At 36.2% G+C, this 61,498-nt stretch overlaps 3 protein-coding genes and 1 non-coding gene across 9 annotated transcripts; 2 read left to right on the forward strand and 2 right to left on the reverse strand.

Moving 5' to 3' along the window:
* The first annotated feature begins 3,436 nt into the window (after positions 1-3,436).
* On the forward strand, positions 3,437-16,071 carry opn3 (opsin 3). 3 transcript variants are annotated; one of them, XM_048204463.1, is made up of 4 exons: positions 3,437-4,118; positions 6,306-6,625; positions 13,389-13,640; positions 15,209-16,071. In XM_048204463.1, the coding sequence occupies exons 1-4, from the start codon at positions 3,794-3,796 to the stop codon at positions 15,473-15,475; spliced, it is 1,164 nt and encodes a 387-aa protein (XP_048060420.1). In that variant the 5' UTR covers positions 3,437-3,793; the 3' UTR covers positions 15,476-16,071. The 3 variants fall into 3 exon arrangements, with proteins under 3 accessions (XP_048060420.1, XP_048060421.1, XP_048060422.1); XM_048204464.1 differs by lacking the exon at positions 3,437-4,118 and adding an exon at positions 4,478-4,720; XM_048204465.1 differs by lacking the exon at positions 3,437-4,118 and adding an exon at positions 4,772-4,971.
* Positions 16,072-18,927: 2,856 nt separating this feature from the next.
* Positions 18,928-35,774, reverse strand: LOC125276694 (kynurenine 3-monooxygenase). The gene is made up of 15 exons (XM_048204466.1): positions 35,485-35,774; positions 34,159-34,228; positions 33,844-33,941; positions 31,553-31,642; positions 29,101-29,149; positions 28,072-28,159; positions 27,488-27,653; positions 27,321-27,392; positions 26,067-26,188; positions 24,840-24,987; positions 23,872-23,929; positions 23,406-23,488; positions 20,981-21,082; positions 20,835-20,894; positions 18,928-19,768 (listed from the first exon to the last, which is right to left on the reverse strand). The coding sequence occupies exons 1-15, from the start codon at positions 35,560-35,562 to the stop codon at positions 19,628-19,630; spliced, it is 1,425 nt and encodes a 474-aa protein (XP_048060423.1). The 5' UTR covers positions 35,563-35,774; the 3' UTR covers positions 18,928-19,627.
* A 376-nt stretch (positions 35,775-36,150) lies between these two features.
* trnah-gug lies at positions 36,151-36,222 on the reverse strand. The gene has a single exon. It is a non-coding gene; the product is annotated as a tRNA-His (tRNA).
* A 454-nt stretch (positions 36,223-36,676) lies between these two features.
* ide (insulin-degrading enzyme) lies at positions 36,677-59,235 on the forward strand. 4 transcript variants are annotated; one of them, XM_048204467.1, is made up of 26 exons: positions 36,726-36,868; positions 36,978-37,118; positions 38,235-38,419; positions 39,900-40,107; positions 41,657-41,826; positions 42,510-42,632; positions 43,007-43,119; positions 43,806-43,968; positions 44,149-44,241; positions 44,317-44,408; positions 45,292-45,372; positions 45,621-45,724; positions 47,371-47,473; positions 48,322-48,444; positions 48,601-48,683; positions 49,176-49,320; positions 51,270-51,380; positions 52,264-52,384; positions 52,467-52,558; positions 53,048-53,159; positions 53,704-53,871; positions 54,061-54,333; positions 54,431-54,492; positions 58,116-58,188; positions 58,278-58,345; positions 58,579-59,235. In XM_048204467.1, the coding sequence occupies exons 2-26, from the start codon at positions 37,084-37,086 to the stop codon at positions 58,672-58,674; spliced, it is 2,997 nt and encodes a 998-aa protein (XP_048060424.1). In that variant the 5' UTR covers positions 36,726-36,868; positions 36,978-37,083; the 3' UTR covers positions 58,675-59,235. The 4 variants fall into 4 exon arrangements, with proteins under 4 accessions (XP_048060426.1, XP_048060424.1, XP_048060425.1 ...); XM_048204468.1 differs by lacking the exon at positions 49,176-49,320 and adding an exon at positions 49,695-49,839; XM_048204469.1 differs by lacking the exon at positions 36,978-37,118 and having other exon boundaries at positions 36,677-36,827.
* The last annotated feature ends 2,263 nt before the right edge of the window (positions 59,236-61,498 follow it).

Below are 61,498 nucleotides of genomic sequence, written 5' to 3' on the forward strand. Positions count from 1 at the left end.
GAAACATTCCTGTGCATGAAGGGAAAGAGATAGGCGGGGATGACAGAAAGACAGAGAGGGAGTGAGAGAACTGGGCCAGTGCGTAGTTTTATATCCCAGCAGGGTTTGTAGGAACTCATTCACATTCCAACTCTTCATAATTAGACTCCATTCAGCAGTCGGTGCGCTGTGCCGTAAACTGTAAAATTTGCTTATTAAAGAGAAAGAGAGAGAGACTAAGACAGAGAGAAAGAGAGAGGGGGAGAGAGAAAAACAGATGCATGGATGAAATGACCCAGTTTCCAGAAACGTGAGTCAGAAGATGTTGTGAGGGGAACAAACTCTTTTCTAGTTAATTACTGAAAACACACAGCAGAGTTTAATCATCAAGGGGTTTCACGAGGGCATCAAAATCATAAGTTCTGTCACATAAAAAGCCACATAAACCTGTTCAAATTAATAAATCAGGTATACTTTCTCAAAAGCTTGGCAAAATGTGCAGTGTGTAGTTTTTAAAGTTATTAATCACCGTAATCTGCGATGATACGTGTTTTAAACTATGCCGTTTGATGTTGTTAACGTCAGACCATGTGCGTCATTGTTTTTGAGTGTGCACAAGCGTGAATGATATCTAACTGGTACAACAGCTAACCTTTAATGTTTTGTTTTCCACACTCCCACTGATTTCAAGTCATCCAAAAAGCTTGTAAATAAATTAAATCTTTTTCCACATCTCTAGAGTTACTTCTAAACACTGATGGGAGCTGTGAAAATATCATTGGGCAGGGAAGATAAAATCCTCTAATGTTGTTCCAATAAGGACACAGATTTGTATGTAACATGAATGAATATTTTATATGTTTAGAATTCAAATTAGGATAATTCCTATAACAGTGACCCAGTTCATCAACGAGGAATGGTTTTTCTTCACAAACGTAGAGCTGTACTGAGGAGAACCTCTTATGAAACACATTTTCAAATGCTTTGAAATCTCATTTTATCCGGCCAACTGTTTCTCTCACAGTAACAAGACATAGAAAATACCACAGCAAGAGCATAGGATCAACTGGCTTTAAGTTATCTAATGAGATGTTCAAAGTCTCGACAGAAAACTGCTGAAATAATTACACAGTTAGCACATTTTCATGTTCTTATACTGTGAATCCTCAATTCTACTACTGGGGGTAAAAGCAAAAAGCTCACATAAACAAGGAGAATGGTTAAAAAAATGGGTCAGCCATATTATGGCAATGTTCAGAATCATATACTGTTTCACTATATATATATACTGTATAGTAGTGGCCAAAAGGGATGTCCAAGTTAGGAAAATTGTCGCTGTGGCACTTTATTAAGACTTTTTATTAAATATTTTGTATGCATGTTGTCAAGTTGTGCCTGGAGTACAAAACTAATTAATGACACAATTTTTAATTTTGGGTGAACTAACCCTTTAATAACTGATTACACCGATTCTTGTGAGCTTTTTGTTTTTCTTATATTTCACAATATTACTGTCTTTACTCTATTTTTGTTTAGGTAAATGCAGCCTTGGTGAGCATAAGAGACTTCTTTATATAAAATATATTCTAACAAGCTGTAAATAAAGCTCTGTGTGTCCCCGAATGAAACCCACTGGCGTCTATCTTGCCTGAAGGAGGTGAGCATTATGTGATGTTAACAGCTGACATGTAATGAGCAGTGAATCATCTGAACCAGCCTTCACCGGCAAAGCTGCAAGGGCAGTATTAATTATGATGATGCTCCGCAATCACCTGTGCTTCATTTGCATGTTTGTAATTAAGGGAGCAAAAGCATTACCTCTACGGCTGTCTGAGGTTGCTCTAATTATAGGCTTATAAAATAGCCACAGATAGGTTTTCTTACAGCATAAATTACTGTTCAAATGTATTTTTGAATCTTAATAATTCCAACACTGGAGGGAGTGTTTGTAAAGATTGTTTGCTTTAATTTTAAAGTCTGATACATGCCAGATGAAACTGCATAACAAACATTCTCAAAAGATCTAATAAATGTTCACTAATAAATAAAATATCACACCTTTCACACTGAAAATGTTTCTTACACTGTGTTAGTTTTTTTAGGATACCTCTCTCACCCATAAATGTGCAAGTTCATTACCTTGGCTTTTCCTGACTCACAGTGGTTATTTTGTCTGATTTATTTAGTCTCATATTAAGTGCATTAAATATGGAACATTAAAGTGACTGAGTGTAGGGTTCATTCCAGTTTTACTGTCATTATATTTTACTTAAAGGGATAGTTCACCCAAAAATGAAAATTTGATGTTTATCTGCTTACCCCCAGGATATCCAAGATGTAGGTGACTTTGTTTCTTCAGTAGAACACAAATGATGATTTTTAACTTCAACCGTTGCGGTCTGTCAGCCGTATAATTCGTGTCAATAGGAACTCCATCTATAAGAGTCAAAAAAACATGCACAGACACATCCAAATTAAACCCTGCGGCTCGTGACGACACATTGATGTCCTAAAAAACACGAAACGATTGGTTTGTGCGAGAAACCGAACAGTATTTATATAATTTGTTTACCTCTAAAACACCACTATGTCTAACTGTGTTCAGCATCCGGTTAGTGAGGTCAAAAAACGCGTTCTGATGACGGAAGTGATGTCTCGCGCTTTGCTTCAATGAGTGCGAGAGATCACTTCCGTTGTCAGAGCGCGTTCAGACCTCACACACCGGATGTGGAGGGCAGTTGGACATAGTGGTGTATTAGAGGTAAAAAATTATATAAATACTCTTCGGTTTCTCGCACAAACCGATCGTTTTGTGTCTTAGGACATCAGTGTGTCGTCACGAGCCGCAGGGTTTAATTTGGATTTGTCTGTGCGTGTTTTTTTGACTCTTATACACATTTTTAGACAATATTGGACCCACATCTGAATATCAGAACTACAGAAACATGAGTTAGCCGGTTAGCAGGAGACAGACTAGGGTGTACGTTACACAACATAACATACAAAACTACGAATTTGGAACTATCACTAGAAAATATAAACATCAATTATTAATCATACTTACAGGTTAAGATTAAGAGGAGCAAGCTGGTCCAAATAAACTGGCCATTGATCCATATTTTAAGAGCAAGCGTTTTGTGAATCCTGTGTTAAACTCCCCGAGGTTCGAGAAGCAGTGGTCAGTAAAATGACGGGAACACAACAAAAGATTGTACTGCTGTGGTTGTTGAAAAAATGATTTCTCCCTTGCGTCTGCGCGCGCGCAATAAGTGGGCGGGGAATATGCTAATGTGCTAAGGTAACGTCACAACGAAACTGCTTGGGATTCGTTTTTACAAACGACTCACTTAATTGACTCAGAGTCGACTCTTCTGAGAGACAATAACTTTATATACGGTGCACTTTCAGATTTAAAACTTTGCAGGATCGTCACTATTATTAGCTATTATTTCTTGTCTCAGCACATAAAATGCTGACCATCGTCGTTCTTGTTATACGTTTTCAAAACAGCGCAGTAGATGCGCAACATCACCGACACTGATTAGTGTTCATAACAGCGCACTGCACACTGAACATGTACACTCAGTCAGCAGTGACAGTCAATCATAGCAAACGCTGGAAGGTCTCTTGTGGATTCAGGAGGAACTTTCACGCATTTCTCAGGATGTAGGTGACGTTTTCATGCGAGCTCTGTCTTACTGACACACTGAACTACAATCGACTGCTCTGTTTCCTTCTGGACGCGGGCTGCTGAATCGGGTCACTGACCTTCAGGCGTTTCAGTGACCATGGTGGAAATTCACTTAGGAAAGAAATGAATTCTCTTAATGAAACATCGACTGAGACTAACCTGGAGAATTATAACTATATCTTCGCCGATGAGACTTACAAACTCCTGACGTTCACCATCGGATCTATCGGTGTCCTGGGCTTCTGTAACAACATCATCGTCATTATTCTCTACTTCAGATTCAAGAGACTCCGAACACCAACTAATTTGTTAATAGTGAATATAAGTGTCAGCGATCTGCTGGTGTCCCTCACTGGAGTTAATTTCACATTCGTCTCGTGCGTGAAGAGAGAATGGGTCTTTAATTCTGCCACATGTGTTTGGGATGGATTCAGCAACAGTTTATTCGGTCAGTTATGTCTTTAGTCCTCATGTATCGATAGTCACCTGAATAAGTTTTCAAGCAGGCTATACTTTGAATTCAAGATGTTTTTTTCTTTTTCTTTTTTTCTTAAATGTTTATTTCATCAATAGACAGATCACTTGATTAACCTATTTGTTCTGTTTGGTCATAGTCTATTCGTCTGATTGTAGCTGATCTATTTGAAAACTTTGTTATTATTAAATGTGTTTTGGTCAGATGTCATTAAAATGGTCTCATATTAAAGGAAAGAAAGCGGTTGATGTGTTAATCCAGAGAAAATGTTAAGAACAAAACGTTTTTAAAAGTCGGTGTTGTATTTTTGCTGCAGTTGGGTACCTTGATACATTTTAAAAACGTTATAGAAAGCACATCTAAGCACATATTAAATAAGCAAAAGGGAATCATTTAAAATCATTGTGAACATACCTGCGTAGGTTTACTACGGAAACCAAACCGGACCAAAACTGAAGCTACTTGGTTTTAAAAGAGTGTAATCATCAGTAAAAATACTAACGTCCAGTATATCCTACCGCATTACTAAGTTTGTGGGATGCTATTTACCACAAATGCTTTACATAAAGTAAATTGTAAGTAAATTGCAATTCTTTATATTATCTTTATATTATTTCAGCTTTGTGAATGTCGAATTTTGAATGGACGCATGAAACATAACCTACATTTCTCACTCGAGTCAAAACTCACCGGAGCAGCGCGCGCAGCGAGTCTGACAGGATTTTCTGACAATACCTAGGCTACCTCACGACAAATTATCTTATCTTATGTGTATATAACAACAAATTGGAGTAATGTCATGACTTTTAGGTGTATGTTAGTACCTGTAAGTATGGAATCGCTGGTAATATCATAAATATGAGAAATATAACATAAGCGACAAAAGAGACTGCATTTATTGACATAAAATGAATTTGGATAGCATACCTGAAAACATTTGGTCTTGTAATAATTTGATGAGAAATGTTCATATTGAGGTCTTTTGGTAAGATCTTAGTAAATCAGAGGACGGTTTGATATATTGTTGAGAGCTATCTTTTTCAACTTGTGAATAGTGAGATTGTAGGGTCTTTTTCTTGAAAATCTTCAGGGAAGGCAACTTAAAATTATCTGTCATTTTGTCTTTTCTACACCAAATGATCATCCTCTACTCATTGATGCAATCTTATTCAAGTTATTGAGGGATTTGCGCATGAATTAAATTATAGGAAATGGTATGGTTAACTTAGTTAATTATATCAGATGCAGCTTCAAGAACATTTGTGCTTAATTATTTGATATTGTTTACAACAAAAGGCAAAGCCACAACTCTAAGCGTTCGTAAACAACTGTGACACATTTATTTAAATAAATGTCCATCTGGTGCAGGGAAAGATAAAGTCGAATAGAGGCAGATAATGACTCTTTAATGGACCAGAAATAACCAGCAGAATATCATCAACGCATCTGTGAGAGGATATGCTTTGAGAAGAGCTTTGTAATCTCATTTCTGAAAGATAGATGGTCATTTTATGCACCTGCGCCCCCAAGGTCACACTTCATGTTATTCTAAGTCCAAAAACTATCATCACATATGATTGCTTCTGAATTGTCTCATTTGATGCATTTAGATGTGAAATTGGCTCCCTTTTATGCTTCTACAGTTGTTTGACCTCCATTTTTGCTCCCTTGAGAATTGACTCATTTAAATAAAATCAGTTTTGATGAGATGTAGCTCAGTGTGTAATTCTGCGTCATATTTCACATCAAAATTACCAAGCCCAGTTTTATGTGATGTAAAAAGAGGTCTGTGTGTGAATACTTATGACAGCTGAGAGTAAACACATTAGTGCTGTCTCCCCACTGGCCCGCATCTGTCATAGAGGACTGTGGATGTCTGGGTAATTGGGGGAGTGTGTCTGTGAGTCTCTTGCCAGAGTAGTCTCTGTGGAAACTGCCATTCAGAGATACAGTTATTTACTTCTAAAAAAGAAATGATACCAATTACTGTAATCCATTGTCTGCTGAAGTTAGGACTGTATCCTGGGAGCTTGATTTCTGTAAAAGAAGATCTATCTATCTATCTATCTATCTATCTATCTATCTATCTATCTATCTGTCTGTCTGTCTGTCTGTTTATCTATGTCAACTGTCTCTTTATCTCTCTTCTCATCCTTTAAGGTATTGTGTCCATCATGACTCTCTCCGGCCTGGCGTATGAGCGCTACATCCGTGTGGTTCATGCCAAGGTCATTGACTTCCCCTGGGCCTGGAGGGCCATCACACACATCTGGCTGTACTCTTTAGCCTGGACTGGAGCTCCTCTCCTGGGATGGAACCGCTACACGCTGGAAGTCCATAAGTTAGGCTGCTCTCTGGACTGGGCGTCTAAAGATCCCAACGATGCTTCCTTCATTCTTTTCTTCCTCCTCGGATGCTTCTTTGTCCCTGTGGGTGTCATGGCCTACTGTTATGGAAACATTTTGTATACAGTGAAAATGGTAAGGCAAACACTTTTCTTTAATTATGTGTGCCACACACTGAAAAAATGGTAACCTAAACATTGTAACATCTAAATTAACTGGTTTCAAGTCAAAAATATTATTTAATATTGACTAAATACTTTCATTTATACCAACATTTATGGGTTAAATCACCACTGTGTGTTGCTCAGAGACGCACAGTCGTCACAGGCTTTATAGGTAATATTTTCGTTGGCAAAACTGAGCAAAAGCAGACAATATTGTGTCTAAAATATAACACAATATATTAACTTCTTATTTATTGAACTGTTGTATAAAATCAATATCACATTTGCACTATTTGGGACAAAAGCAGCACTCATGTGGTATTGCTTAACTAGATCATGATATAAATGATATCATGATGAGACAAAAACGTATACACAAGCATTTTTCCCCTGATATCTTGAATTTTAGGGGCATCTAACTGCATTCTATATACTTCATCACATAGTGAGCTGTTGCCCTGAACCATGTTTGTCACCAATCAACTGTATGAAATGCAAGATGAACTGCGTAGGTCTTGGGCAGGGCGAGTTTGTTAAATGTGTTAATAATTTTAATGTGTTATTTTTCCCCAGAACTAGGCTAATTAAATGTCCTCTAAGCGATGTCACGCGTTTTTAGTTTTTGTCACATACAGCAAACATCAACTCACTATCCGCTAGCTGCCTGTCCCCTGAACACACTGTAAAAAAACATGGTCTCTGTAGTCGCCACAAGCGCCAAAAACGGCAATAAAAACAAATTAGTGCAGCCTGGACCACGAAACATAATAAACACGCTCCAGCCAATAACCGACAAGAATGATTTTAAATGCGCGTTCATGACTGTTTCAGGAAGCACGGAGGGGAGGGGAGGGGAGGGGAGGGGAGGGGAGGAGGAGGTGAAGGGAGGGGAGGAGGAGGCGAAGGGAGGGTCTAGCTAGCCTCTGTTTTGTTTGACAACACTAAGAACGTCAACAGTAAGTTACTCCACCCAAGATCACTTAGAGAACCTTTAATTAAGTTAACGCATTAAATTGACAGCCCTAATATATATGGGTCATTGACGAATAAGGTTTCTAAAAGTGAAAAAAAAAAAAACTAAAAAAAAAAATCTAATGGAGATATAATTATTTTTGAAGCTTTATTAACCCTTAAATGCATACCTCGGGTCTTTAGTGACCCGGGACATCATTCACTACCCTCCTCCTCGTTCATTTTTTAAAGTTAGACATCAACCTTCTTGATATTTCTCAATCAATTCATTATAAAGAATATAACAAGAAAAAAATCATAAAATTATAAAAGAATGCCTATTTTTGTATTCATTTTTTGTAAAGATTGTATAGGGTCGCTAACGACCCGAGGTGTGTATAAGTGTATATTTTTTCTGCACAACAATAATTTAATCTTAAATGACGGAATAAGTCCAATTTACCTTTATTCCACAAGGTGGCAATGTCCGATACACAATGCTGAAGTGACGACTCATTCAGACAGAAAACAAAATAATAAGAAAAACATGAAATGGCTCAGCGATTTACTGCAGAGCAAGTACTGAACGCAATCAAATATGAATGTAACTGTCACTGGATGGATCTGGTGAAGCTGTTAGCGATCGAAATATTGATTTTGAAGATGTTGAAAATTATATAGTTTTGAGAATACGTTTGAGATCGCGAATATTCGTGACCTCAAACATAAAAATAGCCTATTATTTGCTGAATTTATTGGGAAATGAGTTCTGACGAGGACAGTGATGATGGCATAAAACATCTGCTCAAACTGAACCCTTTCAAGCTCCAAAAGGTAACAGAATATGATTTATTTTATTCTTCTGTAATTGTTACTCTAATATCAGAAGAGTTTTATATTATCATGACAGGTAGAGATCCTTCCGTGTTAGATATAGATCCGGGTCGATAAAGACCCGAATATATAAGAATGATTGGCGAAACAGTCATGCATTTAAGGGTTAAGTGTTAACAATGAGATTATGTGGTTTTTATAAACAATTAACACTGTTTTTGTCATTTTTTACAAGATGGACAAAATTTGACACCAAAAAAGACATTTAGTTTAACCAAAATTTCTGTTTTACCGAATGACACTTTTGGTTGTACCGAATGACGATGGCTGAATCCCAAATGGCACACTTCTATGCACTTTCGGTCTTGTGGACTTACAATGGCTGCCGCGTACACATGTCCGTTAAGTCCACAAGACCGTAGGGTGTCCCATTCATCATTTTAGGTTACAGAAGGGTGCTAGCGAGCGCCCCCTTTGCGGGGATTTGGGGAACTGTATTTTAAAGCATCACATGACAGACATTATATCAAGCTTGGTGAAAAAAAATACATCCAATATGGCAGGTCAAAAGAAATGTCAGTTGTATATTTCATTAAATTCTTCAAAGTATCTATAAAAATAGCCCCATCTAATTAAAAATTCACACTGTTTTGGAATCAATTGTGAGTCGAGTCTCTATGTGTGGCTGTATGTGTGATGTGTCTATGTAGAGACAGCAAGACTGAAAATTGTATGGTGAACTCATTTGTTTTTAAATCAAATAAAGGGCATTAGTACATTTATATATTTTCAAACGTGATCACCTGGTAAGCAAATTTGACCATTGTTGGCCTTTTTCTTGAGACAGCTTGTCATCTCATTTCTGATCTGTGATTTGCATGTCACCTCACTTTCTTTCTTTCTGTTTTTAACCTTCATCATTCTCTATTGTTCTTTCTAAACACACCGTCAAGCTGCTGTAATTTAGCAGTGAATGGGGCCGACACACTCTGTGTGAGGGGCTATTTCAACTAAAAGCATATTGTCTGAAGGTGCCTTCAAACAATAAGCAGAGACGGTGATTGTGCACGTAAATAGCTTGTGGTTTTCATCGGCGCAGCTCCTGTGCATCAGATATTATCAGGTGTGCTGCCCAGGGGTGGGAGAGCAGGACTGCTGTAAAATGATCTGCAAGTGATTATACGCTTGCCATAAACTGAAGTGTGTGCATTTTTTATTTATTTTTTTTTATTTTTTTTTGGGATGTTGAAATACTATCTCTTATATCCACTTTATGTACAGAGACAGACATAAGTAAGCCATTTGTAGGTTTATTCCCATAAAAAGCATTCAAATTCTAAACACTGGCTGAAGCAATGGCATATGGTGTGGTATTATCTGTTTTTCTGATATATATATATATATATATATATATATATATATATATATATATATATATATTTGATGGTGTGGATCAGTATATGTGTGAAATCCAACAGTCTATCAGAAAGTGTAAAACTGCTGAATCAATTAAACAAACCACAACAACCTGCAGCTCACACGCCACAATGTGAAGATGAGCAGAAGACTATACACCAGCACAACACATAAAATTGCATTTGGATTGAATCCAAGAATTTTATTGATTTGAGACAGAAAATTGCATAGATTGAAAGTAACAAACAGCTCAGTTGTGAAGTTGATCATAATGGTAATTGTCAATATAAAGTCTAACACCACTGAGATGAAGAATATCCAGGGAAACAGCCAAAAACCTGGCAGCACCTTTAATAATTTAGATTGTTTCAACATGGTTTTGGAAGCTTCATAAAGTGCACTATTTACAGACTGCAGAAAGCAAGTCAATACTACTAAGTGTTAAACCCTTAAGGCACAATACCAGACGAGACCCCTGTTCTCTTGAAAGTACATAAACACATACGCAGTGTTGGTATTCTTGCTCTGAAATCAACCCCAGAATGCACAGCAGGGGTTTCCTAATCATCCAGACTGCTTCTTTTTATTCACTATTTCATCTTTTCTCTGTTGCCAAAGTGAGGATTTACAAAGTGCTTTGAGGGTTTTTTCCCCTGACTGCACATTTAATGTGCTTGACTTGTGAGGAACATGCTGCCTCTGTGTTGTACAGAACAGCTTCTCACGTCTTGATTATTCTGTTCTATGAGTAAACATGGTTGTGTACCATCTCCCCGAATAAATTAATCAGGGAATCAATAAATGTATTAATGAATCTGTAAATCAATAAGGGAATCAATAAATGCATGAATGAATTGGTAATCCAATTCACTCATGAATGAATAAGTAAAATGGATAGTTATACAAATTGAGAGATTACATATAAATGCATACATTTTTACATATAGTTATATTTATAACAGTTTAAAATATTTGTTCCACTACAGGACCATTTATTATGAACTAGTGAAAGAAAAATGAACCAAAAATGTACACCTGATCATCTACCTAAATAATGAATCAGTTACTCAGTCAAGGTGTTTATACGTGCCATGTCAGCAGCATGACAGCTTTAATTGATGCATAAGGAAAAACAACTATCCTCCTGACTATACTGGGTTTGGAAAGCCATCTTCAGGTTGATAAAATAATTTCAGAAAAAAACTTACATTGACCATCAACAACATTGCTCCCCCAAGTGGTGACCCAGTTCTGTTTTAGTTACACAATGGCAGGAGCTCTGAGAGATGCTTAGTCAAACTCAGCAAATTTTATTGCTGTTCTTGCAGCTGTGTGATGATAATGAATGAATGTGTGTGTGAGTCAGAGAAAATATGTTTAATTAAAGAAGCAACAACATAAGAGTTTCTTAGGGCATCATGCTTTTGAGCATATGACCTCTGTCTAAAGCCGATCAGCTTGGGAAAATATATATTATTAACATTACGTGCAATGTATTATATCAGTGTTGGGTAGGGATGGGTATCGTTAAGGTTTTAATGTTATTACTACTCTTACCGATACTGCTTATCGATCCAGTACTTTAACGGCATTCTTATCGGTACTTTTTGTTTATATATACATATATATATATATATATATATATATATATATATATATCATATATAAGAGCTGAATTAACTTTGCTTTATATTATATGGTGTCTGGCATTTTTGGTGTTTTACATAATATACAGTAAGAACATGAACAAAGAAACAAAGTAAAACAAACTGACAAATACAATAAAACAAAGATACAAATGAAAAAAAGTGCTTTAATTTGTTCATGTGTTAAGGTAAGTAATATAGGCCTAGCCTATAAAAGAAATCGAAGTAAAGTAACCAAATGTAAAATAACACTGCATGGCTTTCACAGTATAAATTAATAGATTAATGCTTATTAAAGCTAACTATATTCAGATGAAGAGCTGTGAGTTATTTTCTCTTTGCATTTTCTTGTTTGATTAACACTGATGGCATAATCATCAGTAGGTGACTGCTGTCACTTTAAGACAATAGATATTAACACACATCGGATTTTCTCCCAGCTGTTCATGTACACTTACGATATAAACTGCGTTTAAGTAGCTAAACACACACTAATCCGGTTATTTTGACATATTTTTGTGTGCATTTGATCGTTTGGACGTGCACCTGAAGCCCAACGTGTAATTTGTTTGTCTATTTGCGATCCGTTTTGGAGCGCGCGCACACATAATTCAGCCTGAGGAACAGCGTCTCTTGCGCGGATTATTGTGGTTTCAACGTTTTAAAATGTTGATAATTATCAAACATTTACTGCAATTTAGCAACAGTAAAGACAACCACCACCGATTGTGCTGATTCTGACGTTAAGTTTGGGTTTAGGGAGGAATGAACGCGCACAGCTGTGAATAGAAGGTGTGCTAAACGAAACGCGGCGATTTTTAATAGTTATAGTTTTAATATAATACTCAGATATCTTCTTTCTGATCCTTGGAAGCCAAAATCGAAATCAAAAATAAAATAAGCATAATATCACAGGCCTAAAGTGTAAGCAGACGTTTAGTTGTTTAGTTCTCCAATTAAACAGGGATTTCATGTGAGCGGCTGCGCGCGCTGTAGCTCCTGAGCACGATCTCTCTTCTCAATTGCGAAAGCAAAAATGCATCATACACAAATGTCCTAATATTACTGCATACAGACGCAGCTGGCGAATCTGGCGAGATAGAATTCGCAAGATAATGTATATATAGCAATAATAGTGTACGTGTATTTTCTTCATAATTTCTCCAGTACCGATAGCAGAACCGTTAACGTCAGAGCTTATCGATACACCGGTCTTTCATAATTTAGCCCCGGTGCCAATATAATACCGGGTCCCTAGTGTTGGGGGTAACGCATTACAAGTAATGTGAGTTAAGTAATCAGATTACTTTTTTAAGTAAAGTTACTTTTTAAAAAAAACTCAGAATACTACACAAACCTGCAATAAATGTTTAATAGCACAAATATACTTTATGTATTTAATTTCACTTTAACCAATGTCTTTGCTGCTGACATTCGATGATCCAGTTCAACCATACTAATAAGCAAAAATGACTTCAGATAAACATTGCATTTGTGTTTTTTATTTTTTCCATTTTATTGCTGAAGTAAGAATGTTGAACTAACTTTTGTCTGCATCATTTCACTTTTGGTATGAAATGGCCTTTACATTTGACAAAAATATACAGAACTTTTTCAGCCCAGGTGACAAAAAGTAGCACAAAAGTAATGTAGTGCATTACTTTACATAAAAAGTTACACAATTAGTTACTTTTATAACTCATTACTTTTAAAAGTATGTTACTCTAAAAAGTAATTAATTACTAGTTACTAATTACATCTTCAACAGTGTAATTAGATTACTGTACTGTACTGTACTAATGACCTGAACTTTTTTTAGGGCGTGTGGTATGTGCTTTACCGAATTAAACTGATTTATGACAAATGCCATCTGTTCTGTTTCTATAGCTGCGGTCTATCCAGGATCTGCAGACGGTTCAGACGATCAAGATTCTGCGATATGAGAAGAAAGTGGCGGTGATGTTCCTGATGATGATTTCTTGTTTCCTGGTGTGCTGGACGCCCTATGCTGTGGTCTCCATGCTGGAGGCCTTTGGCAGGAAGAGTGTCGTCTCCCCCACGGTTGCCATCATTCCCTCTCTCTTCGCCAAATCCAGCACTGCCTACAACCCCGTCATCTATGCCTTCATGAGCAGAAAGGTCAGCAGGGATCACTCAGTTCTGAGGGAGGGGCATTTAGTCAGGGCAGGTCTGGTCCATACACTTAAACAGCATTTAATCTTAATCTTCACGGTACTTTAGAACGCGATGGAAACGCAGACAGCAACAGGTCTGGGGGGAAACGTTCCTGGGACAAAATTATTCCGGGTAATTTTGGTTGAAAAGCGGCTATACTAGCTCAAGTCAGCATAGGGTGGTTCTGTGAACTGTTGCAAACCATTGACAAATTGCATAAGAAATAACCTTTAAGATTTAAAATAAATGTAATACAGTAAAATAATAATAAATAATAATATAAATAACTACATAATTACAAATAAAATAATTGTATACAATTTTATACTATATTCAGCTGCATTTTACCTGTTTTACTCCATGAATTTGGTAGCATAATTATTTTTTAATGGTATATAATGTTAAGTTTTAAATAATCAATCTTCAAATCATTCATTTTTTTGTATTGTCTGTATTGTCTGAAAAGGAAGTTATCAAATATTGTAATGTATATGTGCTGTTTTAGTTTCATTTTCACTCTGTTTGCTCTGTTCCTGTTTTTCTGTGTTCTCTAGTTAGTTTCCTTGTTTGTTAAAGGGTTAGTTCACCCAAAAATGAAAATTCTGTCATTAATTACTCACCCTCATGTCGTTCCACACCTGTAAGACCTTCGTTCATCTTCGGAACACAAATTAAGATTTTTTTGATGAAATCCGAGAGGTATATGACTCGTCCATAGACAGCAATTTAACTACACTTTCAAGGTCCAGAAAGGTACTAAAGACATCGTTAAAACAGTCGACGTGACTGCAGTGGTTCAACCTTAATGTTATAAAGCGATGAGAATACTTTTTGTGTGTAAAAACAAAACAAAAGTAACAACTATAGTCAACAATATCTTCTCTTCTGTGTCATTCTCATACGTTGTTTACGTCCAACGCTCCCAGGTTCAACATCAGAACGCCGACTCATTATTGGCCAGCTCCTGCATCAGCATCACATGCATGCAACGTGCTGCTCACATGATCAGCTTTGGCCAATACTGAGCCAGCATTCAGATATAAACACGGAAGCCTTCACTGTGCTTTCTTCGTCACCTGCGTAAGGATAATGACAGAGAAGAGAAGAGATTGTTGAATAAAGTTGTTATTTTTGTTTTGTTTTTACACACAAAAAGTATTCTCGTCGCTTAATAAAATTAAGGTTGAACCACTGCAGTCACATTAACTGTTTTAACAATGTCTTTAGTACTTTTCTGGACCTTGAAAGTGTCGGTTAAATTACCATATAGTAATATGCCTTTTGGATTCCATCAAAAAAAATCTTCCGAAGTTCCGAATGTTCCGAAGATGAATGAAGGTCTTACGGGTGTGGAACAACATGAGGGTGATTAAATAATGACAGAATTTTCATTTTTGGGTGAACTAACCCTTTAATTCGTACCCACACCTGTTCTGTTTTATCTGTCTGTCTATATGAAGCTACTGAATGTACTGTATGTCATTTTGTGCAGTGCATTTTGATGAATGTATTTCCTCTTTCTGATTGGTCAGTTTCGCAGGTGCATGTTACAGATGCTTTGTTCTCGCCTGGCCAGTCTGCAGCACACCATTAAGGACCGCCCCCTGACCCGCATCGAACATCCTGTACGCCCCATTGTGATGTCACATAGCCGTGCCGACCGGCCCAAAAAGAGAGTGACCTTCAACTCTTCCTCTATCGTATTCATCATCGCAAGCAATGACACCCATCCTTTGGACATCACCACCAAATGCAATGATGTACCAGACATCGATGCAATTCAAGTTCGACCCCTTTGACATTTGCCGTGGATATATTAAAGAATGGCATTGAAGCTCATTAATATCACGCTAATTCAAAGTTTATAATATGCAGAAGATACAGCAACATCTCTTTTCATAAAGATGGAAACAAGGATTTCTTTATGCAGCAGTAATGCAAACTAACTTTTGTGTAATGATCAGGACCTGTGTGAATTATGTCATTTGTAACTGCTGTAAGTATTTAATGAAAATGACTTTGAGTTATTTATTATCATTTACAACTTCTCCTGTTCTCCATCTCTTCTGACACTGAAACTTCCACCTTCACCAGTTCCATGGGATGGTGAGATATCCAGCAGCTTAGGTCGCACAGTCCGTGAGCAGAATAAATTAGTGAGTGTGCTCAGATAGATTAGGAACACAGTGTTCATACAAGGACTCTCCTGGAGGACATTTGTCAAAGGATGCAGCACCTCATCCAGACTGTCTGTCAGATCCACAGCGCCCCCTGGAGAAAAACTTTGTGTCCTTTTGAAACTAAGTCAAGCATCATGACTATTTTTACTGCTCAATTTTTAGATTAGGATTTTGTACAAACCCTTAAGTATTAAACTTTGGTGAGTTTACCTCAATTCGCTTTCCTTTTTGAGAAGAAGTGTGTTTTTCCTTTTCTATTATAGTAAATATACTTATGATTTTTCGTAGAGGGTGATGTAATGAGTGAAAAAATTCCACTGTTGCATTTATGAAACAGAATATCATAGAAAATTCGGGATAGCCTCTTTTGACTTGAGCCAGTAAATAAATATCTAGCAACTGCTCAGAACACCCTAGCAACCGCATGACAACACATTGGAAACCACCCACATTAATGCAAAGTACACTCTAAAAATGCTGGGTTAAAAACAACCCAAGTTGGGTTGAAAATGGACAAACCCAGCGGTTGGGTTAAATGTTTGCCCAACCTGCTGGGTAGTTTTATTTAAACCAACTATTGTTTAAAAATTGCTATATGGCTAGCTTAAAATGAACCCAAAATAGTTGGGAAATTAAAAAACAGATGCAATTAGAGGCAACAATAATAGACAAAAGGTGAATGTTTATTAATAAGCTTTAATATTTTATTAATATAAATTTAATAGTTTAATAGTTTATTAATATAAATTTATTAATAAGCAATTTAATAAATGTTTATTGTTTAATAATTATTCATTGAACATTAATAAATGTTCATTTCCAACATACTTTGGGTTAATTTTAATTAAGCAATACAGTAATTTTTAAACAATAGTTGAGTTAAATAAAACTACCCAGCAGGTTGGGCAGACATTTAACCCTACCGCTGGGTTAAAACAACCCAATTGCTGGGTTTGTCCATTTTCAACCCAACTTGGGTTGTTTTTAACCCAGCATTTTTTAGAGTGTACTCACAATCAGCAATATCTATTATATTATATTACCAAAAGTATTGGGACACCGCTCCAAATAATTGAATTCGGGTGTTCTGATCACTTCCATGGCCACAGGTGTATAAAATGAAGCACCTAGGCATGCAGACTGCTTCTACAAACATTTGTGAAAGAATGGGTCACTCTCAGGAGCTCAGTGAATTCAAGCGTGGTACTGTGATAGGTTGCCACCTGTGCAATAAGTCCATTCGTGAAATTTCCTCACTACTAAATATCAACTGTTAGTGGTATCATAACAAAGTGGAAGCAATTGGGAACAACAGCAACTCAGCTACGAAGTGGTAGGCCACATAAAATCACAGAGTGGGGTCAGAGCATGCTGAGGCGCACAGTGCGCAGAAGTCGCCAACTTTCTGCAGAGTCAATAGCTACAGACCTCCAATTTACTTTGTGTGGCCTTCAGATTATCTCAAGAACAGTGCGTAGAGAACTTCATGGAATGGGTCCACGCCTAACATCCAAGCCTTACATCACCATGTGCAATGCAAAGCGTCGGATGCAGTGGTGTAAAGCACGCCGCCACTGGACTCTAGAGCAGTGGAGACGTGTTCTCTGGAGTGACGAATCACGCTTCTCTGTCTGGCAATCCAATAGACGAGTCTGGGTTTGGCGGTCGCCAGGAGAACGGTACTTGCCTGACTGCATTGTGCCAAGTGAAACCAGTGCACAAAGCAAGGTCCATAAAGACATGGATGAACAAGTTTGGTGTGGAGGAACTTGACTGACCTCAACCCGATAGAACATCTTTGGGATGAATTAGAGCGGAGACTGTGAGCCAGGCCTTCTTGTCCAACATCACTGCCTGACCTCACAAATGCGCTTCTAGAAGAATGGTCAAAAAATCCCATAAACACACACCTAAACATTGTGGAAAGTCTTCCCAGAAGAGTTGAGGCTGTTATAGCTGCAAAGGGTGGGCCAACTCCATATTAAACCCTACGGATTAAGAATGGGATGTCATTAAAGTTCATGTGCACGTAAAGGTAGGCGTCCCAAAACTTTTGGCAATACAGTGTACTTCGCCCTTGTGCGAACTTCTAGCCTGACTTCGTCATACTCATATTCTAGGCAGAATGTGAGTCTGATACTGCTCCATTGCACTTGAATTATGGGGCGTGTCTTAACCGAACCAGTAAAAAAAAAACTCTGCACTCAATTGGATAGACCTACAACCAATCAGAGCAACGCAGTAAGTGACGTATGTTGAACTTGTACTTAAACTTTTGCCGAATCCCGTTGGAAGGACGGCAAACACATCTTTCCCATCGACAAATGCCTTGATTGCGGTTCTTTGTTCGTCTTTTAAAATTAATGCGCTGTCGATTTCTTTTATTACAGACGTGATAGCGGAATCTAAACATCTTACTTCTCCAGCTGCAGTCATCGTTGGTGAAAACCAATTCAACCCAAGCGCTCTTTGATGACGTGGGTGGTTACGTAACCGCAGATAGCCTGTCCATCATCGATTAAAGCCCGCCCTGGCAATTTGATTGGCTCGGCCTTCTGGGAGCCGAGCATAATTACTCCACAATGGATCGAGTCCAGACCGAACTTCCCGTCCAAAAAATGTTGTGAGCGGGGTTCGGGCTGGCACCCAGGCTAGCGAACTTCAGGATTGCGAGGATTCCTACTGAAATTACTTCTCCCGCGTAAAATTCACTGAACAACAATACATTTGACTGCACCATACGATTTTTCCAGTTCTAAATAAATAACTGACGTGAACCTAAAACTAAAATAAATAGTTTGTGATTACAATTTCATGAAATTTAAAATACAGAAAAGACATACTGATAAATTAATGTTTTAAAATGAAAGTTGAATGACTGAATGTCCGGTTGAGTGGTTCAGAAGGCATCTGTCTCATTCATGGATTATGGTCCGAGGAGGATTTGTGGGTTAAATGCAAACAAGGATTAAATTCAGTGACAACCATCAGGGCAGGAAAAAAGGATATATTACAATGTTTTAATTGTACTGAAAGTGAGACGGTGAAGACAGACCCATGAAGCAGAGGAGTTCAAGCATTTAGTGATCAAAATTTTATTTAGTCACATTTAACTCATTTTGAATCTACAAGAACAGTGATCAGATTGAGTTTTAAATAATTAAAAACAGTAGGCCTAATTATATCTTTAATGTGCTTAGAGATCACAACACCCATTCAGATGTATAGCAAACCAGATTAGACGTTCACTCTGAATGTCCTTTATTTCTCCCACAAAACAATTTCAAGCTCATGGTGACTTATTTAAAGGAATATTCTGGATTTAGAACAAGTTAAAGAACCTGAGACATATGTTGATTTATCACTGAAAATACAGAATTATCTACACTTAAAATGGATCTAGAGTAACTAGTGTCAGTGCGGCATTCCTGTAGCTCAAGAAGTACAGCATGGCGTTAGCAATGCTAAAGATTAGCATACCAGGGAATGCATGAACTGATAAAATGTATACCTTGAATGCAATATAAGTCACTTTGCATTACAGCATCTGTTGATGAAAAGATAAGTGCTTCAACAATCATACCAGCTGCACATTGCTGCTTTTAAACCATTTAGAGAGCTGGCCCAGTGTACTCCCATTTTAAGTGCACTACACTGAGGGACCAGTCGAAATTATTTCCAGTGGTAAACAAAATCATGCCACAAAACAGAGCTTAACTTGTACTGAAGAAGAGTATGAAAGGCTTTCCTGTGCATTGTGTTCTATTTATTTTAGAAGCTTTTTAAAGCGAGTATGCGGGTCCACAGATGCTCTACAGAGATGCTGGGGAGTTTGTAAGAGTGTCTGACCCAGACATACGTCCCTCCTGCTGCGGACACAACACCACACAGCCACAGACCTTGAGTGATCACCTGAAAAAGAGCAGCAAGACATTTACTGATGGATCACAATCAATTAGTTTTGTATACGGTGAGAAAGTTTTAAGTAGAATCATGTAGGCTTCTAAAGGCATCTGCTTTGATTTCCATTCAGTTTGTACATTATTAAATGAAAAGCACTATGTTTACATTTCACTTCATTAACAATGTAGTGTTTGATTAAAGTTCAGCAAGGATGCATTAAATAAACTGATCAAAAGTGACAGTAATGACATTTACAGTGTTACAAAGGATTTCTATTTCAAATAAATGCTGTTCTATTAAACTTTTTAATCCTGAAAATGTAAGTTTCCACAAAAATATATAGCAGCAAAAATTCTGATTTGCTGCTCAAGAAATATTTCTTATCTTCAATGTTGAAAAATTGAATATCAGAATATTAGAATGAATTCTGAAGGATCATGTGACACTAAACACTAGACTAATGATGCTGAAAATTCAGCTTTACCATCACAGGAATAAATTACATTTGAAAATATAAAAAAAGATATTTTAAATTGTAATAATATTTCACAGTATTACTATTTTTACTGTATTTTTGATCAAATAAATGCAGCCATGGTGAGCATAAGAAACATTAAAAATCGCAATGTTTTGAACAGTAGAGGTTTGGAAAGGAAAACTAGCATACTGCTTACTGAGCAGTACTGGATATGGCTTAAAAAAATAAAAAATACTATAAACATTTCATACTCGCATTGTAGGATACAGAATTTTGCTATTGCACACATTCTAGAAAAAAATCCAAAAGTTTAACCATTCATTTCATTTTACAGTTTAACACACTGATTAGTTCCTGAACTACAGCAGGATATTTTGGAGTTTCTAATAAAAAAACTTCTACCATCAGACTGTAATGTGCTGTTATGATCATAACACTGATGGATCTCCACACTGAAATAATGTTTTGTTAATAGCTCAGAGTGGAAATGCTGTTTTAAAACTCTGTTTTCAGCCTCACACGGTTCCTGATTTCACACTGGCACGGGTCATTTGTTCTCGAGCACTTTACAACACACAGGTTTTGTTTTTTCTTCACCTTATCTTGCCAATGCCAGCGATTCACCGCTTCATGGTACCGTGTTCTGGTGAACGTGACCTGAAAGGCAAGTAATCAGGCGTATCATTTAGAGAACAAAATATCAACAATAAACAAGATGATACACAATACAAAAAAGCTCTTACCATTGTGTAAAGTGGAATGATTGTTTTTGGCATGATGAAGTGAAGGATATTGTCCAGGTATTTTCGGAACAGGAAATATCTGGAATTGACATGCGCCCTCATCTACCACACAAATCACATAGTGAGCGAAGCTAATGGCAGCATTTAATGGTCTAGATCTTGGTCTGGTCTAAACCTCTTGAAAACAAATGTGTTGTGCGTATGTGTGTGTGTGTGTGTGTGCGCCTGTATTTTTCACTCTGCCATCAGTAATGAGGATGACCTGTCTCACTGTGGTCAGCATGTTGCATCCGATCAGCTGGTGGCAGAGTGATTACTGCTACAGTGTGAAAAAGTGTCAGTGTGTGTTTGTTCTGTAATGTATGTGTGCATACTGCATTCAACTTAATGAACAGAAAAACAAGGACAGCTTTGCCTACATGACCTTGACATTGCTAGCTCCAAGTTGAGCTACAGGAATATTATTATATATTTCCTTCATTTATACTTCATTTATACCATTAAAATGTCATCATTCCCATTTGGTTTTATATATATATATATAAAACCAAATGGGAATGATGACATTTTAATATATATATATATATATATATATACAGTACAGTCCAAAAGTTTGGAACCACTAAGATTTTTAATGTTTTTAAAAGAAGTGTCGTCTGCTCACCAAGGCTACATTTATTTAATTAAAATACAGTAAAAAACAGTAACATTGTGAAATATTATTACAATTTAAAATAACTGTGTACTATTTAAATATATTTGACAAAGTAATTTATTCCTGTGATGCAAAGCTGAATTTTCAGCATTGTTACTCCAGTCTTCAGTGTCACATGATCCTTCAGAAATCATTCTAATATGCTGATTTGCTGCTCAATAAACATTTATGATTATTTTCAATGTTGAAAACAGTTGTGTACTTTTTTTTTCAGGATTCCTTGATGAATAGAAAGTTCAAAAGAACAGCATTTATCTGAAATACAAAGCTTCTGTAGCATTATACACTACTGTTCAAAAGTTTGGGGTCAGTAATAATTTTTATTTTTATTTTTTTGAAAAGAAATTAAAGAAATGAATACTTTTATTCAGCAAGGATGCATTAAATCAATCAAAAGTGGCAGTAAAGACATTTATAATGTTACAAAAGATTAGATTTCAGATAAACACTGTTCTTTTGAACTTTCTATTCATCAAATAATCCTGAAAAAAAATATTGTACACAAATATTTTGTACAATTGTACACATTAAATGTTTCTTGAGCAGCAGATTAGCATATTAGAATTATTGCTGAAGGATCATGTGACACTGAAGACTGGAGTAATGATGCTGAAAATTCAGCTTTGCCATCACAGGAATAAATTACTTTGTGAAATATATTCAAATAGAAAACAGTTATTTTAAATTGTAATAATATTTCACAATATTACTGTTTTTTACTGTATTTTTAATTAAATAAATGTAGCCTTGGTGAGCAGACGAAACTTCTTTTAAAAACATTAAAAATCTTAGTGGTTCCAAACTTTTGGACTGTACTGTATATATATAAAAAGTGTCACTGTGTGTGTATATATATATATATATATATATATATATATATATATATATATATATATATATATATATATAATTTTTGGTTCCAAATTTTTATCAGTTTTACTGGTAGTCCACTGTATGAAGAATTTTTGGGTATAATATGTCACAGTTTACTTTATCTTGCTATCCTCACTTACATAAATGATCTATAATGTCCTGCACCCACTAGTAAAAATATACCAAAAATATCAAAATTGTCTAAATAATGTTTGGTTTGACTGTATATATATATATATATATATATATATATATATATACAGAAAAAAATATATAATAGATTTTAAAACATTTACATTAATATATGTTTCATAGGTTTATTAAATCCTCATATATCCTGTGGAATGTTATATTATGTTTGGGAATGTTATGTTATATTGGGAAAAGAAATTATTTTGCATTTATTCAAGTTCATAGCCTAGCCTATAAGAAATGTTTCTTGAGCAGCAAATCAGCATATTAGAATGATTTCTGAAGGATCATGTGACACTGAAGACTGGAGTAATGATGCTGAAAATTCAGCTTTGTCATCACAGGATTAAATAGCATTTTAAAATATATTCAAATAGAAAACAGTTATTTTAAATTGTAATAGTATTTTTAACTTTTGAACAGTAGTGTATATGATATATATTTTTAATATTTTTTTTATGCCATATGGGTGTTTTGTCCATCCATCCATTTATCCATTAACATCACCATCCATCCAGTTTAGCATCTTGAACAACAATGTCAAATGAACTACCCTTGAGCCGCAAGTGATGTGGGAAGTCATGTGACTGCAGGAAGTGACAGCACCTAGTGTTCAGATACAGTATTGCAGCTGATATGAGTTACCTCTACATAGTTGTACATGGCCAGGTCAGCTATGGCATGATCGTCAGGGACTCGGACTCTGCTGTATTCTTCAAGCACAGCAGCTGCAGGCAGAGTATAAGAAAATAATTCATGTACTTCTATAATGTATCTCCAACAGCGGCTCTCCCCCTTTATTCATGTTTACGTTTTACATACAGCGAGCACTTTTTGTGTCCCTGCAATTTAAGACCCAATATTTGTCTCTCTTAGCTTTTATAAAGTATTTATAACCCATACTGAGAACTAGGAATCATCCTGTGATTATACTCTGGGATGAAATGATTCGAAGTATATTTAGATTTAAAAGACAGATGAACTTTTGAGAAATTGTATTAATTTATATTTAATTAAATTATATTAAATTACTTTAAATTAATTAATTAATTCCTTTAATTTCAGAAATCTTTTGAACTTAAATTTTCTTGTGAAGCTGGTTCTGTCTTACCAATGTTTTCATTCAACTGGTCCATAATCTCGTCGATAACTAAACAATCCTCAAAGCCCTGTGAATAGAAATAAACAATGCTTTCTGGGCTTTCAGTTGAAACACTCAAATGTATAAGTCAAAATGTGTGTGTGTGAAAAAAGATAATTTTCTGCCTTTATTCTAGCCCTCTGTCTAAAATGATGAACTCTCTATTACACTGTGCCTCATTTACAAAACAAAATGCTCCGAACAAACATAATTTTCTGTGAACGAGGATGCCATTGCAATAAACCATCCAATTGTTCCTGACGCAGGGATCCTTCTGAAGTCTATAACTACAGAGACACAAACAAGCTGTTTAAACTTCCTTTACTCTTCCATTTACGCTTCCATTTGTCCTGTTGTCGGCAGACATCTGTATACTCTATCCAGTGTTGACAGCGTTACTGAATATAATGGTTTCTATTTGCTTTTGACATGCCGCTCACATCCAGTGTAGGCAAATATCAGCCGTTAAGCGACTGAATGGCAGTGGGCGGGGCCTATGGTGCAATGATTATAACTATTCGTCGATGGCTTACTCTGGAGGCAGTCATATGCAAATGTATTTGCTCTGTAAGATGTAAGATGTCACAGATCCCGCAATATCAGAGCAAGCCGTTTTTGGGCCTTGGAATAAATGCTTTGTTTATAATGAGGATATTTTAATCTATGCAGGGTGTTTTAATCGTACAAAGACCTCTTATATGTCAAAAGATCAAGAAAAGTTTGTTTTCTCGTGCCATGACCCCTTTAAAATAAGATCCATATCAGGGTTATTATACTTATCTAAATTTCTGTATACTGTTAATTTCATTTCAGCAGTAAATTGCAAAATGATATTTAGGTTATGTTTACCTAATTGGGAGCAATTACAGCAGGAGATTAACTGAAAAAAAAACTGAAGCAGGTTGATCAGAATAAATGTCCTTACCACCCACACTTACCGCATTCATGCCTTGACCATAGAAAGGAACCACAGCGTGGGCCGCATCTCCCATGAGAACACACTTATCAAACAGATGATACGGGGAGCACTTCACCGAGACCATGGCCTGAGCAGGCAGCCGGAAGAAATCCTGTTTGAGAGCCTCACTGAGAAAACACAAGCACACATAAACACACTCAGTCTGACAGAATACATGCACGAGGAGATAACGTACATGCATATACAACACTGGCTCTTTTCTTTATGGCACAATGATTCGCTGCTTAATTATGTTAATTATGACATTTAACGCAGGACAATCTCATCCAAAGCCTCCTTTGAATTAAAATAAAAACCTACATTTTGAGCGTTCCACCCTGTATAATTATTTTGCACATTTACTAGTTATTATTCAGCATATATTATGAAAGACTGAAATGGAATATTTTATGTAAAGGTCAATGTCAAATTAAGATGCAGAAGATCATTTAATATCATCACTGTCATTCTTATTTTAATCCCATATGATTTCCTTTATTCAGTGAATCACAAAAGGAGAGTCTTGGTCGCCATTCACTTTGGATTGCATCTTATTTAGATATAATAAAGAAAAATGGTGACTGTGGCTCATTGATGTAAGTGGTGTCAAAATAATATTATCATGCACTAGCATTCAAAAATTTGGGGTCAGTAAGATTTTTTTAAAGAAAAACTTTTGTTCAGCAAGGATGCATTAAATTAATCAAAAGTGGCAGTAAAGACATTTCAAATAAATGCTGTTATTTTGAACTCATCTTTCAAAAAAATTTCTTGAGCAGCAAATCAGCATGAAGTATGATTTCTGAAGGATCATGTGACACTGAAGACTGGAGGAATGATGCTGAAAATCCATGTAGTTTTGTTGGATCTTTCAGTGCTCAAGTTCGTGTAACATAGAGTGCTGAATGATTTTTACAAGCAAATGTAAACCTTGAGCAAAATGAGAAAATCTTCTGTTGACTCTTGAATGCTGAACAGCACACTGAGCTGTTTGAAACTCATTTACAGTTCTGTGAGGTTTAAAATCACTCGATGTCCTCACCCCTGTCATGTCAGTACTGTATCTCCCCATCACCTTCGGCATTCATATAAAAAAAAACACCCACTGGCTTGTGGGTCTGTTAGACTGCAATTTCACACCTCACTAAGATGTACTTCAGACCTGTGAGTAGCAGACTGAAAGAGAGGGAGAAAGAGCTGTACTCACACTCCTATTAGAGGTATAGAGTCAGGGAAGTATTTCTGGAAGAAACTAATGACCTCTTCACCGCTGCGGATCTTCTCGAAATCTTCAAAGGGCATGAATAGGGTGCATGTGAATGTCCTGTCCTTCAAAAACAAAATCAAAAGGAACATGATTTTCCACAAGGAAACTACAACATAACCAAAGCAAAAGATTATAATGTACCTTCAAAATGCTTTTGGAGGACGAATTATTTGAATTATTCATAAACCAATGTCATAAACAGTAATTCTAAAGACCCTGAATATACTATGAAAAACCACAGACATAAAATATACTATGAAAAATATAGAATATTTTATGTTGAGATTTGGGGAATATTAAGTGGAAATATAAAGGTTGTATTTGTGCTGAAAGACCACATCAGAAATATAATAATAATAATAATAATAATCAAAAAAACTGAATAATCAAAGAAAACTTTAATAAATAATAAAATATTCTTTGATATTTAAAAAATACTGTTATTATTATTATAATCACAAAAAACCTTTATAATAAAATATTCTAAAAATATTTAATTCTATACAATATCCAAATAATAATAATATTTTCTATAAAATTAAAATAATAATAATCACAAAAACTAATGAATAATCACAATTGTTAATTGTGATACAATATTCTTTAATATTTAATAATAATAATTATAATCTTAAAAAAACTAAACAGATAAACTCAGAAAACTTTAATAAACAATAATATAAAATATGATTTAATATTTAAAAAACAATAATAATAATAATAATAATAATAAAGTTAATAAACAATTAAATAAAATATTTAATATTTAAAAATAATAATATCATAAACTTTAATAAATGATAAAATATTATTTAATATTTAATAATAATAATTATCACAAAAACTAATGAATAATCACAGATAAACACAGAAAACTTTAATAAACAATAATATAAAATATTATTTAATATTTAAAAAAACAATAATAATAATAATAAAGTTAATAAACAATTAAATAAACTATTTAATATTTAAAAATAATATCATAAACATTAATAAATAATATTATTTAATATTTAATAATAATAATAATCACAAAAAGTCAATAAAATAATAAAATATTATTATAAAATAACATTTTATTGTTATAATAATAATCACAAAACTTAAAAAAAATAATAATTTAAAAAAATGAGTAAAAACGGCAATATAACGGCAATACATAATGTAAAGGAAATTATTAAATGACCTCACCAAGTTAGGCAGGGCAATCATCATGAAAGTGTTTCTGGGCCAAATGTGCAAATAATTGGGCTCCATCGCAAACTTAGAGGACAGGGAGATAAAAAGAGAGATGTGAACAGACAAAATGGGGGCAGTTATGTAAGGAAGATTGTCGGATAACATGCTGTGATGCTTACATCTCCATCTTTAGGAGGCATGGTGAGCTCCATGTACCCGTGGGGAATGTATGTCTGGCTGTAATTGAAACGACTTTGCCGTAGGAACTGCTTCCTGACGGCAGAGAAAGCTCCATCACAGCCTACGATCAGATCAGCCTGTATCTCCTTCCTTTGGCCATCAGGTCTGTTAAGAGATGAAATCTCATTTACATCTCTACTGAAATACAATCTAATTCACATTGAATATCCACAGACTGAAGTAAATTAACAAACTCTTGTGATCACATGACCCTGTGAGGCAGCCAAACCTGACCCCAGTGATGGAAGTTACATTCTTAAAGATATAGTTCACCTAAAATTAAAATTCCGTCATTATTTATTTACCCACATCATTCCAAACCTTCATGTTTGTTTTTGTTTTGTTTTTATAAATGGAATAAATCTATGTGAAGACATCTCCAAAAAAGAAAAAGAAAAAAAATGACATGAAAGTGAGTAAATAATGACAAAATATTAATAGTATTATTTGCCCAAAAACATGGCATTGCCATGTCCAACATGGAAACAGAAAGACATTTAGAGAGAAAGAGATCACTGTTTACCCAATAAAGGTCATGGTTCCTGTTTTTGGACTCCAGTCGTGCAGCTTGTGATTAAAGTTCAGTGTAGTGTTTGGATATACGTCTGCCGCTGCAAGAAATCATATCAATTCTGCATGTTTATTCAGTAAATAAAAGCGAATAACATCACGTTTGACCGCATCCCAGTTCACATACTTGTACTAAGCACAAAAAGTATGTACTTTAAATGTATTTCTTGTTCATTTACAGGTATTACTACTTAAATTTACTACCTTTTAGTCATCATGAAAGAACGTTCACAAATTTGCAACCATAGTCTAATGTACACTAGATTTTTTAATTATTATTCTGCAAGGATGCATTAAACTGACAACAAACATTTTTTTTACTGTCAAATAAATGCTGTTCTTTAGAACTTTCTATTCATAAAAGAATCCTGAACAAATATCACTGTTTCCACTAAAATATTAACCAAATCAGTATATTAGAATGATTTCTGAAGGATCATGTGACGCTGAAGACTAGAGTGATGATGCTGAAAATTCAGCTTTGCCATCACAGGAATAAACTACATTATAAAATATATTAAAACTGAAAATAGTTCATTTAAATTGTAATAATATTTCACAATATTACTTTTTTTTTTACTGTATTTTTGATCAAATAAATGCAGCCTTGGTGAACATAACATTTAAACATTAAAAAAATCTTACCAACCCCAAACTTTTGAATGGTAGTTTATTTCTGATTGAATTTGGATATTTAACAAGAAAAGAAAAAATAGGAAAGGACTTGATTTTATCCATCAGGAATTGACCGGTTCCTGAAAAGTGGGCAAATGAATAAAGAAATTGAAAAGAAAGAGGAACATTTGCATACCATTTGGGATAGATATGCAAATATAAGGACGCAGGGTTTCTTCAAAAGAACCCAAAAAGGTATTTTAAGTAATGAAAGTGGTACCTTTATTGAAATATGATTTGATATAAAGTGGCACATTCAGTCATTCAAATTGCTTTTGAATGAAGTTGGTTAAATGAACAGTTGTACCTGTTAGCAGCTCCTTGTTGAGGTTGGCTCTGTCCACTGAGAGGATGTACTACAAAAGAAAGAACACCACGACACTGAACAGTCATGCTTAGTGTGGTCAGTCAGATGGTGGAATCACAACTTTAATCCCTACTATGCATGTTCTGGATTATATGGGATATTTTCAGTCTGAAATGATGGATTTATGACAGATTTGGAGTTCAGTCACCTGATCTCCAATATACACTACAGCTTACATGTCATAACTGTTTAAAAGCACCATGACACACATCACTGCCATCAGTCCATTACACACAGTGTGTGTGTGTGTGTGTGTGTGTTATGAGGGGATTACACAGCAGTAGTAAAAAGATAATGATTAAAACGCAGTTCTGTTCCTGTCCATCTGCTGATTTCTAGTAATCATAATATCTGCAGACCTCATGATGTACAAAATGAACACTGGGTCAGAGCTTTTTCCATGTGCACTGTTTTTATATCTGAGCATATCTGCATATCTGAGGGCTTTTTGCCTCAAAAGCCAACATGAAACAGTGTTTCACCACCAATTTCCAGGCTGTGATATATTTCTGAGTGAAACAGGATATTTAGCAAGGATACTCAGAACAGTGGTTCTCAAATAGTTTTTCTTTATGACTAATATTTAATATTTAACATAAAATATTCTATTGTAAAGCAGTGAATATTATGATGGCCTAAATGTATTAATTTGCAAAATTATCCAAATAGTACGGAGCCCTGCACATGACATGCAGGAAAAAAATAGTAGGCTAAATCATGTGCACAATTGAGCAAATCGAGGGAACGAAATATTAAAACGTGGGCATGATTTAGTAAATCGAGGGAACGGATTAGTAAATCATGCACACAATTTACTTTTTTTTCTTGCATGTCATGTGCGGGGCTCCGTAAAATTGTATACTTCTAACTTTTTAATTAGTTTTCTTATTAGTTATTAGTTTTTTTTTTTCCAATAATGCGGGAATGTAAAACAACCTATCCACTCATTTGATGTCAACTACAGAATATGTTTTCCTCCCTTTTCAGTATTTATTTACATTTATATACAAACCCGATTCATTTAAAATGGACTGTGGCAAAGTGGAAAACTGTTCTGTGGTCAGACGAATCAAAATTTGAAGTTCTTTTTGGAAAACTGGGACGCCATGTCATCCGGACTAAAGAGGACAAGGACAATCTGGAAAGGCACCATCAATGCTGAAAGGTATATCCAAGTTCTAGAACAACATATGCTCCCATCCAGACATCATCTCTTTCAGGGAAGACCTTGCATTTTCCAACATGACAATGCCAGACCACATACTGCATCAATTACAACATCATGGCTGCGTAGAAGAAGGATCCGGGTACTGAAATGGCCAGCCTGCAGTCCAGATCTTTCACCCATAGAAAACATTTGGCACATCATAAAGAGGAAGATGCGACAAAGAAGACCTAAGACAGTTGAGCAACTAGAAGCCTGTATTAGACAAGAATGGGACAACATTCCTATTCGTAAACTTAAGCAACTTGTCTCCTCAGTCCCCAGACGTTTGCAGACTGTTATAAAAAGAAGAGGGGATGCCACACAGTGGTAAACATGGCCTTGTCCCAACTTTTTTGAGATGTGTTGATGCCATGAAATTTAAAATCAACTAATTTTTCCCTTAAAATGATACTTTTTCTCAGTTTAAACATTTGATATGTCATCTATGTTGTATTCTGAATAAAATATTGAAATTTGAAACTTCCATATCATTGCATTCTGTTTTTATTCACAATTTGTACAGTGTCCCAATTTTTTTGGAATCAGGTTTGTACATTTGACAAATATATTTATCTTTTTGTGTCATAATTCCTTATTACATGGAATGGTTTAGATTCAGTATGACAGGAAGTGAAAAATAAGTGCTGATTTCTCATAAACAGAAGGAAAAAAGGCAATGCCAAAGTCCTAATTGCCACTTTTATGTGTGTATTATGATTGTAATGATTAACAAACTGGTTTTAAAGGAGAAGGTTGTATTGACTCTGCTGGGGTCACTGGTCATGGTGCTCAAGCTATGTATCAGCAGACTCCATCATGCATGAATGTATGTCTGATGTAAATGTTCTCAACTAGTGGGTAAATAACCCTGTAACTGCTCAACAACCTTTGACTGAGCATTTCTGAACTGCTACAGCGTATCCACTCCATGGTTGCTTATATATAGTTGCAAAATGTAAACTATATTCAGCTCTAATCTGCTAAATGCAACTATAAGGCATGAAGTTATAATAAACATTACCATCATGATTTTCTGTAAAGCTGAAACAATGTGTATTGTGAGAAGTTTAATACAAATAAGTTTGACTTGACTTGACTGAGGCAAGCATCCAGAGGGTAACAATTTGAAGTTACTACATGTGAATATGAATGTGTAGATCTGATGTGTAAATAGTTATTTGTTACCTGTCCCTTCTTGCCGTAGGGTATGGGAGAACGTTTTCCATTCATATTATGGATCATACGGGCGTGCATTGGAATGCCTTTAGAGACTATCTACAAGAAAGAAAGAAAAAAAAAAACAGAGTTGACTGTCTAAACTTACTGCTAAATACATTATATCAGCAAGGAAATGGTAGCAGATATTTATTTAACTTATTTAATTTTCAGCATCATTAATCCAGTCTTCAGTGTCACATGATCACAAAATTCTAAAATCAAGAAACATTTCTTTTTCTTATCAATGTTGATAACACTTAAAGTCCCCAATGGTGAAAATGAAGCTTTTAATGTTGTTTATATCTATGTGGTGTTTTTAATGTGCTATAAGACAAACCATGTTCAAATTATTAAAGGTGCTAAAGAGGATCTTTTCGTCGACTGAGAAACCAAAGACTGTTACTGAGTTTTTGAAATGAGCGCATGCGTAAGAACAACCCTCCTCCTTCACAGCTCATTTTGAGGGAACGCCTCCCAAAACTCGTGCACGAGTATTGGAACACGAGTGTTTACCACCGGCATTCCCTGTGTCGTGTTAGTGGATTCATTATGTCGGACTCATCGCAGGTAACTCATAGTCTGCAGTTGTTACTCCTGTCTCCTGACAAAAACTTTGCATGCGGTGCCCGTAGAGTGTGGAAAGTTACTGGAGAGCGCAGCCACGCTCGTTTCTCACAAGGAACGTCATGGCAGTGATTGACAAGCCAGAGGGCCAATCGTTTACGCGATGATCAAGTAAACGATTGGCTGATGTTTTTAAGGCCCTACCTCATGCACAGATGATGTATATTAATATTATTACTTTCAGTGCACCTAATAAATAGTCTTTTATCAGTTAGTAAAGACAGTTTCAAGTAATATTGCAAAAATGTATAAAACAAAACATCCTCTTTAGCAGCTTTAAGTCAACACCACTGATGAGTATTTTCTCCTTAAGTCCAGTGAACCAAAGACAGTCTCAAAAATGTGGTTTGAAATCGCTGGTGTTTGTGACGTCACAAACAACCTTGTAACCAATCACGTCAATGTGTGAATGTCAAGGAGTCGATCTCTGAGCTGGTGTGAATGAGTGGAGGCGGGGCTAATTTGCATATTCATAGAACTGCGTATACTAAATGAGTCAAGGATGTAGAGTTACATTCAAGCTTTTTTAAGGCATGAAGAAATTTTTTAAGTAAAAAAACATTTAAATATGTAATTTTGGTGTTGAGTTTTAAGGGTTAAAATGATTGAATACAGGTGGACTTTAAATACATCCTTGCTGAGTAAACATATTATTTTTTATTTTTATATATATACTGTAAGAATACTTTTATTCAGCAATTTTATTCAACTTGTAAGAGATTACAAGTTACTTAAGTACAATACTTGGAACTAAAGCCAGAGGGCAATGAAAGTCAATTACTGAGGCCCCTAAACTTAACCCTAAAATCGAATCTGGGAATGATCTGGGTTGATGGGAATGTTGTTCCAGGACCAACAAAGGATGTTGATCCAGGCAGATGTCCTGCTTAGGTAAATCACGTTATGCATTTCAAATACAAGGGCTCACAGCAGCTGCATCCATCCACCTCATACATCTAAAGCTTCAGACTGACTGTCACACTCTGTCAGATACGAAAAATCGTGTTAACTCAGGGTTCCTGAGTCTGGCATTCCTGGCTCGGTCAGGCTGAAAAGTCACACAACTGTAAAATAACCAAATCGCAGAGACACAGAACTCTGTGCTCACTGTATGTGCCAACAAAATACATTAGAACTCCAATTCAATACTTCTGTAATGACTGTGTAAGTACTGAGTGTAAGCACCATATGACCTAGTTTTACATGTTCACACTTCCTCATGGTATTTTCTTAACTTCCCTCTGTGGAAAAGTTTGAGACTAGCTCAGCCATCATTAGTTGTTATACAAAATACTGGTTAGGCAAGTTCTTTGCGAATAAGCAATTTCATGCCTCTAAAAAATATAAATCGTGACAGAAATATGTAAAAACAATGAACCCAGCTCCAGAGGTATTGTGTATTTTAATAAATCTCCTGAACTGTAAGTCACTGTGGATAAAAGCATCTGCTAATGCCTACTACTTGTTCAAAACAATGCATTATTTATGAGTGAAAATATGTTTCAGGAGAAAATCTGTTTTTATGATATCTTTACAGTTTGAGCAACTATAAACAGCTCTCTTATGAAGAGGACACAAATGTATGTAAATTGCATGAAACTCCCACAATAAACAGGTTAAATGACAAAACCCACCTTATCCTCCATTCCCACATGTTTCAAGGCCTGGCGCCCCCTATGGGACAGGGCCAAGTTAATGCTTCGACCCCTCACAACTTTTGCCTGCCGAATATCTAACAGGATAAAAAGTTTTAATGAACGGGTTAGTAAAAACACAAGTTGGGAAGAAATTTGAATGCCTTATTCCTGTCTAAAATGGTCTAAAATCCTTCCACAAGATTGTAAGTGTGCTTAAAGATTTTGCAGTATGTGGAATAAATAATAAAAAGTGAAGCGATGTAACTGAGATGCAGAATTAATGCTGGTTTGAGATATAGATCGTGTCTTCACCTTCCCGAGATTCAAATACTTCAACGTCAAATCCTCGTTTGGCAAGGAAACAGGCGTTCAAAGATCCAACCTAAATTGATAGGGTTAGAGTAAGAAATAGATTACAACAGTAATAATATCTGCATGTACTAACAAAAAATACAATCGTGTCAAAGTGATTGCATGTTTCTTTTTTTATAGGCCTATATATGCCATGATAATAGCGTTATATGCACTGAAATACATTGGAGTGCATGGTATTTGAAAATGTTAATAATTTACCATCATATTGTACCATGATTCAGTCACAGTACATTTTTGTAAGAGTGTTGAAAATTACATTGGATTTTAGGGCTTCTGGAAAGCTTGCAATGACCTATTTTTATTTCCGATGAACTTATACTTAACTATAAACTTTTAAGCCTATTAAAGTAGGAGGAATTAAAGAGATAAAGCAGAACTTTTATTTTAATCTTTTTTTTTTTTTTTTGAACTGGGTACTGCTGAACTTTCTCAGGCCCAAAGGTCTAAACCAGCAAATATCATTGCACCATGTTATTTAAAGACAGTATTCTTGAGCTTTGTGCCAAGTGCAATATTATTGATCATATTTTTATCATCAATCTTACTGGTCATTCCCTTAAGCATGATATCAGAAGAATATTCACCCTAAAGTTGGTTTATACATCTACAAACTTGATGAAGATGCTTGATGAAAATAAGAAAAGCACACACATAACTCAATAGATTCATTCATGAATTCTGTTGTTAGTCAAAAGCAAATGGCATCATCAGGGACATTCTCATTATAGAAAGCATTTGATTGGACGAAAACTCCGTGGTGCAGGATGAGTCATTGGGATCTTGATCCATTTTACTTAACAGGAAGGGCATACATTTTAAAGGAACCTACAACAGCTTACAGATTACCATAAAGCGCATAGACTAAATTGCTCTAAAGTCTCATTTTAATGTGATTCATCTTAAAATGTCAATGTCAACACCCTCTGTAATATAATAGAACATTTACAGAGTTTCATAACCACTTTGTCAATCATTAACATGCTCCTCATGTATGTTATAGTAGAATTACTATCTCTGAATTACTGTGATTAACAAAGGTTACATTCTAAAATAACTATCCACTTGTTTTTTTATAGCAAACATTCTCTAATAAGTGCAACATAGAACTGAGTCACTACTAATTCAGTTTTTGCTTTCATTTTCTGAGTCATTCTTCAAATACTCAAACATCCAGAGATTGTTTTGATATAGACAGTAAATGGAGATTGAGAGTATTTTAAGATATGTAGGCTAATCAAGTCATAAAGATGCAATGATTCTCACCAAACCGCCTCCCACTACCGCGATCACTTTCCTCTTACTGCTGCTGGATTCATGTGTGTGTGAGGAAACAGTCTCCATGTTTAACAGTCCTGAGGTATAGGATGAGTTAAAGGGGGTCTGCAGGAATCAGACTGTGAGTGAATGAGTTTCTAAGAGTTTTAAAGCTAGGTTTTGTGGTTATGAAGGAGGAGCGACACAAAGTCAAACATCGACCAACACAGGATCAGCAGGTCGCCGTTTATCAGACCTTTAGTCACACAGTGTGATCATGATTTAACGCAACCAAACTACAGACACACTCACACACTCACACGATGAGTTACGTGAGATTAGTAGAGTATAATAGTAAAAAAATATTTTAATCAACCTAGAGTTTGTAAACAATAGTGGTAACACTGAAAACACCCGAGTTTAAAACTCAGCTCATATCAATTCTTTAACAAATGTAATATCACCATCTAGTGGAAGTGATTAGAACTACACGGATTAGTGTTCGACGTCAGGACAACACTGACGCATCCACAACGTGATAACGTGACCGTTCAGACGGGTCAGTGTTTTATCGGTCATGGGTATCTGAGACACATTCTGTAACGGTCGTGATCTGTCAAAATTTGTTTACTCAGAATCCTTGAGAATGATTTCAGGATTTTCCCTAACAAAAACTGCCGTGACCCGGATTCGAACCGGGGTTGCTGCGGCCACAACGCAGAGTACTAACCACTATACGATCACGGCGCGCCACTCGGAGGACGGACGTGAAGCACGAAATTCACAGGTATGATTGTTAAAGCAGCTACAAATTGTGAATTTTCTCGAAACTTTTCAGCTTTAATTTGAAATATTGAAGAACAGCGGTTATAGCAACGTATTTTCATATAGTAAAACACGCAATTTTTGCACAAATTTATAATCAGCTCTGAATTATTTACCTCATTTCTGATTTTTAAAAAGTGCAACTCCACTCCCCGAGCACTTTTTATTTATTTATTTTTAGTTGTTTTTTTTTTCTTGTTCTGTTTTATTTTTGTATGCATAATTGTATAATGTTCACTATTTAAATTTCAACGAAGGTACATACATTTTTTTTATGCATATTTATACATTTTTTAAACCAAAACCTTGATGTTTACATCCATGTTATTTCAATTACCATTTATTAATTATAAAATAATTCAAAACAGTAGGGAGAGAAAGCGACAGCTGGACGGTTAAATCATGTGTCTCTTTAAATACTCAACGTGCGCTCCACTAAACCTGGATGTGGGTGTGGTCTGTTTCATAACGTCAATTGTAGGCAAGGCGTGACTAAGCAATTCCAACAACTTCAGGAAAACAAAAGGGTATTTTAAACATATATATTTGATACGAATACTTGTTTCGGGTACGTATATATTTCACGTCTTTTGTAATATCTCATATTAAATGTAAATTAATGAAAGGTGCGTAAAAGCTGCGTTGCATGCTCTGAGATTGATTGGTTACGTCTACAGAAATCATGGCGTCCTGACGTCTTAAACAGAGTTTTGATATCCAGCACTGAAGTATGCAGAAATGTGTTAGCCGGTGGGCCCTTACAGCGAGTTATCTTCAGATTTTATGATATTATCCACAGTTTTCATTCGAAGTGTTAGGTAAGTGTCAAATATCTGCTTTGTTTTTTAGTTCGTTCAGCGAGCGGCCCTGTTCGCTGGCGTCGAGCTCGTGTGTTGCTCTCGCGCGCGATAGCATTTGCTCGTGACACAGTATTTCACAAACATTTTTTATTTTCATTCTGAAGGTGTTTGAATTTTAAGAATTTGTCATTGTTGTTTTATATAACTCCGCATTTAATCAATGTAAAAAAGTAATAATAATAAAAAGACACGAAAACGTTGGAAGCCGACTGGACTGTTTAAACTAGACTAAACTTAAGCTAAAACTAAACCGACAAATAGCGAAATCACTAAAATTATACTTTAACTACACTAAACTCAAGCTCAACCAAAGCCCCCAACTTGCGCTACTCTTAAACTAAACAGATTAAATGTACACTTCAACTAAAGCATTAAAGTTTCACTTAAACTGACTAAATTTGCTCTTAAACTGAACCGCTATTCTAGTGGACTGAATTTACGTTTCAAATAAACTAGTGGACTAAATTGACACTTACCGGTTTCACAGATAAAACTTAATCTTAGTCACAGATTAAAATGTTTGTTTGAGCTGTTTTAACCGAAAATAACTTGCACTGACATATCTTAAAATATGTTAGTGCCACTGTTTTGTCTCAAGATTCACACCAGTAATGTTGTTTTTCTAAGACATGTTTATAAAAGCTACTTAAATGTCCTAATTGAACCAAGGTCTAATCCTGGCTTAATCTAAGCCCTGTCTATGAAACCAGGCCTTTAAAGTACAAACTGTTAAGATAGACAGTTTCTCGGAAAACTAAACTTACCAAACTAATCTAATCTTACTAAACTAAACTAAACTAGCAGTACACTTTAACTTAAGCTAAATCAATGGACTAAACCTCATGAAATGGTAAGGTTTAAACAAAAGAATTAAAATTGTACTGAAACTAAATGACTAAAAATGATGATTTAATTCACATTTTACCCTGAATGACTTGAATATGTCTGTCTGATTGTGTTTTTGTGGTGGGCTGTATTTGTGTTGTGGAGCTAAAATTTACTTGTCACGTGAAGTGTGTTTTGACTTTGTTTGATAATGCATGCCTGACTTCTTAACGTCTTATGTGTATCTAGGCGTGTCTCGACTCTATCCGTCAGAATGAGTGATCCGGCTGTCAAGAGGGTGGTGAGTGATATCATTCGTTCTCCAGAAGACAAACGGGAGTATCGAGGACTTGAGTTTACAAATGGGCTGAAAGCCATTCTCATCAGTGACCCTACAACTGACAAATCATCAGCGGCACTGGATGTCCACATAGGTAAATTGGTATTTCCTTATTCTTTGCTCCATTTTGCACACATCTGATTGATAAATCACTCCACTTGCTTTCTGCTCCCTTCTATTTTAACGCAGACCATTTATTATTAACCTCAAGGACATCTTGGCCTCAAGTCTTCATTATTGGGCATCAATAACTACGTTTTAACAGAATTGATTGAGTTGTCTCTATCTGTCTTTCTGTAGCTTTCCCCTCCACTAAAAGCAATTTTTAATAATCCAGACCTTGGTGGCTGCCCTTGTCCTGGTTTTATGTCTCAGTTGTGGAGAGACACTCAGAAACCCCACAGGAGTTTTGAATAATTTTGTTTCTGAACAGGCCACTCTGTAAAAGTCATTGAAGCTTTTCTTGTGTCAAGTTAAGTCTTTTCTGCCCTATATTTAAGAAAAAACATTTGATTTGAATTACAGCTGGAGTTCTGCCCAGAGTGTCAACACAGACATATGGGTGGGGTTAACTTAGGTTGTAACAATCATATCACTTTATAACGCATGAGTATGTAAAGAACCATTCTTTGCATGTAATGGTGTTGAAATGTGTAGGTAAAGATGTAGGTCAGATAAAAAGATGTGTCATTGCTTATCTGCAATACTCACTCATTACACTGTAAAAGAGCCTTTGTTAATATGGCCAAAATCACAACTGAATGCATTGAGGTCATGAGTTTTTTCTTTTCTGAGGCTTTGTTCTTGCTGCACACCATTCCGATTAGTTTTCAGATCCGAAAAGTAGACTAAATGATCCAATCATTTGCACAATGGCAGGGTTGTTAGTGGCCCTCATTCATTAAAAATCAAGCAGAATGAATTTAAGTCATTCATAAATCAGTTCTTGTGTAAATTGTTGCATTTATTTCAGTGTAAAAGATGTTTTATGAGTGATTTGCACATTCATTCTGCTTTTTCATGCATTTGTTTCTTGAAAGTGTTCAACGGTCTGATTTGAGTCCACATGAATCTGGAGTAAATGATTCATAAAATGATTCTAGCATACGTTGTCCTATTCAGTGTAACAATTGAAATGGAAAAAAAAAGTGGTTTACTAACAATGTGTTCATGTATATGTGATGCTTTTTCTGTTTTGTTATATTTTATTTTAATTTATTTATTTTTGCTGTTCAGACTAGAAACAACCCAATAGATTTGAAACGGATTCGTGCTGCCTGTCTGAATGATGGCTAAATACTTGGAAACATGCCTGACAGTATATTATGATGCAGTCAGTTGTCTGTGCTTTTTAATACTGTAGCTTACCTTCATGCAGACCTTTGTGTACATATAAGGATTTTAGTAAGCATGAGGTTCTTGAATATGCCTGAACCTGTTGTCATCCACTGAAGAAGTCAGGTCGATTTACAAGTTTGTCAACGCTCAAGATTGTCTCTTTTTGTGTCAAGAGTGCAAACATTGTTTTCTTGCTTTTTCTGATATCCTGCTTTTCTTTTCTAATTGCCCTGCAGGTTCTTTGTCAGATCCTGAGAACATTTCAGGGCTGGCCCACTTCTGTGAGCACATGCTGTTTCTGGGCACTGAGAAGTACCCCAAAGAGAACGAGTACAGCCAGTTTTTGAGCGAGCATGCCGGCAGCTCCAACGCCTTCACCAGTGGAGAGCACACAAATTACTATTTTGACGTATCCCATGAGCATCTACAAGGGGCGTTGGACAGGTAAATGAATCCAAAAAAAGAGCAATTGGTGAATTATTAAAGAGTCATCTGCAATGCTGGTCTGTTTTAGATGCTGAAGAGCGATGTGTGCGCTGTTTGAACTTGTGAAAGGGTGAACAGGGTTCAGACCTTCAGGTGTCATGGTGTCTCTCGGTGTGGAGTTACATGTCCAGGAGGAATCGGGTTGCTGGGATATAGAGAGAAGAGTTTCTCCCGGAGCCCATCTGCTCCTGTGACCCAGAGCACCACCTGCTCATTGAAACATTTAAATGATTCCTGATTAATCTCCAAAAACTGGGTCATGACTCCGAATTTTATTAAAAAAAATGTCACAATAATTTCAAATCCAATCAGACCGGACATTTTGGAAAGCACTGGTGAAGTGTTTAACAAGTAGGAATGTGTAAGATACATTTTGAGGGTGTACAAAGAGCCAAATTCATTTGAATTCAATCAGGCATGCACTGAAAGCACACCCGGATCCGGCTTTCTGAAATTCTCATTGGTCGACAGATGTGTTTTAAGTTTTTTTTTTTTTTTTTTTTTTTTTTTTCAGCAGTAGTTGTTTGCATGATGGAATGTCATTTTTGCCAGCTGTTGCATGTTTTTTGCAATGCACAATCCTTGAAGTCAGGGGATTCACATAGTGCTTTGACGGATCTTAAACTTTAGTTTGTTAGGCACACTTAAACTTTTTTTTTTCATTTTTAATATGTCAGGCTCACCAGAATATAGTGTGATTATGGTAACTCTTAAAGGCTATGATACTTTACTTTGCGTTATTTTTATTGATTTGAAATCTATACTTTGCCTGTGCCATAATTTAGGTGTTTTTCTTCTTTACATATTTGACCAAAAGAAAAAAAAAATGTAGATACACATGTAACTTGCAGCAGTGCTAGGCCCTGTCGCAAATTGAACCCTAAGCCCTCACAATCTTCTTCCGAGTCAACGCTTTTGTGACGTGATGCTGCTTTGACAGCGCTGTGGAGCTTGCAGGCTCAGCGAAATTGTGCTTTGAGGGTGCATATTGGCCCTTGCGGGGGCGCTCGCGGGCACCCTTCTGAAACGTAAAATACAAATGGGACACCCTACAGCAGGTGTTCCCAAACACATTCCTGGAGCCTCCCCAGCACTGCACATTTTGCATGTCTCCTTTGTCTGACACACCCATTTCAGGTCTTGGAGTCTCGACTAATGAGCTGATGATCTGAATCAGGTGTGTTTGATCAAGGAGACATGGAAAACATGCAGTGTTAGGGAGGCTCCAGGAATGTGTTTGTCAACCCCTGCCCTACAGTATTGTAAGTCCACAAGACTGCAAGTGCGCACAAAGTGTGCCATTTGGGACAAAGCTCTAGTGTCAGAGTCACTGAGTATGTTTATTTGCATGGCAGTTGCCATTCATGTCAATTTGCATGCTTTTAAGATCAGATTTTATTTATTCAAATGATTTTTAACAGGGTTCTGCAGCTGTAAGCTGACATTGACTGTATAAGCAAACTTCATCAAGTACTGCATTAAATGGCATTTGACTTTGTCATCCCAGGTTTGCCCAGTTCTTCCTCTGCCCTCTGTTTGATGAGAGCTGTAAGGACCGAGAGGTGAATGCAGTGGATTCAGAACATGAGAAGAACCTCATGAATGATGCATGGCGGCTGTTTCAGTTGGAGAAAGCCACCGGGAACCCCAAACACCCTTTTAGCAAGTTTGGCACTGGTATGGAAATGCTGCACATCTGATTTGATTGCATCTCTTTCATGTAGATATTGTCCTTACAGACCTAATATCATTTGAAACATCCCTTTTTCCCCATAGAGTACTGTAAAAGCTATACTTCATTCTCAGTGAAGGACAGCAGAAAGCTAGAGGATAATGTCTGATCAATTTAGCGTAATCTACTCTGAGAAGATTTATCTGTGCCCAGAATAGCCAGATGGTGGCGGCCTTGAGTTAAATAAGGCTTGCTTGCTCTTTAAAAAAAAGTGGTTTGTTCTGTTAACCAGCACCATTCAGAGAAAAGCAGATGTGAATTAATTTGATGAAATTAAAGAGTTAGTTCACCCAAAATTGAAAATTGTCATTAATTACTCTCCCTCATGTTGTTCCAAACTTGTAAGACTTGTCTTCAGAACACAAATGGAGATCTTTTTGATGAAATCTGAGAGCTTTCTATCCCTCCATAGACAGCTACTCAACAGACACTTTGACAATTCAAAAAGTTCATAAAGAGATCGTAAAATGAATCCATATGAATTGAGCTGTTTAGTCCAAAATTTTCTCAGGAGAAACCATCTTGATCTTTATTTGTTGAACAAACTGTCAAATGGATATTGCCATTCTTATCCATGTAGGTTCTTTTCCACTAATTTGTGTTTTTGTGATTTGTCTCTTTTGTTTAGGCAATAAGTTAACCCTTGAGACGAGGCCGTCTCAACAGGGCATTGATATCCGTGAGGAGCTGCTTAAGTTTCACTCCACCTACTACTCCTCAAATCTGATGGGATTGTGTGTGCTGGGCAGAGGTCAGTCACCAGCCACACTAAATCATTTTCTTACATTTTGAACTCACTAGTGGATAAAGAAAATTTTCCTATTTCAATCTGCCAGCTGTTCATACACTCTTTTCAATAATAAAAAAAAAAAATCTGAATCCTCAGAGTTTTGTACTTAAATGTACAGTTAATGCAACGATCAGTGAGCTCCTTGCAATGCACAGCAGATTTCTCAGTTTGGTCTCAGTCTGACGCTGAATCTTTCATGAGATCTGACTTGTTCTTTGTCATTCTGTTGAATGATTCATAGTTTGTTTTTGCACAGACGAGTACGTATTCTGAAGGGTGCGAAGATGAAGTGCTTTCATTTTGAGTTTAACCTTGTGTCTGACACATTTTGACAGAGACGCTAGATGATTTGACATCTATGGTGGTGAAGCTTTTCGGAGAGGTAGAGAACAAGAATGTCCCTGTCCCAGAATTCCCAACGCACCCTTTCCAGGAGGAACACCTGAGGGTGAGATTGTGCACTCTACACCCTAAAACTGCAAATGGAAATGTTGTACTGTAATATTATACAGTACTGTTCAAAAATGTGGGACTGATATTTAACGTATTTAAAAAGACATTTCTTATGCTTGTATTTATCAGAAATACAGTAAATCGGTAATGCTGTGAAATATTAACATTTAAAATAACTGTTATTTAGGAATAATTTTAAAGTATATTTGTGATGCTGAGCTGAATTTTTAGCATCATTACTCCAGTCTTCAGCATCACATGATCCTTAAATCATTCTAATTTGCTGCTCAAGAAATATTTCTTATCAATGTTGAAAAGGGTTGTGCTTAATATTTTTGTGGAAACTATGATACATCTTGTTCAAGATTCTTTTATGTATAGAAAGTTTAGAAGAACTGAATTTATTTAAAATGTCATACTGCCTCTTTTGATCAATTTATTGCGTCCTTGCTGAATAAAAGTATTCATTTAAAATAAAAAAAATCATACTGACCCCAAACGTTTGAACGTTAGTGTAAAGCAATGACTTAATTTTGTGAATGAATAATTTTGAATTAATCCTATCGGTATTAAACTCATGTTTGTAGCACATAATTTCCTTTTTTCCTTTTAAGGAGTGTTCGCTGCTACTGTTTTCTTAGCGTCTGACTCAATCTTCATTTCTTCTCTCTTCCCCCACAGCAATTTTATAAAGTTGTGCCTATCAAGGACATTAGAAACTTATACGTGACCTTCCCCATCCCAGACCTTCAGAAGTACTACAAATCAAATCCCGGTCATTATCTGGGCCATCTGATCGGACATGAGGGTCCAGGGAGTCTTTTGTCTGAGCTCAAGGCTAAAGGTGAGAGAGTTTGTCAGGAAAGATAGATTTTGCTTTAAGTGCCCAAATGATAAAACAGACGACAAAATCTTAAGTAACTTGTGACTTAAGAATCAAACATAGCATTTGACCTGTAAAACACTGGCTTGGATCCATATATTTTAGTTCTCAGTTGTTTGTTGTGTCTCTCTCTCTCCTCAGGATGGGTGAACACGCTAGTCGGAGGCCAGAAAGAAGGAGCCAGAGGATTCATGTTCTTTATAATTAATTTGGATTTGACAGAAGAGGGGCTGTGTAAGGACATGGCATGTTTTTGTCTATTTGTGCTGGTCTGTATGATTTTGATTGAGCTGTATATTCTGTCTCTAGTGCATGTCGAGGATATCATCTTCCACATGTTCCAGTACATTCAGAAGCTGCGGACGGAGGGCCCTCAAGAGTGGGTCTTTCAGGAGTGCAAGGTATGAACATTCTTGTTAAATTAGGGCCCTATGATTTCCATGATGTGGAAAACGCTGGAATTGTGGAATTCAGTCATGAAAATCAAATTTGGTGTGTAATGTGGAATGTCACTGAATTTGGTCAAATTTGAATGAATAAATCAAAAGTATGGCTGCACATTTCATCATTTCATTTAATAAAACTATTGTCAAAAACACAAACTCAGTGCAACCTTTGAAAATAAAGGTTTGGTTTAATTTGATGAGATTATGACAGAAATATATTACTATTGTACAATGTAATGTACTTCTCAAAACTATAACAAAAAGAATACAGTTTATTAAAACATTCTCTTAGGAAATCTCACAATTATTTGTCAACATTTTTTTTTTTTTTTATATAAATGTTTGAGTTTTCATTATAATACAAATATAACATGACATCTTTGTCAATGTTTTAATTAAAATTGTAAACCTCTCTTGTGCAGCACTGTTTGCCATAAAATAAAATAAATTACATTTTAAATGTAATTTAAATTGTTTTATGCATTTATTTTATTACCAAATTTTTCTTTTATAAAAATGTAATAACATCATAAAATGCAGAATCCACAAACATTGTTAAAATGATTAATTACTATTATAAAGTTTTATTAATTCTATTGATGAGACATCCTTTCTGATTATTTGAGTATAATTAAACCATTAATAAAAGAATCCAGACAAAATAAAATGGAAAAAAGTCAATCTGATTTCATTAAAATTCATTATTAATTCATGTCATTCCAAAACTCTGACAAACACCAGGTGAATTTTCATACACTGCTACTGCTGATGACAATGGAACCATGAAACTTGGTGTTTAGGACATCACAGATTTGTCTCTACATTTTGTTTTTTGCAGGATTTGAACACTGTGGCTTTCAGATTTAAGGATAAGGAGCGTCCTCGTGGATACACGTCTAAAGTGGCTGGACTACTGCATGTAGGTGTCTCTCATATGAAAGACTTTAAAAGGTCGTCACCATGGTTACAGGTGTTTGTGTCATCAGGGTGCTGCTTTGTATTTTATCAAGAGATCATAGCCAGTGTTTCAAGTATTTTATGTTTGGTATGACATACTAGTGTATTCTGTCCATTTCAAAAATGGTGTGTGGAACAGTACACATCAATACACAAATTTAATCACCCTATTTTTGTGTATGATGCTGAAATCGCCTTTCTGTGTGTCAGTACTATCCGCTGGAGGAAATTTTAGCTGCAGAATACTTACTGGAGGAGTTCAGGCCAGACCTCATTGAGATGGTGCTTGATAAACTGAGGCCGGAGAATGTCAGGTGAGCACACATACAAGGGCTTCTTTCTGTTTTATAACATGTATACACACTTTTATATGATAACCTGTAAAAGAAAGCACTTTGTATTTTTTTTTTTTTCTACATATTGGTGGATATATTAATATTGCTCTGAGGATTTGAGGTTTGTTCAAATCACTAATCCTAAATCTTAAACTGAAACAATGTCATGGCACCTGTGGATGGACCTAAAAGATGTTTATTGTTCCCTCAGGATGAGATTAGTGTAACACAGATGTCCAGCCATTGGCCACTCTCTTCAAAGACCCACTGAAGAAGCTTCATATTTGAACCTGTGCAAAGCAAATATCAGTTTCTTAAATGCATTGCTGCTCAGGGCCAAACTGGGCTGAGATTGCTTAGTCTTTTTATCTGTTTTTGAAGTGGTGTTTTGAAGCTGAATCTTCTTGCTGTGTTTGTAAGAATCCCGCTTCAGATCCTTATAAATGTGACGAAGGTTTTCAAATTCAATTTCCTTTCAAGATTTAAAAGAGCATTGTCTCTCCGTTTGAACTTCATCTCAACCCTACCGTTGCTACTCTTGTTGTTTTTGGGATGGAAGAACTTGTAGGGTTCCTGTATTTCATTTTTGTCTTGGCTTTTCCAAACTTTTCAGATCAAGACAAAGACTTTGATTTCATATATCTGGTGATTTGTGACTTGTCATAATTCTTTTTGTATGATTGACTACATTGCTGACCTTTCTGAAAGTACTGCAACACTAGAAGACCATAGTCTCACACAGCCAGACTTTTGGCTATCGGTGTAAAATCTGATCTAGCTTTTTCTGGCCAAGAACTGCCAACTTAGACAAGTAGAAACCATTTGAGCCATATTTAAAGTGACCAACCACAGTTATTGTGTCATTTAGCTGTGGGTTTATCAGAAATCAAAATTACCTTTTCACTTTGATATTTACTTCAAAAAGTAATACATTTAAATCAAAATGAGCTCAGATTTCCGTGTATCCTGTTTACTTTTTAAGTGAATGTTCAAGTGCTTGTGACTGTTAAACTCTGCCAAATCCAGCAACTAGTTCTTCCTCAGAAGTGCGCATTGCAGCAACCCAGTACTTTGTAAACACCACTTTTATTTCCTGGAGGGCCGATAAAATCTGTGCTGGAAAAGGTGTAGCACCAATCAAATTAAAGCTTGCCAGATTGAGAAAGCACTTGCTGTTTTTGTGTGCACTAAGCATCAGACGGTGTGAGAATGGTCTGAGACTGCTGTATCCTGCTGTGTGATTTAGACTGGAAAGGAGTGTTCAGGTTTTTAGATGGAACCTATTCTTAGCTCTCTTATGCAATTGATTGATGCAGGAGAGTCCAGAATAGCATGTCATTGTTCCAAAAGTTCTCTATCGATCAGGACAGTCTAAATTATCTAGAAATGGTGCATTGATCTAGAGCCCTGCACAACAGATTGAGAAGCTCCGGGAAACACGAACCTTTGATTGATGTAATGACCATAATTCCCCAATCTATTTATAGAGCCAGAGATCTGATAAAAGCAAAATTGCACTGCCCATTTTCCCTGAGGGAGTCATGAGAAATTGCTGGTGTCATGCCGTGTCTGGTGCAGTGATCTTACAATTCTTCTTGCTCCATTTTTCTTTTTTTTTCTTTTAGGGTCGCTGTTGTCTCCAAATCATTTGAAGGACAGACGGACCGAACTGAGGAGTGGTATGGCACGCAGTATAAACAGGAAGCCATTACTGATGAGGCTATTAAGGTGAGACACATTTGATTTCATTAAATATTCTGATTTAAAGGTTGCCATAGTATATGTGCCATAGTACTTTTCTGTTGAATGTACATACACAAACTTTATTTTTGGTTTCGTTCGGAACTAGTGGTAAATGGTATGGATGGGTAACTAAAATAGTTGTATGCAGGGCTTGACATTAACTTTTTTGCTCACAGTCACTGTGGCTAGTGGTTTTCCAAAGTTTCTAGCCACTCAGCATTTTCACTGGCCACAATTTTGATAGATACCATGGAGAAAAACTGCAATATAGATATTTTTATTGTCTCATAATTTGGCAGCCGGTATATTAGGCTGCTGTCACTTTAAGACCTGACACACAGATCTATTATACTGTTACAAGTGTGCTTCTCTGTTTACGTTCACTTAAAACATCACTGACTGTGTTTACGTGAATGCTCGCCGAGACCTCCATTTTGACTTTATTTTGTTTGTATTTGACTGTTTAAGTGCAATAGTGAGTAAAATTGTGCAATATGTGGAATCCCACACCAAAATTCAAGCACAGGCCAACAGTATTCATCTGGAGCATATAAAACGAGTAAGGGGAGGTGTGTGTGTGTGTGTGTGTTAACTTGCTGTTGGAGAGATGAGTGAGAAAGCACAGCTGGTATCATGTATCTATTCTGTGGAAAATGAGTATTGGAAGCTTTTCAGATATTTCAGTATCTATATATAAAACTATGGGTGATCCATGTACTTTGAGCATTATATACTTGATCAAAGGAGATTGGCCTTGTGCTAAATCTCTTAACCTCTACTCTGACCACCCTAATTTGAAGAAAATAAAATAATTTTCCTTTTTATTTTTCCAGAAATGGCAAAATGCAGACCTCAATGGAAAATTCAAACTGCCAATGAAGAATGAATTCATCCCAACAAACTTTGAGATTTACCCTCTAGAGAAGGATTCCCCATCTGCACCCACTTTGTTAAAGGTATGTTTTGCTGAAACTCATTTTGTAAAGTTTTTACTTGGAGCAACTTTTAAAAAAAAAAAAAAAAAAAAAAAAGTCTCTCAAACTTGCAAACACTGGACCATCTGGCTTTTCTTTGTTCCTAAATATGAATTTATTTATTTATTTATTTTTTAGGACAACGCAATGAGCAAAGTTTGGTTCAAACAGGATGACAAGTTTTTCCTGCCCAAGGCTTGTTTAAACTTTGAGTTTTTCAGGTAGGTTTAGAATAAATTAAAAACTATGCAATGGTGTTTATTTCCTTTTTTTTTTTTTTTTATACATTTTTTGCATAACTGTAATAGCTAGTAGGAGGGTACTAAATGTGTCAGGAAGAAATCTTTAAGAATGGTTTTAATTGTTTTTTTTTAATATATGCAATATATAATTAGATAATAAAAATACATATTAGTTTTGCTTTCTAGGTGAAATATGATCAGGACATGTTTTGACCAGTGTCATGAGATTCACCCAAAAGTACTTATTGACTTGTTAATGTTAAAAATGTTCAGTGCACTGCAGGTTTTACTGATATTAGTAACATTAGAGCAATGTCAGCCTGTTTTGCTTTAGACTTTTTAAACTAATTTATACAAGTTATTGAAATACATTTATTCCTGTTAAATTCTGTTTTACTCTAAAAGGTTCTCCATTACCCTCTTTATTGAAGTTACAAGTACCAGGGTTTATCACTTACGTTCTTTCCACAGCCCGTTTGCGTACGTGGACCCGTTGCATTGTAACATGGCGTATTTGTACCTTGAGCTGCTCAAGGACTCCCTGAACGAGTATGCATATGCAGCCGAGCTAGCCGGCCTGAACTATGACCTTCAAAATACCGTCTATGGGATGTATGTAAGTATGCTAATATCCCCTCGCTAATATGCTCTTCCTGTGAGGGTAACAGTCCAACTTCACGCACAAACAAATGACTACCAGTGGTTTCTGTCTTTGTAATAGTAACCCCAAATGTAGCTTTGTTTGTGGCCTTTACACGGCAAAAAAAACTCTTCTGATTGTTTCCGTGTTGTTGTTTTTTTTTTTTTTTTTTTCTGCGTATATATTAGTAGCAGTAGACTAGCTTTAGATTAGTGCCGGAGCTGAGGCTGCATATTCATACTCTGTCTGTGGTCCCTCTCAATCCGTTTCTTTTTGTTTTGTCATGACCCTTTCATACAAATATCCCTCCATTTGTTTCCCCCCCCCTTTTCTTTCTTCCATCCTGTTAGTCGCTACCTATATGCAGACCCGCTGCACTGCAACATGACTTACCTGTTTCTCAGGTTGTTGAAGGATGATTTGAGAGAGTATACATATGCAGCCCGCCTGGCAGGGTTGGTCTATGGCATAGCCTCGGGAATGAATGCCATCCTTGTAAGTATGGTGATAAGCCTTTCGAGAGACGGACGGTGTATCGGGTGAAGGGTGGAGCTTGCGGCTTTTGAGTGTGCCAGTCGCTTGTCTGTTCTTCTGCTTTCTGCAGATGGGGATGGGATGTTTTGCCTTCAAAAGATCTGTCTGCTTGGGTAGTTGGAAACTGTTAAGGGTTGTTGTATTTTGTGCTGGGTTTAGGTGTTTGTGAAGGTATATACCCAAAAGAACAAAACAAAGATAGGCAATAAACAGAGACTGTAAAATCATGTCAAGCTGCAAAAATAAAATGACCTCCCAAAAGCACCTTATAAGTAGTCCATATGACCATTATTTCAATTCTCTTGTATACATTTGATAAATTTGTGTAAGGAGCAGACTAAAGAGTGAGTTATTTGCAAAATATCTTCCCTTCTTTTGTAGCTCTGAATTTCTTTTGCACATTGGATGACTGCTTTAAAATTAAACCGATAAATTTAGACCTTTTTGTTTGTGTCAGTCAAATACTACTTTAACTGCAAAAACAAACAATAATTGTTGTGGTTGTTTTGTTAGTAGGTACTAACTAGCTATTACTAGGTTACATTGGATTAAGCGAGGTTCAGAATTCTTGGTTCATTATGTTGAAATATTTGAGAGATGTGAATTATAAATCAGGTAAATTATATTTACGAACAAACCCCTTAACCTTAAAGACTATAGATAGAAATAAAACTAAAGTTTGGTGCATGTAAATGCTACTTAAGTGGAGATTTCTGGCTCTGTGTATGAGAATTATTTATTTATTTATTTATTTTTTTGAGAAACTGCTTTTAAAGATGTATATTGTATTTTAAGCTTAAAGATGCACATAGAAAAGGTGTAGTAAAAAAAAAGAAAAAACTTAACTTAACCTCCAAAATACTTAAATACATTTTTCTTTCCACTTGTCTGAAAGAAGACATGTTATTGTAGGAAAATAGCCCAAAATCACAAAATTGACTAGTGCATAAAACAGTGGTTTTGCTTGTAATGTCTTGCCTTAATGGGTAACTTGACTGTTTCAGCTGCTTGAACTGTAGCTTTCCCATCACTGGATAGGATCAACTGAGATGGATTTTAATAACAGGTGTAAACGGTTGACTGAAGTTTGGATGACGTGGCAAAGCTGGGCTGTTTGTAACCTCATTTGCTGTGTGATTCACTTACTCCTTATTGTTTGCACACACATTCATCACAGTCCGAATGCACTGCATTGGTTGTCTGAAGATGTAACCCTTAAATTAAAACGTTGTTTTTAGTCTGTTCTGCAGTAGCTCATAAATCTGTGCTGAGCTGTGTGTATGTCTCTTGGTGTCTTCCATTTTGTCATTTCACAATTGTAAAGATGAAAGTCAGTTCTTGAACTTTTTATCATTCTCATGAATATTCATGGCTGTGTCTTTGTGTGTCAGCTGTCAGTCAAGGGTTATAATGACAAACAACACATCCTACTGAAGAAGATCATCGAGAAAATGGCCACGTTTGAGATCGATGAGAAGCGCTTTGATATCATTAAGGAAGCGGTGAGACACACATACACAAACACACTCCTTAAAATACTAATAAGAACAACAGATAACACAAAATGCACACCCAAAGGAATCCCTGCAGGTTTCTGTAGTAGTTTACTTGTAATTTATTTTGGCTAATTTTCAGGTCCTCTTAATAAGGGCTGCCCCTGACTAAAGTTTTTCTAGTCAACTAGTAGTCTTTCATTTAAGCCATTAGTCGACTAGCCACACGTTTGTTAAATTCAATTACTTAAATATATACTGGGAGGGGTGGCATCAGAAAATGGTTTGAGTTTCAGAGCTGAGAAAGAAGTATATATGTAACATTGCAAAAATTGTTCTACATTACAGAGGAATACTTAACCATAATAATGAGCTTTTAAAATCCAAATTAAGTACTCAAGCACACACATAAAGCTTCCCACAGGCTGCAAAGATGACACAGTACTGATTTAGCTTAAATACTTTCCACAAACTCTACTTGCATGTTTACTTGCAGCTACTACTTACATGTTTAAGCCATGTTTAAATGATGATCCATGTTTGAGGTTGATGAATGAACTTTTGGATTTCCTGTCTGATATAATTACCGGATGTAACACCGATCTGTCACTGCTTGACTTTGCCAGTTCCTGTGGAGTTTTTTGTTGTTGTTTTTCTGCGACTAACCGACTCTTCTCATCAATTAACATTTAGTCGACTGTTAGGGGGCAGCCCTACTCTTAACACATTTCACCATGTTTATACCAAGAATTTCCCCAGAAGAAAATGCAGAAATATCTGTGGATTCATATAAATACAGATCCAAACACCAAGAGAAAATGTGCTTAGTCTGTAACCGTGTGATCTGAAAGAAGCTTGTGTGAGACTTGTCTTCTTTTTTTTTTTTTTTTAGTACATGAGGTCACTGAATAACTTCCGCGCTGAGCAGCCCCACCAGCATGCCATGTATTACCTTCGGCTGCTCATGACTGAGGTGGCCTGGACCAAAGACGAACTCAGAGACTCTCTGGATGGTGTGGCTTTCTTTCATTGCTCTGTGAATATGAGCGCATTGGTCTCCTGCATGTGTGTTCATGCTGTAAATTTGTTTTTAAGATGTGACGTTACCTCGTCTGAAGGCGTTCATACCTCAGCTGTTGTCACGGTTACACATTGAAGCCCTGCTGCATGGCAACATTACCAAACAGGTTTGATGTAAAATAATTTCTTCTAGATGACGGGTAGAGAAAAGGCAGGTGGGGAAAGAACTATTCCTGTAAAAATAAATGAAATGTACCATTCGCTACCTGTGATTTGGAACATGTTTGTATCTCAGTCAATCTTGTATTTTAAAACACTTAAAAGTGTTTTAAGAATAAGAAGCACTACCTTTCAAAATTTTGATGTCGGTAAGATTTTTAAGAGTGTTTTTAAAAGAAGTCTCTTATGCTCCTCAAGGCTTTATTTATTTGATCAAAAATCCAAAGTAATATTATGAAATATTATTACAATTTAAAACAACTGTTTATATTTGAATATATTTTAAAATATAATTTATTCCTGTGATGGTAAAGCTGAATTTTCAGCATCATTACTTCAGTCTATTTGTTTTTGATATGAAATAGATATATAATGTGACTGAAATCCCAATATATTTGTATATGTGATTTGTTTGCCTGTCCATCTGTTGTCTCCAGTCTGCTCTGGGCATGATGCAAATGTTGGAGGACACTCTCATTGAGCATGCTCACACTAAACCCCTGCTACCGAGTCAGCTAATTCGCTACAGGGAAGTGCAGGTACCTGATGGTAAGTGCCTAACACCCCAGACTTAAATGCAACATCTCAGCTCGTCTCAGCTGGTCTCACACACACACAAACTTACTTTCAGCTTAAAATAACATTTTAGTTTTAATATTTTAAATATTTTATATTTTAAACATTTTATATCAATATACAGTTTCTTATAGACTATTATTATTATTATTATTATTATTATTATTATTATTATTATTATTATTATTATTATTATTATTAATAATAATAATATTAATAAAGGTCCTTTCTTTCATTCAGTGTTATCTGATTAATATATATATATATATATAATTATATAATTATATAATATAATATATAATATATATATAATTATTTTTTTATTTATTTATTTATTTTTTTTTACTTTATTTAAAATGAAATTCATCTTCATAGGAAGACACAACAAAGACAATACGACTCTGATGTTAAACCTGAATCTGTGGTGTGTAATTTGAGGTCTATGATATTTGTGTGTGTGTTTTGTGTGTGTTTGTCATGGTTCTTGTGTTTAAGTCCAGTTCTCTGTGGTTATCAGGTGGTTGGTATGTTTACCAGCAGAGGAACGAGGTTCATAATAACTGTGGAATCGAGATTTACTATCAGACGGACATGCAGAACACCCATGAGAACATGCTGCTGGAGCTCTTCTGTCAAATCATCTCTGAGCCATGCTTCAACACGCTACGCACCAAAGAACAGCTGGGTAACACAAACAGTCATGGGAAATGTCCTCAGTTGTATGTGGAAACTTTATCTGTTGATGTGGTGATAGGATGAGCACCTCTGTAAATAAAACTCCATTCTGTTCAGTTTAGGGACACAAACCTGTTCCTGTCGTCCTATTGATCACACTGATCTTAAGAACATCATTTATTTCCGTCTGTGTGTCCAGGTTACATTGTGTTCAGTGGACCTCGCAGGGCCAATGGGGTGCAGGGTTTGCGTTTCATCATTCAGTCTGAAAAAGCTCCTCACTACCTGGAGTCTCGTGTGGAGGCCTTCCTCAAGACCATGGAGAAGAGCGTGGAGGAGATGGGAGAGGAAGCGTTTCAGAAACACATCCAGGCACTGGCCATTCGCCGTCTCGACAAACCCAAGAAGCTGGCAGCCGAGTGTGCCAAGTACTGGGGAGAGATCATCTCCCAACAGTATAACTTCGACAGGGGTGAGAGTCGTTATTCAGCTGTTGAAATGAACTCATACTCTGCGTCAATATCTTTAATATTTAATATCTTTTTCCTTGATTTTCTTGTCTAATTTAGATAATATTGAAGTGGCTTACCTGAAGACACTGGCTAAGGAACACATTATGCAGTTTTACAGGGTTAGTACTGATTTGAACACATTGTCTCTCTCTAAACAGATGCTATTTCTTGCATCATAATCATAATTAGATAGGCATTTCTTGAATATAATTCAAGTGATTGTGTAGACAGCAAAATAATAATGTTAAAGCTTTAGAATTTAGACTTTAGACTGAATCTTGATGCAAATTTTCATTTACAAAGAACACTTTACAATTGCCATGACATTCAGTACACTTTCAGTATAATTATTAAAATTTCCAAGGATCAACATTCTCCCCTAAAATGCTCGCCCCGATCTGCCTGACGGAGGAGCTACAATGGTGAAAAGTGTGAAATCGCTCATAACTCCTTAACCGTCAGGCGTAGGCTCAAGTGTTTTATATCGTTTGAATCCTCAAGACGGACAAAATGCACATCTCAAATTAGCTCGTATTTCTGGGCATTTTGGATTTTTTGGGAAAACCTACCTTTGCGAACTAGTCCTAGTTTTTGACCCAATTGGAAAAAAATTATAAAAATTATCAATAAAGTAGTTAATTTTGATTCACAACCCTAAGGGCCACCAAATGTTTGAGGTGGGTGGATCCATTTGTACTAAAACAGCTATAACTTGTGAACGAAATGAGAGATTTTCACCAAACTCAGCATTTCTATGCAAGAACTCATTCTGATCGCATGAAAAAGGACTTGGCGACTGTCTACTTGGTGGCGCTATAATAGAAAAAAAACATGAAAATGGCTATAACTACTTCACCGTTAGTCTGATTGACTTGATAATTGGCATGCAGTGTCTTTTGTCCATCATGATTTGTCTATGAGGACATATCTCAAAAAACATGGCCGCTATCGGCCAATGAAGCTTGAGCAGCTATCAGACAAGGTTAACGGAGGCCGATCGGAACGACACTTGCTGGGCCTGTTTGACTCATGGCCCTAGAGGCCTGTGAGAAATTCAAAAGAAATCGGCCACCGGGGGGTGCCTTCGCATTTTTCACGTGTGTAAAGGATCGTGTATCGCTTGACTTTTCACACATGCCCACAACGTTTGTACCACATGGTAGAACTCCTCATTCTGAGCAACTTTGCCTCTAGGGCCACCTCAGTCTCCAGATTCAATGGACAATTTCAAAAACCAACTTTGGTGAACTAGTCCTAGGGTTTTGGCTCAACCTTGATAACTGTTAAAGGGTTACTTCAGGATTTAGCATTAAGCTTTGTATTAGTAAATTACCACTAGTATTTTCGAATTACCGTGCTTTCCCCCTTCATATCAGCCCGAGATGAGAGATTTATGCATTTTTATTCTGTAAAAAAGCCTCCGATGACGCAAAAATCGTCATTTTGCGTCATCGGAGGCTTTTTTGGCCAGAGGCTTAAAACTACAGCCAGTAATAGCAGGTAGTTCCGCATTTTTTCACCACGCCCATACATATGCGCGTTTGAGGTTACTCACGGACATAGATCAAAGATTTTATCAAAAGTGGGTGTCAATTATATTTTTAAGCTTACAGTCATTCACTTTATTTTGTCTGCACTACATCAGTGGTTCATCTCGCAAATGTATCGGTCTCTGCAGTCATCTCAACCAATACAGCAACAGGCTTTTGTGGTAACGTTAGCATAAATAGATAAATAAACTCAGTTTTACAGAACAGAGGCTTTACTTTGATAACGGTCAACTTATATGCAACTTATATGTAATTGTCTATCTAACGTTACTTTGCTAAGTTTGCAGTTTTACTGCTACCTACAACACTACATATAGGCTACTGTGTTATCAGTCTAGTATCAGCGAGTCTTACCTCTAGGCGAATACGCTTAGTACCAGATGCCCAGGCTGTTCGTCCTCTGGGAAAGTGAATATCGATGGTATCGCCGTGTCCTTCAGAATGGTTCTCTTCATTGCAAAGATATTTGGTTCGTAGTCCTCGTGCTTGAAATGGAGACTACATATTCTGCGGTTTTTTAGGTTTTCTATAACGGTGTCATCTCCAAACTTCGGGTGTTTGATGGCCCGCAGCCACTGTTTACATCGCTCCAAATCTTTAAATTAATTGGAAAATGATGGAAACTTACTTGTCCTTTCCTGGTTTTGGGTGTACATCCAGGTACAAAGCAATTTAGCACCATTTCGCTGTAAATGTATGAACTAACTCACAATTTATTTGTTTGAATTTTCCTGAATACCGCCTGTAACCGATAGGCGTGGTTTGTGCGTGGCCTCGCAAGGGCAGCAAAACAAGTGCATTCTGGGAGTTGTTGTCTTTCATCCACATTAGTCAAAAATACATTTTCTGCCTTTTCTCAGTCTAGAAAGCTCCAAATTCAAAAATAATTTCACATTTCTACTACATAAATGACCAATTTTAAATACACATTCATCTTTCCAGGGGTGAAGTACCCCTTTAAAAGCTTTAAAAGCTATATATTTCCTATGGTAAATTGCCTGTATTTACTGTAAATGGTCTTTTCCATCTATGATTGAGATGGTTAAAGGTGCCTTAGATTCAAAAATTGAATTTACCTCAGCATAGTTAAATAACAAGAGTTCAGTACATGGAAAAGACATGCATTGAGTCTCAAACTCCATTGTTTCCTCCTCCTCATATAAATCTCATTTGTTTAAACGACTTCTGAAGAACAGGCGAATCTCAACATAACACCGACTGTTACTTAACAGTCAGGGTGAACGCCCCAATATTTGCATAATGCCAGCCCATGTTCCCAACATTATAAAAGGCATTATACAAGGGCAGCCAGTTAACGTCTGGATCTGTGCACAACCAAATCATCAGACTAGGTAAGCAAGCAAGAACAATAGTGAAAAATGGCAGATGGAGCAATAATAACTGACATGATCCATGATAACATGATATTTTTAGTGATATTTGTAAACTGTCTTTCTAAATGTTTCGTTAGCATGTTGCTAATGTACTGTTAAATGTGGTTAAAGTTACCATCGTTTCTTACTGTATTCACGGAGACAAGAGCCGTCGCTATTTTCATTTTTAAACACTTGCAGTCTGTATAATTCATAAACACAACTTCATTCTTTATAAATCTCTCCAACAGTGTAGCATTAGCCGTTAGCCACGGAGGACAGCCTCAAATTCACTCAGAATAAAACGTTAACATCCAAATAAATACTTTAGTCACATAATTCGAAGCATGCATACAGCATGCATGACAAACATCTTGTAAAGATCCATTTGAGGGTTATATTAGCTGTGTGAACTTTGTAAATGTGCTGTAATATAGTCGACAGCTCGTGTGGCAGGGAGCACGCAAATTAAAGGGGCGGCGCTGCCTAAATCAGTGCATTGTTAATGATGCCCCAAAATAGGCAGTTAAAAAAATTAATTTAAAAAAATCTATGGGGTATTTTGAGCTGAAACTTCAGACACATTCAGGAGACACCTTAGACTTATATTACATCTTGTGAAAAAGCATTCTTGGGCACCTTTTAAAGGCTTGCTAATTAAAACATAATACCTTTTTACACATTTGCTTAAAGCCCTTAAACCGCTTGAACCCCAATAATTGCTGCTCGCAGCTATAATTTTGTTTTTTGTTTTATTTTTGAATTGTGTATGAATAAAGAGTTTTAGGTTATTAATTACATAATGTCTATTCTCTCTAGGACTTGTTGGCCATCGATGCCCCCAGAAGACACAAGGTGTCCGTGCATGTGCTCTCTAGAGAGATGGACTCCTGTGAGTACTGACACAATGAAGTTGAGACATTGTGAGTGGACTGACTGATGCAGCAGGGTAGATTTATTTATCTCTATTATTTCCTGCAGGTCCACTGGTTGGAGAGTTTCCTGCTCAAAATGATGTCAATCTGGCTCCTGCCCCCTCACTTCCTCAGGTACTGCATGGATGTATATGTACAGTATACTGTAGTGGTGGTCCAATAAGGGTTTATGCAATATGTGCTTTTGCCAATGTGGATTAATCCAAAATCAGATGATTGCAGCAAATCAGCATATTATAATGATATCTGAAGGATTATGTGACACTGAAGACTGGAGTAATGATGCTGATAGTTTCTTGGGAAATGTAAAAATATAGTTCACTCATTGTTTTGCTTTGTGTTTTCAGCCATCATTGGTTCAGGATATGACCGAATTCAAAAGGAGTCTGCCGCTGTTCCCTCTCACCAAACCTCACATCAACTTCATGGCTGCCAAACTGTGACCAGCATCATGGGATTTAGATGCCCAATTATGGAGCCAGTAACGCCGTTGTCCGTTTGTGTGAGTGTGTTTGTGTGCGTGTGAGCAGGCAGGGCCACAACGGTGGTGCTTGCAACATTTTTAGTTGTGTTCTGCTCATATATACAAAGAAAAGATACAATGTTTGTTTCATGTTGCTTCTGTCAGGAAATTTGTATCCTATATAATATAGGAATCACTCGCTGGCCACGACGACACTTTTTCAGTGTTTGGTTTCATTTGAAAATCCTGTTCATTTCATTTGCACCACTGTTTAGCAAAACCATGCATTTGGAGAGGCTGTTGTGAAATATATATCAAGATGTCTCTCCTTAGAAGAAATACTGGCCTTAAGATGATTTTAAACAGTGATCAGGTTTTCTGGCACCTTTTTTAATGTTTAATTTAAATTTGCTTTGAGTTGTTTTTAGATTCTGTGCATGTTGGCAGAGTTTTATCTTTAAGGATAGTGTTGTAAATGCAAGGTGGTTAACTTGATTTTATTTGCGATTTGAAGAAATATAATAAACAATTTTTAATATCATGTTCATTTGTTTATTTTAGTTACTTTGTCTTTAAAAGATTGATTTATTTGACTAACTCGGTGTCATTTATAGAAACACAAATTCCACTCATGAAACATGAATTTGTATAATTTGTCAACTTCACACAGGAATGTTTTAATTTTTGATTTGAATTTTTCCAAAAATTACATTTAATGTAACAATTTATGCACCACTGTTTTGTGAACGATTTCATATGAATATGTTCATCTTGTGTTTCATGAATGATGCAGATTGTCTTTTTTGAGATGCTAAGTTCCAACTCGCCAATATCCACGTGAAACATGATGACGTTTTTACTTTCCAGGGAGTCATTTTGAGAAACTGACTCTGAAATCCCCTTGAACTGGGTTTGTTTTTTCTCTGATGTCTTGACTTGTGATTATGCACTCAGTCTTCACAAGCAATAATGTGACTTACAGGACCTGTGACTAGTGTCTTAAACTCTATTAGGCATTTTGCTTGATTTGGGGAAACATATTAGATAAGAACTAGACTTGGTCTCAGAAAACTCTCCTGTGACTTGTCTGAAGGCTGTAATTCACCTGCCCTGATGCAGGAACATCATGTTAGTATGTATTCCTCGTGTGTCCTCATCTCAGGTGTGTGTTAGCCAAGTCTTCACTATCACTTGTGTTTCTACTGCAGAGATTAATTCTGGACTTACTCAGGCGTATCAAATCGACTGTAATGCTGCATTTTTTTTTTTTTTTAGAAACACAACGACCATCCGACCACCTCCATCGAAATAATGAACACTGTTTAAAAAAAAAACTGATATCAGCCTCATAGATGAGTCTGGTTGTACCACTAAGATGGATTTACTCAGGCATCTCACTGCATTGGTTTTGGTGGTTTGTGTGTTTTTGAATTTAAAAGAATAGTTCGAGTAATGCAAATTCAGTCATTCTATTTGTTCTCATGGCACTCCAAACCTGTATGACATTTTTCTTTCATGGAAAAAGAAGTAAATTAGGATCAGATTGTAAAGCTCTTAAAGGAACCATAAAAGTAGTCTATGCAACTTTTTTCAACTCATTTTTAAGGCTCATTCAGACTCAGTCCAAATCCAATTTTTGTGCATACCTGTTTGGAATCCGATCATATTTAGCAAGTGTGAATCATATGAAATGTGATTTTTACAAATCCGTTTTCAGCTGCATTCATATGTGGTTTGAAATCCTATTCAAATCTTATTTCTGGAAATCCATTTCAGTCTGACTGCTCTATATGGATTTTGCTTGTTTTGTCACTTTCTCACGGCACATTAAACGCTAAGCAAACATGCTGAAAGTTGCTGCAGAAACAAGGTTGTGTTGTTGCAGAATATTGCAATAGAGACGTGTTTTGAGACCGGTGTTGTGCCAAATTTCGACCCCCGCCAAATTACCTACCTACTCCTAAACCTACCAATACTAGGGGGGTAATAATCTGGCAGGGGGTCGAAATTCAGCACAACACCAGCGCAGATGACATTACAAAGCTGCTCATACCAGCCTCCTGTCTTTCTGCCACTGCCTGAGAAGACTTAGTCCAGTGCGGTGGCTACATATTGTCATATTGTAAATAAGAAGACATCTGTATTGCGAACCTTTCCACGTTACTGTTGTGGTTTTTTGCATATGCCTACCAATGCAACTGTCATTCTAAACCTGTTTGACTGACTGACTTCTGTGGAACACACAAGATTTTGAAGAACGCTTGGGTCCAAACAACATTAGACCCCATTGACTTTAATTGTATGGATAAAAAAACAAAACAGACATTTCTCAAAATATCTTCTTTTGTATTCCACAGAAGAAAGTATATCGTGCAGGTTTGGAATGAAATGAGTGTGAATGAATGACAGTATTTTCATTTTTGGGTGATCTATCATTCATTTGGCTCTAGGTCACTGCATGTTTATTTTATGGAAAAAGCAGCTTGGACATTCTGCTGAAGCTCTTTTTATTCCATGAAATAAAGAAAATACAGGTTTTGGAACAACATGAGGGTGAGTAAATGATGACTTAATTGTATTTATTTTTAATTTTGTGGATAATAAACTTTTAGATTATTTTTAAATCCAAAGATGCATTTTGCATGCAATCGGAGCATTTGTTGCACCTAAAATCCCTTTAACTGTTCTAGAATCAGCTCAGAGTTCTGTAGGTCAGTGACTGCAACAGATGCTTGTGGTTCTCACCCTCTCTTGTAACCTGATGTCACATGTTGTTTGCTCATACTGTGGTTGAACAGTAGGCT

The sequence above is a fragment of the Megalobrama amblycephala genome, linkage group LG10 (genome assembly GCF_018812025.1).
Source record: "Megalobrama amblycephala isolate DHTTF-2021 linkage group LG10, ASM1881202v1, whole genome shotgun sequence".
Classification (NCBI taxonomy): Eukaryota; Metazoa; Chordata; class Actinopteri; order Cypriniformes; family Xenocyprididae; genus Megalobrama; species Megalobrama amblycephala.

Bases quoted from the DNA above. Each gene is read 5' to 3' on its own strand.
- opn3 (XM_048204463.1), top strand. From the start codon at position 3,794: ATGAATTCTCTTAATGAAACATCGACTGAGACTAACCTGGAGAATTAT. The intron at 4,119-6,305 runs GTCAGTTATGTC...TCATCCTTTAAG, and splicing joins ATTCAGCAACAGTTTATTCG to GTATTGTGTCCATCATGACT. The intron at 6,626-13,388 runs GTAAGGCAAACA...CTGTTTCTATAG, and splicing joins TTTTGTATACAGTGAAAATG to CTGCGGTCTATCCAGGATCT.
- LOC125276694 (XM_048204466.1), bottom strand. From the start codon at position 35,562: ATGGAGACTGTTTCCTCACACACACATGAATCCAGCAGCAGTAAGAGG. The intron at 28,160-29,100 runs GTACAACTGTTC...GATTTCTTGCAG, and splicing joins CAACAAGGAGCTGCTAACAG to CGGCAGACGTATATCCAAAC. The intron at 26,189-27,320 runs GTGAGGTCATTT...TTGTTTTTGAAG, and splicing joins TGATTGCCCTGCCTAACTTG to GACAGGACATTCACATGCAC.
- ide (XM_048204467.1), top strand. From the start codon at position 37,084: ATGATATTATCCACAGTTTTCATTCGAAGTGTTAG. The intron at 43,969-44,148 runs GTGAGAGAGTTT...CTCTCTCCTCAG, and splicing joins GTCTGAGCTCAAGGCTAAAG to GATGGGTGAACACGCTAGTC. The intron at 52,559-53,047 runs GTTTGATGTAAA...TGTTGTCTCCAG, and splicing joins ATGGCAACATTACCAAACAG to TCTGCTCTGGGCATGATGCA.